Source organism: Physcomitrium patens, chromosome 1 (assembly GCF_059467195.1).
Source record: "Physcomitrium patens ecotype Gransden chromosome 1, ASM5946719v1, whole genome shotgun sequence".
Classification (NCBI taxonomy): Eukaryota; Viridiplantae; Streptophyta; class Bryopsida; order Funariales; family Funariaceae; genus Physcomitrium; species Physcomitrium patens.
This window is the reverse complement of record NC_143410.1, coordinates 9725079-9797167: the sequence shown is the minus strand read 5'-3', so window position 1 is coordinate 9797167 and position 72089 is coordinate 9725079. Positions and strand designations below refer to the sequence as shown.

The 72089-nt window shown below is 32.2% G+C and overlaps 5 protein-coding genes across 6 annotated transcripts; 1 reads left to right on the top strand and 4 right to left on the bottom strand.

The window, feature by feature from the left end:
* Positions 1-29495: 29495 nt before the first annotated feature.
* Positions 29496-31196, top strand: LOC112280241 (putative L-type lectin-domain containing receptor kinase S.7). The gene is made up of 2 exons (XM_024515513.3): positions 29496-29637; positions 29890-31196. Exon 2 carries the CDS (start codon positions 29896-29898, stop codon positions 30865-30867), a length of 972 nt encoding a protein of 323 aa, XP_024371281.1. The 5' UTR covers positions 29496-29637; positions 29890-29895; the 3' UTR covers positions 30868-31196.
* A 1854-nt stretch (positions 31197-33050) lies between these two features.
* Positions 33051-39927, bottom strand: LOC112280239 (E3 ubiquitin-protein ligase COP1). The gene is made up of 13 exons (XM_024515498.3): positions 38230-39927; positions 37923-38000; positions 37596-37751; positions 36946-37344; positions 36424-36608; positions 36109-36174; positions 35821-35899; positions 35382-35537; positions 35109-35207; positions 34847-34951; positions 34539-34718; positions 34226-34336; positions 33051-33908 (listed from the first exon to the last, which is right to left on the bottom strand). The coding sequence occupies exons 1-13, from the start codon at positions 38548-38550 to the stop codon at positions 33741-33743; spliced, it is 2103 nt and encodes a 700-aa protein (XP_024371266.1). The 5' UTR covers positions 38551-39927; the 3' UTR covers positions 33051-33740.
* A 4168-nt stretch (positions 39928-44095) lies between these two features.
* On the bottom strand, positions 44096-46693 carry LOC112286028 (glyceraldehyde-3-phosphate dehydrogenase A, chloroplastic). The gene is made up of 4 exons (XM_024527533.3): positions 46581-46693; positions 45768-45881; positions 45311-45612; positions 44096-45141 (listed from the first exon to the last, which is right to left on the bottom strand). The coding sequence occupies exons 1-4, from the start codon at positions 46632-46634 to the stop codon at positions 44391-44393; spliced, it is 1221 nt and encodes a 406-aa protein (XP_024383301.1). The 5' UTR covers positions 46635-46693; the 3' UTR covers positions 44096-44390.
* Positions 46694-59822: 13129 nt separating this feature from the next.
* LOC112292548 (uncharacterized) lies at positions 59823-62124 on the bottom strand. Of its 2 annotated transcripts, none has more exons than XM_073533404.2 (5): positions 61871-62124; positions 61195-61313; positions 60853-60935; positions 60622-60723; positions 59823-60502 (listed from the first exon to the last, which is right to left on the bottom strand). In XM_073533404.2, the coding sequence occupies exons 2-5, from the start codon at positions 61277-61279 to the stop codon at positions 60266-60268; spliced, it is 507 nt and encodes a 168-aa protein (XP_073389505.1). In that variant the 5' UTR covers positions 61280-61313; positions 61871-62124; the 3' UTR covers positions 59823-60265. The 2 variants fall into 2 exon arrangements, with proteins under 2 accessions (XP_073389505.1, XP_024396945.1); XM_024541177.3 differs by lacking the exon at positions 61871-62124 and adding an exon at positions 61560-61864.
* A 574-nt stretch (positions 62125-62698) lies between these two features.
* Positions 62699-64909, bottom strand: LOC112292608 (protein AE7). Its single transcript, XM_024541300.3, has 5 exons — positions 64597-64909; positions 63985-64090; positions 63655-63754; positions 63377-63422; positions 62699-63249 (listed from the first exon to the last, which is right to left on the bottom strand). The coding sequence occupies exons 1-5, from the start codon at positions 64715-64717 to the stop codon at positions 63149-63151; spliced, it is 474 nt and encodes a 157-aa protein (XP_024397068.1). The 5' UTR covers positions 64718-64909; the 3' UTR covers positions 62699-63148.
* Between the last annotated feature and the right edge of the window lie 7180 nt (positions 64910-72089).

The following is a 72089-nucleotide window of genomic DNA, read 5'->3' as shown; positions in this document are numbered from 1 at the left end:
GCTAACTACGTGCCACATATATTAGTAGCTTATAAAACAAGCTAATAATATGGTGCCTATATAGAAAATTTGCCTTACAAGTTAAGATACGTATTATGCAAAGTCAACACGTTTTTAGAGGTCTTATAGAACATCACCACATAGATCCTAGATAGATAGTATATATAGAGGCAAGAGTGAAGTCTTCTTTATTCTTATGAAGTCTTTTTTTGATTCTAGTTCGGTTTTAAGAGTCTCTAGTTTTTTTTATCTTTTAGCAATAGCCATTCTAATTTCTTTTTCAATATACATATTTATTTATTTTTTATTTTGTCATATTTTTTTTTGAAAGAATCTTGCTTGATTATTTACTTTCATTGAGTTCTTGTCTTTGATAGATTGACAAGAATACACTTATATTTCTAATTTCTTTATATATATACTTTGTAGTAAGACGTCATATTTTTAATAATATATTTCTTATATTTGAAGCAATATCATGGACAAAAGAGAGCCACCAAGATCTAGTGCTAATACTATTAGACTTTAATAAAGCCTATAATCATATTAATTGGAGCTTTTTAGAAACAACCTTAGTTCTTATGGGCTTTTGGAATTCTTAGATCAACATAGTAATGATACTAAATTGAAAAGTGGAAACCAAAATCATGATCAATGGATAATAAGACCATATTTTCAACCTTAAGAGATTCATATGCTAGAATTGTTCCTTGGCACCATACTTATTCTTATTTATAGCCAATATTTTAAGATATATGTTGGATAATTTTAAAAGAATGTTCAAAGATTTTAACTTTCAAATTACTTCATGATTAAAAATTAGATATTTTTTTACAACATTAGATTATATCTAGCTTATACTTCAAAGAACCTCACTAAAGTAATACAAATATTAAATTTATTTTTTAATGCATCAAGAGCAAAGGTCAATTAGTACAAAAGAGCCTAATATATACACACAACTTTGACAATGTCTAATGTAACCTTGTTTACAAGACCCTGTTGTATCTTTGAATCTTCAAAAAAATGGCAACCATGAGATGGTCACCGTAGCAATGTCATATTGTAACACAACTAATATATGAAAGATTAAATAAATATTATATTATAGAAGATCTTATTTCAAAATATTGTAAAAAATTATTTTAGAAATATAGACAATAGTCAAAAGATAATAAAATTAAAAGTGCAAATATTATCTTTTTATAAAGTGAACTTCTTCTTATTTTGAAGGACCATAAATAAGACAAAACAAGATAGATTAGAAAAATAAAAGATATAAGCATATATATAAAGAAATTAGAAATTTATTTTAAGAAATATTATCTCAAGAAAAATAAATAAAACCCAAAAATGACTGGTTGCCAACTTGGATCAAAATCAGACCTTGAGGCACAAAATTAAGCACCTATGGCGACTTTGGAGTTTTTTTAATTAATCAAAGAGTGGGATTTGAAAGAAAACTTCATCGGTTTTTTTAGAGTATTGGTTTTGAGCAATTTGAGCTTGTAATGACTTTATAAGAGTTTTACAAAGTCAAGGTTGTTTTTGGTAAATCTGATTTTGTGAAAAATATATATATATATATATATATATATATATATATATATATATTTGAAAGAATTTTGTGAGTTTTTTAATAGATCTATAAGTGATAATTTTTATATTTGTAATTATAGTTTTTTTATTGCATGCTATAAATTTAAGCATGATCAAATAATTAAATTAAAGATTATTGAAGTTTAAGTAGATTGGAGTCTTAAATATGAGGTTTTGAGATTTAATAAAGATTTCTAAGATCTTTAATAATCTACTATTTGGATTGAGGTGAAATTTATGTACATAGATTTTAGACTTAATTTCTACCATATATATGAATTTTTGGAGGTATTTAATAATAGAATTAAGAAATTTTGGCTCAAAGAGATTGGCATCATGATTGGAAAAAGAGGCCAACCAACACCCAAGCGGATTTTAGGATTTATCTTCTATATGGTAAGTTTGATCTTCTCAAAAATATTTGTGGTTATTTTCAGCTTGATTATTGGAAGATTTGAAAAATTTGAATTAAAATCAATAATTTGATTATTAATTATGAAAGTTTTAATTTACCATAGGATTTTTTAAGAATTTATTTAAGATTTAAGATTGATTTAAGGTCTAAAGTTTGGTTAGGGTTTGTCTAGGATTTGACTAAATTTTGTCTAAGATTTTATTAGGATTTTTTTAGGATTTAATTAGGATTTTTAAGGATTTATTTAGGATTTATCTAGGATTTTTCTAAGATTCAATTAAGATTTTTTTAGAATTTTTTTTATTTCTTTTATAATTTATTTGAAAATTTAATTGAACATAATCAATACTTGATTATATTTGTTAAGCTTTAATTATAATTTATATATGATTGTATTAGAATTGTTAGAACTTATTGTTGAAATTTTCTTTTACTTTTTACAAACAAGAGCTTATTGCATTGTCAAAGAAGACTTCATATAATACAATAGCAAAAGATATCTTAATAGAGCAATGGCATAAGGCCGTGAAAGTGGATTTGAGCTAAAAATTATGAAACATTAGAAAAATTGAAATTATACAATATGCCTTTTGAGAGTACTTAGCCATCTGCTTAGTCTAGAAATGCTACAATATACTACAATGGTTGGCCTTTTTAAGACCCCTCAGCTATTGCACAAATGTTCTATACAGCAACTTTAATTTAATAATCCTCATAAAAAAACTTGACCTTTATAATCATAATTTGAATTCCAAAGAAATCTCTTAGTTTCTTTTAAAAATCCTAATTCTATGGAATGTATAGTACACAAAATAAACCTTTAATAAAGATTGAAATCCATTTTATATTAGCCACATCTTCTTTAAATTGAGGAAGACAATAGTGTAGATGAGACTAAAATCTTGGAAAGAACTATATTAATATAATTACCCTTCAAATATACACCATCAAAAAATGACACTATATACTATAATTTTGACAAAACATATTATCTTTGCAAACCAAGATCTACTCACTTTAAAGATTGTACCATCTCTATGACTCATCTCAAAAAAGTTAGTCATCCACCTTTATTAAAATACATATGAATCAAGACTAATATTCCACCCTATATTATACATAATTATAAAAGAATAATTTATCAAAGTGGATCTTTGTCAACAATCAAAGCAACAACTGAAGATTACATCCTAAAAATAGAGGATATAATAAGTAGATAGTGAGGAGGTCTATTACCACATCAAAACAACATCAATTAGAGCTACTTTTATAAAAGAGTATTAAGAGTGGTGTAGCCATAGACAAGACCACAAATAATAATAACCAACACCAATAATCAAACAAAAACTTTAATAATATATCCATTAAAATACTACAAGAAAAAATACTAACAATTGATTATGAATATTTATAATATTAATATAAAATAATAAAGATCTTTATTAATTTATTAATAGAATCTTATCCTTGCAAACATCTTAGATAAAATTCTTAGAGAGAACATAGATGCAATATGAAGATGTACAATAAAAGAGTATGGCAAGCACATCAATAATATTTTAGGATTTTAGGATAAAATAAAAAGAGAATTAATAATAATAAATAAAGATACAATTTAATAGACATCTACTTAATTTATTCCCTCTTAAGTAACAACTATTGCTAAGTAGCTATAAGACAATACAAAAGCAACAACCATGCTATATAGATAGTTTTGATTACTTGCAACAAAATTGCAATGGCAATCTAGAACTAATCAGCTAGTCATTGGCACTGCAACATATGTTTGTCAGATAAGCAGTTTGCTATGATCTATGCCTCTATGGCTTTATTAAGGATGTCACTTTCAAAACAATATAAAATATGTATCATTATATAATAGAATTTATCAATTGCAATACAGATTTGTGGCTTAGAAGTAGAATAATTAGTCCATTTATAGAACTATAGTGCAATAGTAGAGTGAATGATGCATATGCAATGGAAGAGTGATCAAACCACCTACAGAGATATAACTCAATGGTAGCTTGATTTAGTAGTTATTCTTTGAGACTTTGTAAAACTCAGAGCCAACATAAAGTACTTAGACCAAAAAATTCTAAAAGCTTCTATATAAAGATTCAAATATATCATTAACTAGTTTTCTACTAATAAAAAAATCTATAGCTCTTAGAGAATAAATTGTATCAATTTTAGATACATTTATTTTAGAATGAAACAAAAAAAATAAATTAGTTAGATCAAAGTACATAATAGTTGAGCCAAGATCAATGCTTTTGCACTTGTAATAAAACCAAAGAAAATACACAAGACAAGAGAAATAGAAGCCCTCGGAATAGCTCTATATAATTACTTTATATAAAGAGATAGCAGACAAAGAATAGAAGTTTTAATTCAATAGTCACACATAAAGTGTAAAAAAACTACTATTATCTAATTAAAGAAATCTACAAGCTCTTATAAATAAATTCAATACCATCTTATACTTTAAAGATAATATGATAGAAAATAATCAAGTTGATCAATAAAATTATTTTTAAAACCTTACAATCAATGTCACTTCTAAATAAAATAAACTTATAAGAGATCTAAAATAAAAGAAATTAGAAATGCCATAAATAACCTATTAGTTCAGAAGATTCTTGAAGTAGATGAAATTATAATAGATCTCTTCAAAGAGCTAATCATAGAAATAAAAGATGATTTTTTTACCTTGATAAAAGATACCTTTTAGAATTACATCTTTTGCAAAATATTAAACATAAGAAAAATCAATCTATTCTATAAAAGAAGAGATATAACCAATATTAAAAACTTGAAATCTTTTTTTTTTTAAGATTCATTTATAAAAATTTTAGAATTCATTTATAGCTAAAATCATTACTAACAAAATGATAGAATTTATACCTTTTTTCATTAGTCATTCTCAAACTACATTTGACAAAAGGCAATGCATTTTTAATAACATATTGATGGCCTTTGAAGTTATGGAATTGATGGCCTTGAATAATGAAGACCTCATTCTTTCCATTCTTGACTTTAAAAAGGTCTTCAATAGGGTCTTCTAGATCATATTCTAGAAAATAATATGATATTATATTGTAGTTCAATTACTATGTAAAAATTATATATATATATATATATATATATAGTATAAAATTTATTATACAATGAAGTAAAAGTCATATTATTAGATTTTAAGTAGTGACAAAATATAGTTAGATTATTACTTTGAAGTAATTAGTTTAAAAAGAGTTTTTATATATTTAGAGATACTTTTATTATACATTAGTGATTCTTACAATCTTATTTTGTTTCTTTTATTTGATGTTTAGAACACATACTATGCAAAACTTATTAGAAAAAAAATTAGAGACGAGATTTAATATAAAAAGAGTAGTTATGTCAGCTACATGGATGAATGGAGATAGATGATGAAAATCTTCATTCTTATTGGCCAAAATTCATGCCTAATGGGCTTCAAGGAGGCTGCCTAAGGCCTTATTAGGAATTAGGATTATTCTTTTGAGGGAATTTGAATTTAAGAGGCTAGGATCAAGAAGTTTAAGATTTTGGCTATGATTTTGGTACAAATTTTGTATAATTTAGAGTTCTTATAAAAGAGATATAGGTGCTTAAAGTCAAGGTATTAGTTTTCAACCTACTATCACTCTTTTGAATATAACACATGCATACAAAAAGAAATGAAGAATTGACAATCAGAGTAGAAAAAATCACTTTTTTGGCTACACTTTTAATTTATTGCTTAATGAATTATAATCTAAGATGAAGGAGATATAGGAAGTTGAAGTTAACACTTAAAATCTAAGGGTAGTAAGTAATCCAATTTACTAGTGGTTGTATTTTGAGCTATATCTTGAGCAATTTGATAAAATTTTAGCTAAATATTTCTAAAAATGTATATTATCAGGTTACTAAACTTTATACAAAAAATTTGTGGTATTTGAATTTTGGATTTTTGAGATATAAAGAAAATAGTACTTAGGTGCTTGTAAATTGGGATTTAAAGTAATTGCTATGATTTTTAAGATGCCAAATAATTTGTAGTAGATTTATAGCTCATTTTTTATAATAAAATATAAAAATAAATTCTAACTTATCTAAAAATTCAAAAAAAATTGAATGGCTGAATTAAAAGATATGAATTTCTAAAGTTCACAAATAAAAATTCTTTACAAGAGAAGAACGTTTTGAAAGGATTTTGCTATAATTTGGATATTTTATGTAAAGTAAAGGAGTTTTTGGAAAGTAATACTTTACGTACATATTAAAGATGAAGATAAAGAGCTATGGCAAAATTAAAGTATAAAGATGGATTTTTGCAAAGAGATTATGGATTTTCTTTGAACTTATTGAAAATCAAGCTTGTCGGCAAATGATTTAATTATGACTTAGTATAGCAAAGGATATAAAGGCATTTCTAGATACTTTAGAAAACCTTATATATAAAGCTTCTTAATTATAAAAGGATTTTATCAATAGAATATCTTTTGATATTATTGTATTTATTTAGCCTTTATAATAAGAATACATCACTTATTGGAACTTGTCTAATAAATTAAAACTAAACTTTCTATAGTTAGTTATCCGGTATATTTTTAAATAGAAAATCATGCCATACAACAATCGACAATAGATTTCAATGATTAATGGATCAAAATTATTATAGAGTTATATATCAATATATTTGATTTGTATCATTGAATAAAGAATATGATAAAGCCTTCAAACTACAATACTCAATCATACAAGAATATCAACTAGCTCTATATCTCTATATACTAGTTTGTGAAGTTCTCCACATCATATTAGAGGATCTATAGAAGAAGCTGGTTGGACTTAGATTACTATGAGGTCATACTATAGCCAATATGATATTTGTGGATGATTCCATTGTCATATTATATAAAGTGTTGCTTGAGAGTGCATTGAGTACGTGGCTGGAGAGGGTAAAATAGAAATTGCAATAACAAAATCCTAATTCTAATAGAATACCAAATAAGTTCTAATTAAATCTTAATAATGCTAAATAACCTTTAATCAGATTCAAAAGAAATCTTAAAGAAATTACAAAAGAAAAAATAAAAAACCTTAAAAGAGTTGAAAGATAATGTACAATAAACTTTAAAAGAATCCTTAAGAAGCACTAAAAAATATTAAAATAATTACAATATATCTTAAATAAATATCAACTAAGTTCTAATTTAATCCTAATTAAAACCCTAATAGACTTCAATCAAATCTTAGATAAATTCTAAACTCTAAATCAAATCTTAGATAAATCTTAAATCCTAAATTCAATCCTAATCAAATCCTAAACCTTAAATCAAATCTTAACCAAATCCTAACCAAATCCTTAATCTTAAATCCATTTACCAAATAAAAGAGAAATCCTAAAATCTGCTTGAATGTTGGTCGGCCTCCATCTCCAACTTTAATGTTGATCTTTCAATGCTAACATTTCTCTTTTGTACTATTCAATTGATCTCAAAATTCTCATATATATATATATATATAGAAAAATAAGTCTATTACTTGTTAGAAACCATATACAAGACAAAGATTGAAGACCAAAAAATGGAGTTAGCTCTATATTAAAAGAATAACTAGATACAAGATAAAAAGGTATTGCCTAGACCATAAGAAGTAAGTTGTTGAGATTAAAGATCTCCTCAACAATCCTATGAATTTTGGTATCTTTGTTATGAAATTTTCTTGTAAATACTTCTTTTGAGGGTCTTTTATAGGCATATTCTATCTCAAATATAATTATTAGTGACCTATTATTAGATATCTTATGATGTCTTCTTAGTTCATGTGACCTCTCATTTCAGAGTCATCTTTGCAAGTTACATGATTGAGATGGTATGACTGGGAAGGTGTCTATTTTTTGACTATTCATCACACAAAATAGACAAGACCAAAAGAATATAAATAAGCTATGGTTGTGAACTCAAACTACTGACTTATATTGTTCTTAAACGTTTGAAAAAATTGCCTCTTCTCCTTTCGTATGAGACCAAGAACTAAAAAACTTCATGATGAAGCCATGTTACTAAGCTACTATTCTTCATTTTGCTGCTTTTGGTCTAGATGGATGTTATTAATGGAACTTTTGAACCTTCATTTGTACATTTACAAGATTTCCATTTGGTTTCTATGTGCAATCATTGATATCATATCCATGCCAATAGACGAGATATTGAAGCCTTCTATGTCTTATCCTTAAATTTAATACCTCTTCTACTTCAAATTCAATATGATCATTGATTTCAACCATAGGAGGTGGTCATTATCTTCAACTTAATATATTCAATTCTTTATATCTTTCTAAAAGTAAAAAATAAAAAATTAGATGAATCTTTATAGATGAATGTAACTCCAAGTGATAAGTTACATTATTGATTTGTTTTTGAATCACAAATGGTCCCAACTTACGGTAGTCCAACTTATCACATGGCCTGTTGGTTTTTATATTGTGCTCAAAAAGCCATACTTTGTCACCAACTTGAAATGGAGGATATTCATTCTTCAATTCATCTAGTACTAGCTTATAATGTTGTTAAGTCATTTCTAAGTGAATCTTTAGAGTTGTTTGAAGTTTGGCCATCTTTGTAGCAAACTCCTTTGCTGCTGGATTTGTCAACTATGAAGGCTCTATCATATCCAACTTTGGAAGATGATCATAATTTGAATAGAATAGCATTTATTAAATAGATGCATGGATTATATTATTATTTACAAACTCTGCCAATGACAAATAGGAAGTCTAGTCTTCTTGTTAATAATTGATGAAGTATCTCAAATATTGCTCAAGAATTTAATTGATTCACTCAGTTGGACCATCAATTTGAGGATAGAAGGCAAAAGAAAGGTTGATGTCAACCTTAAGAATCTTAAAGAGTGCCTTCCAAAACATAGATACAAATTGTGGCTGATGATTTGATACAATATCATCTAATAAGCCAATGTTGTATTGTGGTTTAGCTACCATAAGAAAATAATGTGTTTATATATTTAATGTACAATTTACTTAGCAATATGATGATAGCCATGTTATTGGATTTTAATTGGTTGTAGAATGTGGTTAAATTACTATTTTAAAAAGAGGTTGTTTAAAAGGATTACTATTAAAATTTGTATAACTTTATTTTCTTTTGATAGTGACTTTTGAAGTTGGTTTTATAGGTAGTTACTTTATACATTTAGAGTCACCTTTGTTAGACATTGATGACCCTTAAAGTTTTATTTTGGTTTTTTAATTTGGTGTTTAAGACATATAATATATAAATCGTATATGAAAAGAGATTGAAGAGGGATTTTGGTAGAAAAAAAGGTAGTTAAAACATCCATATGAATGAATGGAGATAGATGATATAAATCTCCATTCCTATTGGTCAAAAATCATGACCAATGGGCTTCAAGGAGGCTACTTGAGACCATATTAAAGATTAAGATTAGTTTTTTGGAAGAATTTGATCATCAAAAGCTAAAGTCGGTAATTTCAAGTTTTTAGCTATAGTTTTGGTATATTTTCTGATTCATTTGGAGTTTTTATGAAGGAGATATAGGCGCTCAAAGTCAAGGTGTTGGTTTTGTACCTACTCTCACTCTTTTGGATATAACGCATGCGTACAAAAAGCAATTAAGGATTGGCAATTGAAGTTGGAAAGAAAACTTTTTCAGCTATATTTTACATATATTTTTTGATGAATTTTAAGCTAGAATAAAGGAGATATTAGAAGTTGAAGTCAGCACTTGGAATCTAAGGAGTAGTAAGTGACCTGAATTGCTAGTAGTTGTGTTTTGAGCTATATCTTTTGCAATTTGACAAGATTTTGGCCAAAAATTTCTAAGAATGTGTATTTTTTATATTACTAAACTTTATACATAAGTTTTATGGTATTTGAATTTTTATTTTTTTTAATATAAAAAAAATAGTTTTTGAGTGCTTGTAGATTAATATTTAGAACACGTGCTAGGATTTCTAAGATATCAAAAAATTAGTTATAGATTTATAGTTTATTTATTTTGTGATAAAGTATAAAAATAGAATCTATATTACATAGAAATTTGAAAATAATTGAATAGTTGGATCAAGAGATATGAATTTTTAAAATTCAAGGTAAAAATATCTTTTACGAGAAGAAAATATTTTGAAGGGTTTTGTAATAATTTGAGCTTTTTTTACAAAATAAATGGATTTTGGGAGATAAGACATTATATATAAGTCAAAGCTAAACTCTCTACAACTAAGTATCTAATGTATTCTAAGATTGCAAATCATGCTATACAACACTGTAGTAACAATAGACATTGTCAATAAAGAGTTTTGCCATCTCTTCACCAATAATCGATTTCTTCCAACGTATAAAATATGCCATCTTGGTCAAACAATCAACAACTACAAAGATAGTATCAAATGAGCTTGATGGTAGAAGATCTGTAATAAAATCCATGAAAATAGATGACCATGGTTGTCTTAGAATAGAAAGGGGTTAAAAAAGTCTATATGTTAAAAAAGTCTATATCATTGGTGTCAAGGATTCTTTGACCTTGAACAAGAATGACATGATAGTACAAATTTCTTAACGTCCTTCGATATTTTAGGCCACCAAAAGTCTCTAGACAAAAGTTCTAAGGTCTTATTGAATCCGAAATGTTTAGCTGCAAGGACATTATCATACTGTAAATGCTTATAGTATGTAAAAATTAGTTAGAACATATAATATGTTCATAAGTCTTGATATGTGTTAGAATGGTTAATAGATTAATTTAAAGAGAGTGGATTTAAAAAAAAAAATTATTTTGAATTTTATTTTTTTAATTATAGCATTTCAAAAAAATTATAGATCCTAAATGTTAGTATGAAGCCTTGAGAGGAGATTACAGCCTAAAGAAGAAATTTTTAACTAGTAGGAAGCTTATTGGAAAGGGTGAAAGCAAGGCATGGTGGATGAAGGCAATGAATGGAGATCTTCATTCCTATTGGTCGAAGGCTATGCCCAATGGACTTCAAGAAGGCTGCCCAAGGCCTTATTAGGAATTAGGGTTTTTTTTCAAGGTCATTCTAGCTTTGGAGGCTAGGATTAGCAAGTTCAAGATTTTGGATATAATTTGGATGAAGAATTTGTGTAATTTTGAGTTTTTGTGAAGGAGATATAAGTATTCAAAGTTGAGGTGTCAAATTTGTACCTATTGTCTTCTCTTTGAGGCATAACATATGCATACTGAGAGCAACAAAATATCAGCAATTAGAATTGGAGAGAAAACTTTCTTTGCTATACTTTACATATATTATTTAATAAATTCCAAATCTAGATGAAAGAGTTATAGGGCATTGAAGACATCACATGTAATTCAAAGGCAGTAAGTAAGTCATTTTATTGATAGTAATGGTTAAAGCTATATCTTGAGTTTTTGGACGAATTTTGGACTAAAAAGTTTTATAAATATAAGTTATTAAGTTAACAAGCTATAGATCAAAGTTTCATGGTATTTGAGTACTTATTTTGTGAGATATAAAGAAAATAGCATGAAGATGTATGTAAGCTAGGGTTTAAAGCTACTATTAGGATTTTGGTGATATCTCAAGATTCGTAACGAATTTGCAGTTGAATTTTTTTGTGGTAGTTTTGGAAATTATGTCAGTACTTTATATAAAATTTTAGATTGTTTGGACAGTCCGATCGTGAGATATGAGCTGTTGAAGTTTGAGAAACATTTCTCACAAGGATATATAAGGTTTTAAGATACTTTATCATATATTTGGATGTTTTCTTGGTACTTGGCTTATGTTTTGATGTAATTGCTCTAAAAAAAAATTATTATATATATAAACTTAGTACTTTTTATATCTTAGACTTGATTGAGCATTTAATGGCAGCTAGAAGCCCAGCACTTTTTTGAGGCAAACTCTCTCTACCCCAACAACGCATCTTCTCTTCAATTTATATCACATGCTAATTGTCAAAAATCTAAGGCATACATTCATACAAAACATGTTCTTTATCAAATTCTTCAAATTTTAGTTGTTGTAGAATAAATCTTATCATGTTCACCAAATGCTTCTATAAATGCTGCCAAAATTGCTACAAAATTATACAATATATGAGAATTCTTTTCAAATGATGGAATAAACTAAGATAAAGCTTGACTTTAGAGCAAGGTTCCAACTAAACTAACATAAAATACTTCAGTGGAATATTGTTGAGGTTGAAGCAAGGTGATTAGTCATACTTGGTTTATAAAGCCACAAAATTTTGAGCAGGTGCCATTGAACTTTTTTGGAAGGTTGATCCTTGGTTCTTTTGTTGTTATTTTTATCAAATCATTACTTTGAGTGGATGCACCTTCCATATTTATTGAAACAGATATAGTCATTTGAGAATTAGGAACCTCTATTGTTGTTTGATGTAGTGGTTGAGACACTCCGGTTCCTTGACCATTATGTATGGTCATGTATAGTTCTTCATTCTACTTTGATAAAGTCTTTGTCTTGATCTTCAATGCTTTAAAAGTACTAATTTGATCACTTTGGAATTTTTCATATTGACTTTTTTACCTTTTATCATAGAAATTTTTTTAAAAAAAATAAAAACTTGATCTATGATATTAAAAAAAATCCAAAAGAATACTAAGAAAAGAATAATATTAGTCTAAGGGAGGGTAATCCGCAACCTCTAGAATATTATGTTATTTCTAAGAAGAGGCTTAATCCATTCTCAGTTAAAAAATATCAAGCTTCTAATATTATTTTGTGGTAGTCTTGACAAAATATTAGGGATTGTATACAAGATAAGAATTCAAGACCAAAAAATAGAGCTAGCTCAACATCAAAATAATTATTAGATACAAAGCAAGAAGGTCTTGACTAGACCACAAGAAGTGAGTTGTTGAGACTACTGATCCCCTGAGCCTCGATTCTTATTTATACTAGGTGATAAGAAGCTTCTTGAGAAGTTTCCATGAGGCTTGAAAACAAAGCAAGTCTAAGATCCTTCTTCAGCAACTTCCTAAATCATCTAAAGCATCATAGAACCATCCAAGATCTCCTATGACCTTCTAGAACTTTCTTAGAATCTATTAGAACCTTCTAGAACCTTTTGAAATCTTCTAGAACTATTTGGAGCCTTTCAAGATCTAAAAGAATTTTTTTAGAACCTTCTAAAATTTTTTAGAATCTTCTCAAATCTTCTTCAATGATATATCTGTGACATTATCCATGTACACAACTTTCACTCCAATCTAACTAATAGATTGTAAGAAATCTTAGAAATCCTTGTTAGACCTAAAATTCTATTTTCTAAGATCGTAATTCACTTCAACCTCAATAACCTTTAATTCAATTGTTAGATCAAGCTAAAATTCACAATACATATTAAGCATAACTATAACCATTAATCGACAAAAGTTTACTTATATATTTACTATAAAACTCTTGAAATTTTTAAAAATGACAACCCTGTTTTATTTCACAAAATCTCGAGTCTGAAACAATCTTGACTTTATAAAATTCTTACAAAGTCATTATAGATCCAAATCACACAAATCCAATGCTCATAAAAATCCTATCAAGTCTACTATCAAACATTATTCTCCAATCTCCAAAAAAACCCCAAAGTGGCCATAGGTGTGTGATTTTGTATCTCATGATTTGATTCCAATCCAGGTTGATAACTAGTGTCGTGATATAATACGACTATATAATGAAATTATAATCAAAATTAAATTTCTAATTAATTTCTAATTATCTTGATTCAATAATAATTCAAGGTATCTAAATAGTTAGTAGGTTGAAGGTTGGTTGGTACTTTTATCTTCTAGGCTATAGAAACTCTTTTATTACCTTGAAAAAACCATAAATTAATAAAAACAGATTAGAAGAGATAAATAATTAGTAAGATTGATACTAAGATTAAGTTGAGGATAGGATTTGATTAAAAAATCCTTAGGATAGGTTAATTTGATACTCGAGGGTTGACCATCTATGAGACAAGGTCATAATCAGACCTCCAGCTACTAAAATGACTGCCTTAGGCAAAATAGGTTTTTATTTTGAAGATTGGAGATTAAAATTTGAGAGCTATGTTGGAGCTTGTTTCAAAGACATAAGGCTGATTTTTTAGGATTTGGTGAGACTTAGAAATTGTTGTTGAAAGTTAGGATTTGTATTAGCAACTTGGGATTTATGCAATGAAATTAGGGCTAGCACTCTCAACTAAATAGAAGTCTATTTTATAAAAGGTAATATAAATATTTTTTAGTTTTACTATCTTTTTGACTATTATCTATATTTTTAAGATAATTTTTTATAATATTTTAAACTAAGATCTTTTATAATATAATAATTTCTATATTCTTTCATATATTAATCGTATTACATCACAACATCCACCTTCCTTGAATTTATGTAGCCTCCGGCATGTGGCAATGATTCTTCAACATGTTAATGTAGAACGCTCTTCATCTTGTTCAAATTCTTGATCTTCAATTTGCTCCTCTACTCCCATCTCAATATCTTATATTAGATTTATTCTTCATCAAAACAAATATCTTCATTTCTTTGTTTAAATAACTTAATTCATTTGTTTGCTATAGGTATCTTCAATTTTGTACCATCAAGTTCTTGTAATAAGTATGTTCCATTGTTGTATGCCTTTTTAACAATATAAGGTCCAAACCATCTCTTTCCAAACTTTTTTGTTGTACTATATTGATTGTCCAAGCTACTATCATAAATTAACATCCAATTACCATCTTTAATTCGCTTAGGTCATAGTCGATGTTTTTTATCAAATCTTTCTTTATTCTTTTTCCTTACTTCTTTCAATCTTTCTATTGCACCTTTAATATCATTAGGTCTTCTTTCTAATTGTTAAATCTATAATGCTAAAAGTTCTTCTCTGTTGAGATCATTCTTCCAAGGCAATATATCCCATGTAGGTATTACATCTTCTATTGGCATTAATGATTTTTGTCTATTTATTAATTCATAAGGCATATAACCTGTTACTAAACTATGAGTTGTACAATCTATCCATAATACAAATAGTAGTAGTCTAGGCCATTCATGAGCTTTGCCATTGCATGCCTTTACTAATGCCTTAATAATAGGTGAATATCCATGCTCACTTTTATCATTACTTTCTGGATTATATATTGTTGTTAAAGAAATTTTAATTCCTATTCTATCAAAAAAAATTGTGCTTCTTTTGCATCTAATTCACTCCTATCTATTGTAATTTTTTCAATACAACTATAACAACAAATAGCATCTTCTAATAGAAATTGGCATATACTTTCAAAGTTCTTTGTTCTTAATGCTCGTCCTTCAATCATATTTGATAAATCTTCTTATGCAAGTACCAAATACTTCATTTTTTCAAGTTCTATAGGCATTGCCACTAAATTCACCATCCACTTATAATGTAAAGCCAAAGGATATGTTGGGTATAACCTATCTCAATGCCAAATATTTGAATAAATTTGATAAGTTTTACAAGATCCTACAAAATTTGCTATATCTTTGTACATATCCTTCTACCAATATTTTTCTCTCAACTTAGTAAATGTTATTCAAATACCTCGATGTCGTGCCCATAAAATTTTATAAAATTCTTTAATAATCTTTTGTTGAGCTTCTAAATCATATATCACCTTTTTTAGTACTTCTCCTCTCTTTTTTGGATACTTGCATAAATATCCATCATGTAAAAAATATCCATAGCTTTTCTTATGGATTTTCTTAAATTCTTGATCTGCCAAACCTTCTTGATGCTTTAATGTACTTAAATACTCTCCAATATCTTTTCATTCATCTTCATGTAAATCTCTTAAAAATATTTTTAATAGTATATTCAAATCTACATCTTCTTTCTTTGATAATACATTAGTATAAAATTTTGTAGCCACATCATCTTCCAAATCAATCATCTCTTCTTCATCATAATGCTTTGTTCTTGATAACATATCTGTGACCAAATTTTCTTTCCTTTTAATGTGTTTAAATTTTGAATTCATAGATTTGATATATGCTATCCATCTTAATATAGCAATATTAAAACTTGAATAACTTGTTATCATACCTAATAAAGTTGGATAATTTATTTCTATAACTATTGATGTCTCAATAAAGTACTCTTTTTTATTTTTCATAGCTATTACTACATCCCATAATTCTCTTTTGATTTCCACATATGCCCTTTGTGTAATATTCAAAACCTTTATTCTAAATCTTACTACATATCTATTCCCTTATTCATCATCTTGTCCAACTGTCCAACCTATTCTAATTGGGTTTACATGAATTATTAATACCACTAGCCTTCCAACTTCATAATTTACTTTCTTCAAAGTTGGAAGTGAAGAAAGAAGTCATTTCAATTTTTCTACACCTTTTTTTGTTTTTATTCCTATTGAAATTTTTTATTCTTTTTTAACAATTCATACAATGGATTTGCTATATGTGTAAAATGAGGTATCCATATATGATAGAAAATACGTGCTCTTAAAAATCTTCTCACTTCCATTGTATTTTTACATTTTTTCATCTTTTTAATAATATCAATCTTTTTCATATTTGGCTTAGGTCCATATGACCCATACATGTATCCTACCACCAAAATTGTTTTTACTCCAAACATTGATTTTGCCACCGATAAGGTTAAATGAACTTCTTCTAACTTTTTTAAAAACTTCTCACAATCATCAATATGATCTACCCCAAACTTCTTACATCCTTTTGAATCCAAAGTCTCATCTTTTCTTTCTTCTTCATATCCTTTGATTAGTACATCATCTAAGAAAGGTATTATTATTCTTGAAATAAAATCTCTTAATATCTTATACATTCCATTCATCATATGTGCTATAAAATTTGTAGCTACTTATAATAATTTACACATTCTGACCAATCCTTAATATCTTCATAGTTGTCAAATCTCTACTTTATATTATCAATTAAAATTGATTATATCCTAAATAAAGATCATCTATTGAATAGATTTTTTTTTTAGAAAATTCTTCTACAAATTCATCTACAATTGGACTTAAATCCATATTTCTAATAGTCACTTTATTCACAATTGTATGTCTTATATAAATCTTATTGTTCCATTTTTCTTTGGTATTGTAAACCATTGATTAGAATAAGATGCCATAGATGGTTCTAAAATTCTTATTTTTATCTTTTTATTGAATAAATCTACTAACTTTGATAAATATGCTCTTGATACTGGAATTCATCACAAATTCTATGATTCATGAAGAATAGTAAAAATAACCATGGATACTAAAATACTTGAATCAACATACTCAAATACAAAAGCCTTTCCATGACGTGAAAGCATATCCTTAAAATATTTTTCTTCATATTTTGTCAAAAATCCATTACATTCAACATTTAATCCATCTAATGTAGCATCCATAAATTTATATCCTATCTTCTTTGGATCCCTTAAATTTGGTTTTATGAATGCTCTACTTATCATTACTTCACAATCTGATGGTAATAGCAAAGCCACTAGTTTGATCTTTTTTGTGATTAATTTATACTTAGTTTCAATACATACCTCTTGTTGACTTAAAGTTTCTATAAATCCTTAAATTTTATCATAAAATTCTTTAGAACATACATGAATAACTCTATTTTTTCTTTATAATCTATATTGTAATAAATAATTTAATTCTCTAATGGTATTTATAAAACCTACTTCTTCAAATGCTCTTTAAAAAAAATTATTTTTAACCAATTTTTCATTTTCTTTCAAGTTTTGGTCAATATTTTTAATATAACATTTTTCCATCTTTTTTATCTTATCAATAGTCTTAAAAGATAATATAAAATCTTCTATCATCCTAATAAGTCTAGTAGATAATCTCTTCTTCGAAACTAAGTAGGAGCATTTCTCTCTCTAACTCATTACAATTTCACCTCATAATAGTGTGTGGTAAAAACCCTCAAGGTCTTCAAATTTCTCATTTGATAATGGCTTTTCTCTCATGATCACTACAAACACTCATGATCACTACAAATAGTTAAAAATTGAATTGATTTTATCGCATCTTGGTTTTTTATTCTTATATAGATTGAACTATCATCCATTATTTTTTTTCCATTTGTGTGGCAATAATATATGGTTGTTTCAATATAATAGGATATGTAGACATGTCTTGCACAAAGAAATTTTATTAATAAATAACATCTCTTATACTCACCTTAATATTTGGACAAGCTCCATACAAATCTTCTTTTAAATTATTTGTTGCTCTTATCATCCATCCATGTTCAATATCAATAGGCTATTTTCCTTTTTTATATAATTTTTTTAACATAAAATTGATTTTAAAACCATGATCAATCAATATCATAATTAATTCTTCTAAATCTCTCAATTTTATCAAAATTTCTATAGTAGCCCTTGCCCAATGATTTTTAAAATAATGACAAGAAGCTTGAATGACATTTTCTTTTTTTGTAAATCTTACTTGCAAGATATCTCCAAAATTTTACATTTCATCTTTTTCATCTTCATTGCTTTCTATTGCTCTTGTTCCTTGTACATTGATGTCATAGTGTCTCCTATATATTATTGTTTCTTTCTTTCTTGTATCAATAATAACTTCATAAAACTCACACTTTGGAATTTCTAAAAGTTCACCAATTGTGAATTCAACTTTTCTACTTAAAATCCATTCTTCCAACATCTTCTTAAAATCTATAGCAACTTCAATATCTGATTGTAATTTATAAGCAAGAGCCTTTATTTATTTTTTTTAATTTTTCTTTCTTTGTAGAAATATTCTCTATTATCTCTTCATATATAGGATTCTTTTATTGTCATATTTTTTCTCTCCTTGTAGTTCTTTTTGAAGGCCCTTCATTATTTTTATCTCTCTTTCATTTTACTTCTATTAATGCTTAATATTAACTCTTTGCAATATGAGCATGCTTGGATAATCCATCTATTGGATCATCCCATCTAATAATTTGTCAAATGTTATTACCAACACATTTTAAATTATTTCTAATAAATTTTCACCTTTCAACAAAACGCATTGCACTTGTCTACAAAGTACTAGATTCCTCTGGAAACTCAAGATTTATACTTAAATATTTACTAAGATTTGCTTCCATCCAATATATTGATGATTCATTACTTGAGATTGTATGCACTTTATAAGCATCTTCTACAAACACTTCCATTCTTCCTTTATCAAAATTTGTTTCTATTTTTTTTTTACTTTCTTTTACGTGAATCATTCTATCTTTAAATTTAAAAAATTCTTTTATGTAGTACCTCTATAAAATCCTCATATTCTCTTCTTGAATGATCTGTATTCTTATACCACATGCAACTATGTACTACAACTTCCATTCGTTCTAATCTTTGTCTTGTTAATACTCTTGATGATTGGCCCTTCTCTTTAAGTTTTACAAATTTTATTTGCAAATCTCTCATCTCTCATATGATTTCATTGATGTTCATTTCTTCTTTCTTTGATGTAGCCATTAAAGGTTGAATCAAAGATGTTGGATAGGTAGTAGATATTTTTACCTTAGATGCTTGTAATAGTCTTTGAATATCCATCCTATCTTTTCTCTTTTTTTTTTTTTTTGCCAACAACCCTACTGCCTCTTCCACTTCTTTCTAATTTGTTGTCAATCCTTCATCTTCTTCTTTAACTTCAAGTAAGATTTTTAACTTTTCTTACTACTCTCCATTAGCCACTAGACAAAAGAACTCCACTTTACTCAGCTCTAATAATTACCTTTCTTTCTTTGATAGAGAAGAATTTTCTTTTCAAATTTTTTTAATAATTTTATTACTAAAAGATCTTTTTTTGGCTTTTCAATCGATTCAAAAAATAATTTCTTTGTAACTCCATCACAATCTTTCAGGAAAAACTAATACTTCAATGCTTGAGATAATTTTTTCTATGAACATATAGAATATCTTATAATAGACCTTATATGATTTCTTATTTCTAGTGCAATAGTTAATTCAAATAATTGAACCATCTCTCTTTTTGGAACATGCTTCAACTCCATTTCTTTTATATAGTATCTTAAATACTTAATAATATCCTTTTCTTCAAATTAATCAATCTTATCTACAATCGCTGTCGTATTACGTGAAGTCTTGCTTGAGAATGCACTGAGCACCTGGCTGTGGAAGGTAAAAGAAAATTGCAACAAAAGGTCCTAACAATCCAATAGGATTATAGAGAATTTACAATTAAACATTAACAATCATAATCAAACATTAAGCAAGCTCAATTAAATTTTATTGAAGTTATAAAAGAAACACAAGGAAATCTGAAAGAAATATAAAAGAATATTAAAGAAAACTTAGTCAAACCCTAACAAAAATCTAATAGAACCTTAAATTCTAACCAAATCCTGATCCTAATCCAACCTTAATCAAACCCTAGATAAATCCTAAATCCTAAATCAAATCCTAATCAAATCTTAATCCCTAACTAAATCCTAATCCAAATCTTAAACCCTAAACCAAACCCTAATCTAAATCCTAAATCCGAAACCAAACCCTATCCAAATCCTAAACCCTAAACCAAACCCTAATACAAATCCTAAACCCTAAATCCTAAATCAAACCCTAATCAAATATTAATCCCTAATCAAATCCTAATTCAAACCTTAAACCCTAAATCAAACCCTAATCCAAATTCTAAATCCTAAACTAAATCCTAACCAAATCCTAATCCTAAACCAAATCCTAATCCAAACCCTAAACCCTAAACCTTAAATCAAACCCTAATCCAAACTTTAATCAAACCTTAAACCAAATCCTAAACCAAATCCTAAACCAAATCCTAATCAAACCCTAGTAATTCCTATAACAGATTTAAACCTCAATAACTAATGAATAAACCATTGATCTTAACTCAAATTTTGTACACTTCTTAAAAACTAAGTTTGGTAAAAAGATCGGAGTTACCAAATTGACGATAATCTCAAAAATGTGTTCGGGTATTGGCCGGCCTCCTTTTCCAATCTTGATGCCAATCTTCTAGAGCCAATATCTCTCTTTTATACCGTTCGATTGATCTCAAAATTCTAAAACACATAGAAAAAAAAGTCTAATATCCTCTCACATAAGTTTCACTCCAATCCAACTAGTAGATTGCACGAAATCTTAAAAACCCCTACTAGACCTAAAATTCTATTTTTTGAGACCTTGATCCACTTAAACCTCAATATTCCTCAATTTAACCGTTAGATTGAGCTCAAATTCACAACACATATTAAACACAACTAAAACCATAAACCCACAAAATTTTACTTGTAGATCTATTATAAAACTCTTGAAATCACCCAAAACATAAATCCTATTTTATTTCATAAAACCCAAGTCATCTGAAACAAACCTTGGCTTTGCAAAGCTATTACAAAGTCAATACAGATTTAAATCACCCAAAATTAGCACCCATAGAAACCTTATTCAATCTTCTATAAAATTCCACTCTCCGATCTGCCAAATAGTCCTTGAGTCGCCGTCAGAGCGCAGTTTTGTGTCTCGGGGTCTGATTTCGACCCAAGTTCATAACTGGTCCTCTTCGGGTATCAACTTTCGTCTTCTTGAGGTAATTTTTACTAATTTGTACTCCTAACTCCTCCCTACATATGCCTATATTCTTTATTTTTCTAATCTACCTTGTTTTGCCTTATTTATGGCCTTATAAAGTAAATAGAAGCATAATTTGTAAATAGGCAGCATTAGCACCTTTAATTTTTCTACCCTTTGACTAATATCTATTTTTCTAAGATACTTTGCTTTAATATTTTTGAAGTGAGATCCTCAAAACATGATATTTTTTTCACCCTTTCACTTATTATCTTTGTTACATCATGACACCGCTTATAATATTTTTTTTTGTCATATCCTCTTTGCGCTCTTTAATTTGTTGTTCTTGCATTAATAAGGCAAAAGCCTCAAACATGCTTGTGGAATTGGGATCAAAATACATACCTTGTCCTCCACTAGTTCCTCCACTTGTAGCTCCAATTGAAGCACCACCCATAGCCCTTCCTTCAACTCTCTTGCCTTCCTTCACCATAATTCAAATAATTTAAGAAAAAATTCTAAATATCTTCCATCTCAAGATTTTTACATCAAATTCACCAAATATGACATATTACAAGAAGTATTGCTTGAAAGTATACTAGGCACCTGGCTGTGGTAGATAGAATAGAAATTGCAATAACAAAAACTTAATTCTAATAGAACATTAAATAAATTTTAATTAAACCTTAACAATATTAAACAAGCTTTAATCAAATTCAAAAGAAAGCTTAAAGAAATTACAAAAGAAACAATAAAAAATCTTAAAAGAATTGAAAGATAATCAATAATAAATCTTACAAGAATCCTTAAGAAGTCCTAAAAAATATTAAAATAATCACAATATTTCTTAAATAAATCTCAATTAAGTTTTTATTTGATCCTACTTGAAACTTGAATGGACTTCAATTAAACTCTAGAAAAACTTTTAATCCCAAATCAAACCCTAGACAAATCCAAAATTCTAAACCAAACCTTAGACGAATCCTAAATTCTAAACCCAATTTCAATCAAATCTTAAACTTTAAAACAAATTTTAGACAAATCCTAAACTCTAAACCAAATCCTTACCAAATCCTAGACAAACTCCAAATTCTAATCAAATCCTACTCAAATCCTAAATCCCAAATCAAACCCTAGTTAAATTTTAAATCCTAAACCAAACCTTAGACAAATCCTAAATCCTAAATCAAATCCTAATCAAATCTTATATCTAAATAAAATCTTAAGGTAGTTTAGAACCTCAATATCTTTTAATTAAATCATTGATCTTTTTTAAAATTTTACACACCTCTCAATCTTTAATTACAAATAAACACAACAAATTTGAAGACAATTACTATGAATGTAAAATTTACTCTTTAATCCAATTACAACATAGCCTCTATTAAGAATTATTTGTAATGGGTGGTATAAAATGAAATTAGCAAGAATAAGAACAAAAGAAGAAAAACACAAAACAAAAAGAACAAGTGCAATCAAGCAATTGTAGACTACAAAATTAGTCACAATTTGTTCATTAAGTTTTTATCCAATAAAAAGTAAAAATTAAAAATTAAAAATATATTTTTAGAAATCTAATTTTTTAATTTTTTTCATGGTATAAGAAACATATAAATCTCAATTACTATGACTAAACTATGAAGGTTTAAAAATAACAAGTAAATGAATAAAAATTTAAATAAATAATTTTACCTCGAGGATAACTTGCTTAAGAGATCAGGAGCTCAAGCCTCACAAAGGCTCAGAAGTAGTATATATTGGTTGTCTAAGGAGGACTTGAGGCCTTTGTCTTATCTTCCTACCTATACCTAAGGTGCTACAATCCAAATGGGATTTGTACACCTCCCTTTCTATAAGGACTAAACTAACAACTGGTCCTCCTATTTTCTACTAGTAAAATTTATTTTTTTGCATTTTTGACTTCACCATAGTATTTAAAAACATCCTATGAATCTAAGAATGTTGTATGGCCTTCGAATCTTGCTTCATTTCTTCATAATGGCTTCCAAGGTGGTAAAATTCATTTTTACCAAAGGCTTCGAAATTGCTCTAAAATTCCTAAAAAAATATCTAAATAAATTCTAAATAAATTCTAAAATTTCTACAATGGTTTTATAATATTAATATCAATTTAAAAATATGATTTCTTATTTTAATGATTTTTATAGTAATAAAATAAATTTAAATCTATGATAAATCCTACTTTCTATATAATTAACTAAAAAGACATGAGGTTCTTTCTCATGCTTCTTCTAACTACTAACTAACATTTATAGTTTTTTCTTATAAATAATATGTATAGATAGAAGGCCAATATAAATATTGACCTTATTAAATATTCTTTAATACTCAATAATAAATAAAAAATATTAAATCAACTAAGACAATTGCCTCTAAACTTACTAAGATTCCATTTCTTTTCTATTAATATTGTTTTCCTTCATTTAACATCTTGTAAGCACATCTTCACCTAAAAATTTTAATTTTGGTACTTTATATACATTCTTTTTCTTAAAATAATTAGTAAATCAATTTGATGACTCACAATCACACTTACCAAATAAAATATAAAAAAACCCTAAAATCTGCTCGGATGTTGGTTGGCCTTCTTTTCCAACCTTAATGTTGATCTTCTAGTACTAGCATCTCCTTTGTGCCTTATCCAATTGATTTCAAAATTCTCATATATTTAAGAAAACAAGTTAACTACCTATATACATAACTTTTACTCCAATCTAACTAATAGATTGGAATAATTCTTAGAAATCTTCACTAGACCTAAAATCCTACTTTTCAAGACCCCGACCCACTTAAATTTCAATAATTCTCAATTCAACTATTAGATCAAGCTAAAATTCATAATGCATATTAAACACAACTATAACCATTAATCTACAAAATTTTACTTATAGATCTATTATAAAATGCTATAAATTCTCCAAAACGTCAACTCTATTTTACTTCACAAAAACTCAAGTCATCCAAAATGATCATGACTTTGTAAAACTCTTACAAAGTCATTATAGATCCAAATCATACAAAATCAATGCTTATAAAAATTCTATGAAGTTTTCTATCAAATCTTATTCTTTAATCTTTAAAAAAATCCCAAAGTTTGATTTTGTACCTTGGAATTTGATTTCAACCCAAGTTGACAACTAGTCATCTTTGGATATCAATTCTTTGCTTCTTGAGGTAAATTTTGCTAAAACTTACTCTTAACTTCTTCTTATATATGCCTATATTATTTAATTTTTTAATTTACTTTATTTTACCTTATCTATGGCCCTATAAAGTAAATAGAAGGCCATTTTATAAAAGATAATATTAATACTTTTTAGTTTTACTACCCTTTTGAAAATTATCTATATTTCTAAGATAATTTATTATAATATTTTGAAATAAGATCTTCTATAATATAATAATTTCTATACTCTTTTACCTATTAGTTGTGTTATATTATGACATTGTACTATATTTCATAGGAATAGAAGACAACTTAAATATTACAATACAAACACTTACAAAGTTTTGCTTTGGTTTAGGAGCAAAACTCAACTAGATCAAATCTGTGGATATATAGGCAATAAGTATCAATAGGACATGGCAACAACAAGCTGATGCTAGATTGAAATGACTCGCAAAAGAACAATCCATAAGTTATCTAAAATACTTGATTAGATTTCAACTAAATCAAGAGAAAATTTAGACCAAAATGATGACTGTAGTCAACCAAAGTGTCATCAACTAATAACCAAAAATATTTTTATTTGTAAGGTATATACTAATAGCAAATTAGGTAATTATTGCTACCATCTAGTACCTCTATTCATATGTACATATATCAATTTTTATCTTTATATAAATTGAAGCAGTACTTTATAATTATATATGAGGAGCAACCATAAGTAACAAGATTAGAATCAAAGTGCCTTGAAAAATAGTAATACAATCCACAATAATTGAGAGATTCAAAGTATTAGATCTTCAAATATAAAAAAAGTACCAATTACTAAGTTACTTATTTGAGAAATAAAGCTAGGATTTGACTTTGAAAATTCTTTATCCAGTATAAATTAGAAAAGATCAAGAATAATTAGCTTGAAGAGATAGCCACAAAATATCTATAAGATCATATATATCCACAAGGCCTCCTTGGATGCTACATCATTGTGAAAAATAATCATCAAGACATGGAACAAATCCAAAATAGATTTCATACAAATACAACTAATAATACTAACAAAAATCTTGACGCAACTAATATTTGGCAATCATCTCTTTTTAAAATTTAATAAAGAATAAATGGAATTATAATTCAACTCAATTTTTACAACTTCAAACATCAACAATACATTTTCAATCAAAGATATCTAGCAAGAAAAAATTAGAGGCTAAAAAATCTAAGAAGACCTTACTACATATATCAAATCCAAAACAATGAGTACATAATACCCTCTACTTTGTAATTTTTTCTCCAATTGTGACCTCATCAAAAATCTCCTCTTGCAACCTAAGAATTGAGTTATAACATAAACGAAATAATCGATTTCTGTAATTTATCACTTACAATTAAAAGAGAATGGCATATGAAAAGCAATCAAATATTACATGGCAACAATAGAGAAATTAATCAAATAAAGTATAAAAACTTTTATATTGATCTATATACTAGAGCTAATTCTTATGATAAAATTTTTTAGTCACAAGGACAAAATAGTAGGATATAATCCTACAAATTTACTAGCTAAAGAATACAAAATTTGGCTATATAGAAACTCTCTAATTATCAACTTAGCTTAGGATTCCAAAGACTAAGAGTAAAAAAAGATGTATACTTTTAAACAAGTGAAATTCTTTGAATATACCACAAAATATGGATATAAGATATGATTGACAACATACATATATCTTTGCCTCACCATAACACCAATCTATCTGAAAGTCCATTCTATCTAAGGTCTTTCTCTATCAACATCTTGTCATGCATAATACAACTATATTAACTTTATAAATAAAAAAAAGTCCAACATCTTTGAGAGACTCCTAAAATTTTCATCAACCACAGTTAATTAAAGAAAGAAGTAACAACCATATAGAGATACTTAATAATACTATAAATATATTATTTACAAAATCTTGGAAAAAAATTGAAAGACAAGACATCAATAATTGAGTTGATTTTGACTAAAAATATATAATATAAGATCTAATTCAAGTCATTCAAGTATTAACAAACTTTAAAATAAGATCAACATTAGAAATACCTCAAAGTAAAAATAACATGCATCCTACTATTGCAAATAGAAAAAAAGATGCCATAAAAGAATTCAAAGATGATTATAGCCATTAGTCCTTCATAATTTTACATATTGTTTGATCTAATACAAAAAAGAATGTCTATATACAACAATTCAAACAACAGCAATGATTACTTACCTAAGTCAATGCAAGAATTACTACATCGGACTTAATCAAGTAATCCAGCTCCAACACAACTAACTTCTTTGACAAGGTACAACAAAATAAGATTAACAATCTACTTGTAGAAGCAAAAGTAAAATATTACAAAGAGAATAGTGAAAGAATGTATTCAAAGAAAATTATGTAAGTGAACTTACAAATCCTATAACATTTATCTAAGAAGATTTAAAAACACTAATACACTAAAAAACAATGGCTAGAAACCTCCAAGGTAAAAATTATTGTATATGGATGGAAGTTGGATTATGTTCTTTTAATCTAAGTAGGAGACATTTTAGATTAAGGATTAGAATCAATGGTTGCAAATTCAATTGATGGCCATATAAACTAGTGCCTATGCATATAAATCTATAATTTTTACAAATTAATTTTAATAGGAATTTCTTGGTATAACTTAGTGATAGAGCAATCAACTATAATCTAATAGATTAGCAGTTTAATCTTGCTTGCCTCCTAAAAGAAGGCCATAGAAATGCTTCATTTTTGTTTACAAGAACACAATTGATGTCCATATTATGGCTTTTTAAATTTGAAATGCTTCTCTTCAAAGTTTCACTCTTATGATTAGAAATTTTTCAATACTTAAAATTCTTCAGTTTGTGCCAGTATCTAGATTGAAGCTAGTAGGTGTACAATGACTATAGACTTTGGAATAAGAAAAAAATAATATCTATAGATTTGCAAGGTGATATTCTTAAGCATCAATCATATACTTATTTGATCTTATTTTTCTTGATCAGCTTGTTTTAAATACTTAGAATTCAATGCAATTTATTAAAAGAATAAATTTGAATAATCAATACTCTAATACGCCAACTTGCTATTCACATTCACCACTAAATTGTATTAAGCATTCTTGCCAAAATGATGTTGTAGTCAAAAAAGAATTTTTTGTACAATGACACTCTCGTGCCTATATGTTTGCATATTTTTGACAAATTATGTAACAAATTATTACATATTTGCTTTTTGATAAACTATAGAAAATTTTTCTTTCTTGAAGTTGTAACAAAAGGGATTTTGCCTCTTCTTCTTATTCTATTTATTGTAACAAGGATGCATGGTACTAGTATTATTTCTTAATAGAAGTTTTCCTTATGAATTTTTTTGCTGTAATCATCACAAAACATATCAATGTATCAACATAATCTCCAACTCTACAATTAAACTCTTTGTGTATAATTTAATTCTTCATGCATAAAATCTAGAATCTTCAATTAACTACTAAGTGTGGTACTAATAAATGTGTGAATGGCATGAAATTGCAACCATATTTGTATGCCACTTCAAAGCTAACTTCAACCATAAATTTATTTGATTAAGCAATTCTAATGAGGTTTATAAGATAGAGATGAGGTTAACTTTTATGTATTATTCTTATTTTCATTATTATATGTTGTTTATTTCAATGCTTTTTTGAATGATATTATTTTTGATTCAATAATAATTAATAATACAGCTTTAAAAGTATATTTATCTAAATCAATTTTAACATCTAACATAAATAAAGCTATTATCATTAATTCTATTTTTTATTTGATAATGACACTGAATTTGATTGGATTAGTGATAGAACTAACACATCAAACAAACAATCAAACGTGATTACAACCACTTTTATATCAAACAGTTCCAGTGTAAACCTTCTAAATAATCACTCCCACAATTAATTCATTACACAGTCATGCATCTCAATCCTTTAAACAGCCAATTTCACTTCCAATCTTTTCTTAAAAAAACTCAACAATGTATCACCAAAAACTATCGTCATGAGTTCAGCATAATACCGGCATATTTTAAAGGTCTTTTAATCTCTTCAGTGTTGCATTTACTGTTGAACCTGTTCAAGTTCCCATGAAGAATACACGAAATACAAGTGTGTGTGCCGCTGCGTTAGCCTATGGATTCTAGTGACGCTGGAAGGCCACTACCCCCTGCGTCGCGTCATGTCGCGTCACGTCACGTCCAGTCACGTCTCTTGGCGTCTAATTGCGTCAAATAACGTTAGATACGGTCAGATACAGTCAGATGGCGTCAGGTTGCGGCCTGCCACCCCGCGACGACGTGTGACTAGGGAGGCGCGCCGTCACACCTCCAGAAATGCCCGAGAGCGGCGTCGACCGTGTGAGAATTATCGTGCAGTCCAATGACGGCGATCATCAAGTGGGATGCGTGATTTGATGCTCACTGACGGCGTCTCACTCTACAGTGCTGTGCTGAGCTAAGCTGAGCTGTCCACTGTGCCCCTGCCTCCGAAGTCGTCTGTCTTTCCTTCTACCATGTTGCCCAAGCCTGCATGGAAAGAGCGTAGCATTCTGCATGGTCATGTAGCTGCGTCCGGAGCTCGACCTTGACCCTGCGGTTTGCATTTCATTTTGTGGCTTACTCTTCGCAGTCCTGGCATTTACTGCCCCAGTGCAAGCCCTTAGGTTATGTTGTATGGTGTGTGAGCTCTGTTGTTGAAGAGGTGGGGTGGGCTGGAGCTGGTTGCGTTGTGCTGTTCTGTTTCGGTTAGACGGTTTGGCACAGGTAGACAAGCTTGCGTGGATAAGACTTGTTGAGCTTCGTTGTCTCTTCAGAGCTGTGTTTCCTCTGCAGTCCAAGTTATCGAAAGCAGATCACTATCAATCTGCTTGTTGAGAATTTCGTACCTGTATTAAAGTTTATGTTGCTAGTTCTAAGATTAAAACATTTGTTTTTATTTAATTTTTTTTATTCTCGTCCCCGCTGCACAGTACTTCGAATGTTTTCAGCCTGAAAATGTAGGTGCGTACAATGCAGATAGCCATGGCGAAATTGGGAATGTTGCTACTCATTCTATGTCACGGGCTCATTCGAGCAGGCAGAGGTGTTGAAGCTGACACAAGTTTTCAGTATTACCAATTCTCTAACAGTGGTAACAGCATCTCAGTCCTAGGAGACGCCCACATTTTCATAGACGACCTAGCACTGGAGCTCACCAACAAAGCCGCTGGGAGAGCGACGTTTGACTACCCAGTTCGCGTCATCAGTGCATCCCCGCAAACCAGCATTTCATTCGAAACCAACTTCATCTTCTCTATCGAAAATGAACCCTCCACACCGCAGGCCTATGGTGCTGGGCTCACTTTCAGCATCTCCTCGGAGAACAAGACAGTTGGAGATCCGGGTGGTTATCTTGGCCTCGTCACAGCTAATCCATCTACCTCCGTCTCGACGACAAAATATTTTGCTCTAGAGTTCGATACAAAGCAGGACACTCAATTCCAAGACATCGACGACAACCACATTGGTGTGGATATCAACAGCTTAGTGTCGCAACAAGCGAAGCCTGCAATGTCAGGTACTATTCCCGTCACCCTGGCATCCGGCACCCACATCCAAGCGTATGTGTCATACAACAGCGTGGCACATGTGCTGGATGTCTCGATCAGCCCCTACACGAATGGTGATTACGTCAAGCCCACGGTCTCTCTCCTGTCTGTTCCTATCGATCTGTCCACTGTTTTCAACGAGTACATGTACATTGGTTTCTCGGCTGCGACTGGCGCCGGCACGGTGCGACACAAGATCTGGTCATGGACCTTCAAGACGACGACCTTGAACTCTACTGGCCAACCGGTTCCCACTGCACCGGATTCTGAGTACTTGGCTCCCGGTCCATCACCTGGGGGTTTCGAGCATCCTTTTGGAGTTTCTACCGGAGGGAGGGTTCAATCTTCTGCAATCCTTGGTTTGATGTTTTGCGTATCATTATCTCTTTCAGTGAATTTAGCCTGATGACCAGTTAGTGTTTGGTAGAAGTGTTGGTTAAAATAGTAGATTTAAAGTTGAGAAGGTGAGCACCGGACCTCTTGTCCCGCTGCCGTGACTAGTGATAGCATGACCGAGCAATTTTGAAACTTGGGGTCCCGATGATGCTCGAGTCAGCAAGTTGGGCAGGAAACATGGGTATACTCCGTTAACCTAGCACGAGAAATGCAAACAGGCTAATCTTCAAACGACCGTGGCTATGCTACATAAAGATCATAGACAATGTTGAACATTTCTTGACGACTGACTTGTTCATACACGATATTCTACAAATAAATTGACGATTTTGGAGTTCATTGCGGGGCAAGTATCACACTGCAAGCTTCATTCTGTCGTGATCTTTTTTAATCTGGGGTTTATAATAAATTCCTACTGTGCTGATGGCAGCCTCTTGAAACTTCACTCACCCAACAAAGGCCTGCCCTGTGGTTTGAATGTGTGAAAGTGAAGGGATTGAAACAAGGTGTTCAGTGAGAACTCCATTATCGTTTCCACAAACGGATTCCAGGATTTGTGCAGTTGTGCCAGACTTTCAGAAGACTTCCAGTGTAGTAAATTAATATTTACATCTAAGTAGAAGTGCCTAGTCGTTGAGGTTGTCTGGTGGGCTGATCCCATCAACGTTTGAGAGTGTATACCAACTCACTCTGTACACTTCGAAATCTCCGCCACGACCTTTGTTGCTCTCTGCCAGAATCGAATCAGCACTTTGTCAGCAAATCCTGTCATGACGGAAGGAATCATGGACTGAGTGACGTGATTTGTTGCGTAGCCGCTTCAAGTTAATCCAGGGAAAGTCAGTGTGCGTTACTTTGGCACCAGCAGTTTGCTGGATCCTGACATGGAGGCGGTTGTCTCCAACTTTGGGCATGAGATTGTACGAAGGCGCACGGGCGTCCCATTACTTTGGTTTTGAGATACTTCCTTATCGTCTTGTTGAATGCTTAATCATGAATTCTTCTCCTACAATACTGGGAAAAGAATAAAGTTTAGGCAGGTACTAATTCAAATTTGATCAATCCAGAAATGTTTTACTGTAGGAGTGTTTGCAAGTAAGTTTCGTTTCTTATAAGAGGGTGCTCTCAGGCTTGCACTCCAAAGCGTGCGGTTGTGATTCGACTCTCTCAAGTCATGCATCGCGAGCTCCTTGAGCAGCAGCTTCGGCGCGTCAGCAGTGTTGGACAGAATCTTGGAATAGGATGCAGATGGCCCCACTCCTGTTGTCGTCTCAAATCAACCCTGCCCCTCCCGCGATGCCCGTCAGCGTGAACATGCAGTATTCTCATTCGTGCGAGAGAGATTTGTGTCGGTGAGTAGCCTCGTGTCAGATGGATTCTCCAGCAGTAGCTCTGTTGGATTGAGAAAAATCTACTTTACATGTGTTCGCCGAATGGTTCACCTTCAACCTGGCCACTTCCTGCTTAGCACCTGCCCTGTTTGATTCTGGCCACTTATGTAATCTTCTACTATGTTTGATTACCTCAGTGGGTATTTGCTTAAGAGGGAGAATAATGTGTAAGCGGAGACGGTAACTTGTCAGTCTTATCTTCGCAAGTGCTACACGGTGCTTCCCTTCTGTTGTTTATTTTGGGTATAAGAACCATTCCCAGCAAACATGATGAAATTGTGTTTGATCCTGTGCAGTTGTACGATACAAGCACCTTGTAGAGATTTGCTTCCTGACTGTTCACAAGCAATGTTCACAATCAGAAACTGTGTTAGTTCTCTGTTCCTAAGTATTTTCTTTAGATAACATCCCACCGCATTTCAACCTGCCACTTCTGGCGATTTCTACATCGAGTAAATGGTAGTTTTGCACTAACGATGTGGTTAATTGATTTATTTATCTACTTCTTTGTTATTTCAACATCTGATAAAGACAATGATCAGGTTATCTTCATCTGAGAGGCATAACTCAATCATTTCATAGTTTTTTATACAAACATCATAAAGAACTAACACAACATCAACTTCTGCAACTCAAATATCATATCCTTGATGAGTTGGAAACCTATGTATTGTGGCATCACGTTACTTGAGTGATAAAATCACACAGTAATTGATGGCATACTACATAAACTTCAGTAATGCGAGTTGAATAAATATTGAATACTTGACCATTAGTAACGTCACCGTTAAAATTCCAAATGTAGGGAAAATACTACTTCAGATACACTCAAATCTCAAGAGAAAAAAATACAATATTACATCATGAAAAAATGTTTTGGTTTCCACGACGTCTGAGAGCTTCAGAAACTCCTTGAAGAATGCTTTAGATCTCCTGACGACACTAAATTGATCTTCTCAATCCTGCATCTAACCAATGCAAATAGTGACTTGCTGATTGCATATCAGGCCGCTATTCCAGAGTAATGGAATCGCACCCTGTACCCAACACATCTACGACCTAGTAGATTTAGCAAAAGAAAAACTGCATAACATGACTCACCAGTGTTGCAACCAAAGGTCCACCAGTTCATCGTCTGTCATGCGAAGAGAGGAACATTTGCTAATTAAAATGACAGCATCCGATTGGGGTAATAGGTGGACCATGACAAGGGGCAATGTGTCCACAAAAGTCTCGGAATTTACACCACTAGCATTTGTCGCTAAAAAAAAAAAAAAACTTTCGAAGGTGAGTTGCAGGAAACTGTCAATTGAAACTTCCAGGACAGGTAAACCTATGCAACTTTCATGTGTAAAAATCAGGAGAAGAATTACAAGAACCACTCAAAACTGGGATAGATATCCCTCGTGAAAAATTAAGGTACGCCCTGGAACCATGTTACGTAATTACAGCTCGTGGCCTGAACAGCATTATAGATATAGTTAGGAACGAATTAGGGAGCAAGGACCAGGACTTTGATTGTGCCTTGTGAATTGGCGGCAAGCATAGTAGGACTCTCGCTTTTCCAGCACACGGCACTTATGAAGTGGGAGGTATCATCATCGCTCTCCCCCGCATCTTCAGATCCAAATCTGTGCCAAGATGCTGGTTTAGACATAGCCTGCAGAAAATGAAACGAATTTAGTAAAAACTTCCATACAAATGATATTCGGGAGTTCTAACGTGAAAGCAACAATACATTAATTTATGCTTTCATAATAACATATTCCACGGCCTAGTGCATCCTTTCAGTCAGGTTTGCAACACCTCAAATTTTCATTCCTTGAAAGAGAGAATCCATCAGTATAGAAACATAGAACATCCTATCCCAATGACCAAAAAAATTCACCTTAAGTCCTTTCCTTTTGACATCCAAAGTCCAATAGTCATCCACAGCAAGTCACAAAATATTAACACTCTGTTCAAGCAGAATGTTACCTTGTGATACACAAACACCTCGTTTGTTTCACTGCCACAGGCGATATACTCACTGTTGACAGTAAGTCCAACAAAATTCTTTTCATTGGTGTGACCTTTTAGTGTCCTTATCTGCGTTCAGAACACCTGATGTCAGTTGAATAACTTTATGCACAAGTCATCATAAACAGTCAAGACCCAAAAAACGGAAACTCAAACTGCTAGCTGGTACTGCATACAGATTGCAGTGCAATTCAAAACATTTAAAATATATTTTACGCAGAAATTGATGAACCTGAAAGCAGAAGATAATGTGTATCTAGTGAAAGCGTACCGGGCAGTTCTCTTTGACATCCCAAAGACACAAAGTACTATCAGTAGATGCGGATGCTAACTCGTTTGGAGATAGGAATTTGACATACGAAACAGCTTTTCGGTGACCATTGAACACATACAACGGTAAATGAGAATTACGCACATCAAAATAATGAATATGATGATCCGCAGAACCAACCTGCAGCAAGGTACAATCCAAAAATGAGTTGATAGTATACAGTTTAGACAGATATTGGAACAGAGTTTCAACAGGTCATTATCACATCAAGATGATGGTAAATCATTTTGGAGGATCGAAGTACTTACTGCAACATAGTTGCTTGATCCTGGGTTGTACTTCACACAGCAAATATTTGCTTTCATATCTATATTTATCACGCTTGACTCTTGCCTCGTACACCATATCTTCACCTGCAAGAAACAATGCAAAAAGCTTCAGGATCAACTACACATTCGCTTCGATCCTTGATGCAGAAGCCCAAAAACTACCTTCCAGTTTAAGGGGCCTTGTCAAACGAAGGTCCATCAGTTACTTGAGTGATAAAATCACAACATTTCAACAAATCACCTTGCCATCATCGCTTCCCGAGACTAACATAGTGGGATCAGTTCGTGAAAAATCCACACTCCATGCCCTCTTTTCATGCTCTTCATACTCCGTTATGCTCTGCAGCATCATTACAAGTCAACTGAGAACTTGCCTGTGTGAACCAGAAAGACACGTCAGACACACCTACACACATCAAGGGGGAGTGTGATGGGCGGGTGAGGTACCTAAAGCCCGGATTTTACATCATCAAGACATATCTATGACTTCGGCATGAGCATAATGAAAACAAACCTGGCGCCTATTCACGTCCCAGACAGTAATAATCCCCTCATAATCACTGCTGGCGATATGTGATTTGATATATTTGTTCCAGCTGAGGCAGCTCAATTTTGACCTTGTTGACATTTCCACTACTGGACAGTGTACACCAGCGAATTCATTGACAACCTGAGGGCATTCAGAAACCAGAAATCAAGTGCAATCGCGTTCACAAAGAATTTACTTTTTTCTTACATGAATCCATAAATTTACTTGCATTTAGGACCGGGAATCAAATATGCATAAGCATTACTGAGATGATGAATCCTTAGCGTGCTTCAATGTAGACCTTGCTTGAACGTGAGGACACGGATTTTGAGCAATTCGATACACTAATGTAATGATATCTCAAGGCAAAGGGTTACTTTTTGTTTGTTCTTTGAAAGACAATCATCTTGAAATGGAGGCGTACCGTTGCAAATTCAAAAATTTTAATCCTCCTTGAAACTCCAGCTGTTGCAAACAACTCATCATCCCTACCAAACTCAATGCTGCACATGCAATAGTGATACTCTCAGTTTCCACTGGAATTTCCGACAAGTGGCATACAAAAGCGAATTTGCTTTTCCAATTGAGTATAATCTAAGTGCCTAGGCTGCTCAGGTCACTTTCGAGTAATGCTGCAGTAAAAAAGTGTACGCTAATATCTAACAGACATGACTGTTATATAATGGTGCCCACCAATTCCAGACGATCTTACCTTGAAACAATGTTTGAGGAATGAAACAAATCTCCGTGCCGCAGCTCTGCAATTACACTCAACCGGCTACACAAGAACGTGAACTCCATATTAACCTCAGTGCACGTAGGAACGGTGACACAAAAATCGAACTCTTCCCCATCACTACGTTTCAATGACTTCCGAATGCTAGAATTTCATGGCATAAACTAAGTTCCAACGAACCAACATGTATAACAGAAATTAAATTATGCCACTAAACACGCCACAGCCAAGGGCAATTTTTCATGAACCTATGGAGACAAGGTATTATCCATAGGGCAAAGAGCGACATACCTGTAGCGTGTAAATGCAGTCAGAACGGACTGGAAATCGTCTAAACCGGAACTGTACAGGTCGGCACGGGCAGAGTTGACCTCTTCATCCTTGCGCACGATTGTCTCATGCACTTTTTGTTCCTGACGATGAACTTGTGCTACTTTCCTTCTGCGCTGTAAATAGGCCTCTTGCAAAACCTCGATCTGAAATTGTAAGAAAAACCGAGAAAGTTAGTAAACACGATCAATGACATCAGGTACTTAAGCTAGCAAGCTAATTCTAAGCATACAAAGCGCTTGAAGGACCACAAAAACCTGGAAACTCGCTTACAGCACAGCATTAACCTCAGAAAAAGCTCACAACTGTGAAGTCTTACTATCCAAGTTTCCTCACAAACCAATATCTCAAACTATTAATGAAATAAATCGAGTGGTTAGGAAGTGCATATTCTTAGAGACTGTATATACTACAGCGTCAAATCTAATTATATCCATAAGCATTCTATGAACCAAGAAACTGCAGTCCTCCGAATAATTCTACCTGAGCCACCACACGGCGTTTCTTTGCCATCGTCAAGACCGCTGGTGAAGGTGTCAGCGCTTTCAATTCTGATTGACTTTTACTCAATGATACGTCACCTCCTATCATCTCCTTGTAGGTCCCAATAGAAGTGACACGTCCTCTGTAATCTCTCTTAAGACTAGCTGGGGGCAAGTTGGATGGTACTGACGCTCCAAACTGACCACCTCGACTCTGAGAAGTTGCCTCACCCTTACTTGTGTTTTCATTTGTAGCTAATGTATCTGGCCTAGAGGATGACGGTCCACCCGCGATCATGCGAATCTTTAGAGCATTTTTCTCCGTAATGTGTAACAGGTCTTGCCGCTGCTTCTCGACGGTGCTAATGTCTTCTTTGAGAAACTGAAGATCTCCTTGCAACTGCATGTACACAGCGCTTCAGTCAATACAGACAAATACGGTTAATTCATGGAATTACAAAAGGGTTAACTAATCAGTGAAGGGCAAGAGGAGCCTCGCTGTGGTGAAGAGTTAGACCAAACCAACAGTGTGTTGTAATGCCAAGAGCACGAACCTAGTTCGTAAAAAACAGTGCTAAAAACAAATCAGCGGACATCTTCTCTTCATTCAAAGCATAAATGCCTATATGGGATTAAGCGGGAATTTCTTACAAGATTAAGCTCTTCATTCTTTTGTTGTCGAGACCGATGTAAAAATTCAAGTAAAATTTCCATATTGGCCTCGGCTTCTTCTTGTTCAGCTTTCCGTTTTTTATCAGAAAGTAAGTGCATGAGTGAGTCCAGCTCCTTTACAGGTAGGTCTACACCCTGACACAGAAATGAGAAAAAATAAGCTCCAATATTGGACCTTAAGAAAAATGTCAAGGATCATAACCAAGCACTCTCATCCACACAAATGAGTACTCATTCCCCTTCTTTAATCGCCATCTGGTCGATTCATAATCAGACGGGCGTGGCTGGGAAAAGAAAACAACGAACCTGCTGAAGAGCAAGTCGTAAATGCTCAGCAGGAGATGCATTGCTGACGAGCTGGGAGGCGGAGGCCTTTCTCAACAACTGTAAAACATAATTTCAAGAATAAGCAATATCGAAAATTTCAATATTTTCTGGGCTTGTAAGATGACTACCGGGTCAGTATCAACAAATTTATAGAACAGCACCTCTATTCATAAGCTGGAAACATAAGAATCCATAAGACGACGGGGTTATAGATTTAGCTCAAATTGAAAACAGATCAATATATTCCGAGATATAAAAGTCACGGTATGTAAGCACACGCTGTCACCTTGTTTAACAAAAAGTTCGGGAACAGTTGATTATTGGTAAGGTACTGTCCACAGCAAGGACAATTACTCTTGTTGCTCAGATGTGTCATAATACACGTGTAACAGAAGCTGTGTCCACATGCAGTCAAAAAGGCGTCCTTCATTGTTTGTATGCAAATAGGGCAGAGAAAGTCCTTGTCCAGTGCCGGCTTTGATGCCATTGCCAACTCGCACTTGTTGTCCTGTGACGACCAGGAGCCCGTCCGTGGTTCTTGCTTTACAGCTGCCACGGACGGAACGTGAGGTCCTATCGAGCCCTGAGTACATGTCCCTCCCTCCATATTCACACCACTTATTGATTTCCTGTCAAAGCTCCACTTCGTTCCCGCACTTTGCCATAGCCAAGGATCTAACGCAGATTGGCTCGATGGCTGACTACCGGAACTAAGCTGGGAATCCAGGCAAAGATACTCAAGCCATCTACTCAATCTCCAAATCTCAATAATTGAGAGAGTTCACGCTTGCACTCTGCAGCACGCTCAAATGCTCATTCTGCGGTCAGGCACAATCAATTTGACCCCGAGCGAGAGGCAATCCGACCTCTTCCTAGAAATTAACTCAGGAAAGTATCCTCGCACACCGCATTATTCGAGCCAGCGACCACGAGAACATCGAAAACCCTAAATACCCAGAACTGGACACGGATGAGGAAAAAGCTCTTCGAAGATGAATCATACACCAGATTCTACGCGATGCAAATGGACGCGAACCTCACAAAAACTCGTCGGGATCTTTAAGCTCCGAAGAGCACGCACACACGCATGCATGCACACTAGTGCGACCAGAACCATCTCTTTCACCACATCATTCCAAACGCGCACATCACGACATCTACGATTCACCTACTGAAATCATCTCAGATGCTAACTACCCCAATCCGATGTCCACTATCCACCAAGACTTCTCCATCACCAACGTCCAAGCAGCCAGACTGCGCCATTTCAGCCACCGAATCGTGCCGTCAGATACAGCCAAACACAACTCAATTCCCTCTCCTCAAGGTTTGACCGAAACTCAATCTCTTTAGCAGAATCCAGCAGTCACCCTCCGAGCTCCATCACAAGCTCCGACGCAACAGAATGGCACAACTGCACGGCCCAATGAATCTACATCCCGTCGCCAAACACCAAGACCACTACCGTTGCGAGCCAAATTTGAGCCAAAAGATGCGACCGGCAGCTTGTTAGAACCTCCGGAACACAACACAAACGGATAGCTGCCTCGCAGCAGCAACAAAGCCAAACTACAGGCCCGCGCAATAGCCACCAAGCGCACCAAGAGCCAGCGTCGCAAAAGTGTGTTCTGAGGGGGGGCAGCGACGACCAGCGCCAACGCCACAGCCTGTCCAAGGGAAATTCAATCAACCACTCCAAACAATCCCAAACCTTAGTTTACCAAACGCACGCCGAAACGAAAGCCGATTCGCATCGCCTCCAGTAAATCCATCCTGTTGCTTTCCCTCACGCCGTAACCGTGCGCTGCTGGTGACAATCCCACAACGTGCGAGATTTTCCGAAACGGGTGAGGAGGCTGGAAATCTAGACCATGACAGATTGTATTATGTCCCGTAGAGATGCAGTAAGCTTTTGCCGATAACTAAAGTACCGAATTCGAGTTTCAAAGGGGATCAATCACAGTCCCAGTCAACAGACACAAACGCACCTTGATTGGCACGAAAATAGACGTCGTCGTCCCTTTAAGGTTCGCTACGCACGGAGAGGTGAAGAAGCTGCGAACTCTGCCGAGACGTACTGGGAACGTGCAGAGAACGTGGTGGGAACTCCGGGAGGTGATTGCCTATCTAAAAAGACGTGCAGAGGCGTCCAGATGGCAATACGTGAGAGGGAAGAAGAGTTTTAGTCCACGTGGGTACTTTTACTATGGGAAAATATCTGGCCATTCGAGAGGATCTAAATCTGGATGGAAATTGGCCCCCGATCGAATCTTGAGCTTGTTCAGATTTCAGGTGTTGCGGAAAAGGACGTAATGTCGCTGAGGTGCCATGTCTCATTTGGGCCCCTCCATCGTCTCTCTTCTGTTTTCCACTTCAATCAGTGTGAGCTTTGTTGGGATTGCGTTCCCCTATCCAGTTCCCCCTAGTTCCCACCCTCTGTTCCCTGTAGATCCCATCCCCTGTTCCCCAAGTTCCCATATTCTGTTCCCCGAGTTCCTATCTTCTGTTCCTTCGAGTTCCTTCCCTTCATTTTTTCCCTCCAGCCTGTCCGGAAGGCCACACGAAAAAAACAAATGGCTTCTCTTCTTATTCCCTCTTTTTGAATATTTTTTCAAAAATAAACCATGGAAAATTGGATGTAAAGTATTTTTAAATACTTTTTTCTTGGTGTTGATTTGATGGGTTTCTTTCTTTTGTTTATCTACATGTGATAATGGTGGAAATTTTGGATTGACTTGCCTTTATTTGATCAATGGTGGTTACTTTAAAGTCATAATTTCATTTTCAGGATTAAAAAATCCCACATATTGTGTTTTTTTTTTTTTAAATCTTTATTCGATTTTTTGATGTTTTTTTCTTATTTCTCTCTATTATTGCTTCACAATATTTTTATTGGATTTTTATTGCTCTAGAATGATGTATTTTTAGACTTCATTTACTTTTTTGTTGTTTTTTTAAGTTCTTTAAATAGTTTAGATATGATTATTGCATGACGTGTTTACAGTTGATTTTCCAAATCATATGCTACTGCATAAAAATTGAATACTCTAAATTCATAAAGACTCCACCAGTTAAAAAACAATATGTTTTTGGAAAATATTTTTGTTAAATAATTATGCCTGGAAATTTAGAAAACTTTAAAATCATAACAATAACAATAATAATAATAATAACCAGAGTTAGTGTTAGGAGCCCTTGTTTTGTTTCAAGAGTTATATGTTAAAGCAATTATATACAATTAACAATGAATCATTATGCAAAACTAAATAACCAAACATCATACAAACATATTTTTTTGTAAAAGTTTTATTGAGAGTTTAATCCACTTAAGATATTTTTAAAAATAACTATAACAATTTGCTTATTTATTTATTATATGAATTTTATTTCAAATAAATTTATTGGTGCCTCAAAATAACAATCTTCAAAACAATAATTAAATTCCTACAGAAAAGAAAAAGAAAAAGAAAAAGAAAGCATGTTTTTAGTTAAGCTTTTCACATATGTAATTTTATATAACTTTCATTTTTTTATTTTGTGATTTTATAAATCAACTGATTGTGTGTTAGAATAAATCTCTACTTTGTCTAAATAATCTAAATTTTATCACCCAAGAAAATAAACAAGAAAATCTAGTATTTTTATTGATGATGAGACAACAAAGAAAGTTATAAATAATTTCAATTAAAGTGTGTATATTTATATATATTGAATAAATATATAATTTTAATAAATCAAATGACTTTTCAAAATAATATTTTGAAGGTTTTAAAAATCATAAAATTATGAGAGCATAACTACAAGAAGAAAAGAAAGAAAAGTAATGTTTTTATTCAATATGTCAATTGATTGATAGGGTCAATCACAAACACAGAAAAAACAAGTTGCACTTTGAAAAATTCTTGTTGGCCAGATACATATCAAAACATCTTATATGGAGAAAAGTTGCTATAAAAAGTGTCAATACTATGAAAGAGTAACTTTATAAAAATATGAAATGGAAATTGTATTGAATGTAAATTGGCATGACTGAATGAATTACATAGTTAAACTATCAGAATGTGGGAGGCATTGGCAGTGGATATCTAAAGCAACCATTGGCACATATGAATGGGCACTGCCAATAGCTACAGTCAAATCCTCTTTAATTCATATCATTCTTAATATTTTATGAAAAGAAATATATGCATATATATATACACACACAAAGTTGTATTGTCTCACACTGGTGATTATATTTGTATCTTTTGTAATAAAACACTTTAAATATATATATATATATATATATACACACACACTTGTTTCTGAATACATAATGCCTGAAAATGTTAGTACATAATATTAAATCTAAAAATAGACAGATAAAATTTTAAAAGTATTGATGACAACTTCATTTTGGGGCAAGCACACTCTCTTTCTTTCTTTTTCCATGTGAAACTAATTTGATTATAATGTTTAAATATTAATAAAGAATTAGCACAAAATTTTTATTTTATTTTATTTTATTGACTGACTTGTAGTAGTTTCGTCATTGTCATATTGTTATCATCATCAACAGACTTGATCAAATGGCTATCAATAAACATAGATGATGGTCATGAATTGCTACAAAATTAAAACATTTACACATGTTAGATAAATGTGGAGTTAAGGAACATAAGCAGGGTTGATTAAAATTCATATTAACATAAAAAAGAAAAAGAAAAGGTGGGGGTTCCACAAACAGTTTAAGACATGAAGCAGAATAGGGCTACCAAGTTAATAATAAGAAAAATTTATCCCATAGCATTTGAAAACACTTATTCTCAAAAACTGGATAAAGTTGAGAGTGGGATGGGCTTTTTGAACAACACTTGGAAACTACACCATCTAAACAGTAATGAAAAAGTAAAAGATAATCTTGAATCACTTGGTCCTTTTACTGAATAGGACACAGCCCCAGACAAGAAAAAAAACGAAAAAAATAAAGGAAACAAAAGTTGGAAAAGAAAAAGAAAAAGAAACAAATGGAAAGAAAAGTGGGCGGAGGGATAGAACGGAAGGAGAGGTGGAAAGAAAGAGGGCCAGAAAAGGAAAAGATAAGAGGTATGGAAGGCAGCAGTAGAGGGAACGTGGGAGCTTGGGGAACGAGATGATGGGTTCCAGAGCATCACCAAGCCCTTGTATCGCAGGACTGGCACCGAAGCACGGGCCAGCGTCGGCTGGGAAGGGTTGGTAGAAAGGATAGATTGGAGCCAGTCTAGCTATAGGATTTCACGGCTTAAGGTGACCTTGTCATTCCCAACACTTCCCTCATGCCCACCTTTTCGCCTGTGACCATGCCACATCGGGCATGTGATGGGCATGTGACGAACGCCCACTTTGTTATTGGAAAGAGTTAACTGTTCCCTCCCCGACTCGGCTTTAGGACTTGGGGACCATGTGACCACGGAAACCGATGACCGTGTGGAGCATAACCGACACCATTGGTTCGAATTGTGATTTCTCGGGCCTGAGCTTATGCCGAAGTGAAGCCTAAGGCATAGAATGAACCTTGCTCTGCAGTGGCGTGCAGTGGTCCAAAAGACATCGTCAGAGCACTGGAAAGACGACATAAAAAAGAATAAGCATGCAAAAGAGGACAGTGTTTGTGGTCGAAAGCTAGCAAAGTATCAGAAAAGCATCGAAAAAGCAACATTTTTTTTTTTTTTTTTTTTTTTTTTTTTTTTTTCGTGACGGTGCGACGATGTCTACCATACTCAATTTAAGAAATTCAAATAATTTGAAAAAAAAAAGTTACTTCTTGTTAATATATTTCTCCTTACGAAATCTATTCTCAAGTTATTTTCTTACACTCTAAAGAGGATGTGATGGTAACATCTAGAAGTGAAAGTTGTCTTCTTTTTCTCTCCAAAGTACTGGATGTTATGTGATTAGTTACATGGTGTGAATATGGATTGTGTACGAGGCAGCTAAGTATGTAGTCTGGATGGATATATCACAGAAATTTAACAATAGCCAATAGAATATGTGGTGATAAGAAACAGGGTACTGTCACTTTCGCAGCACTTTCGTAAGTCTCCAACATGATCAGGGTATTTGAAAATAAGGAAAATTTTCCGACGAATGCACGGGCTTAAGGCGAGATTTATGCAGACAGTAGGCAGTTGAAGTAAGAAAAAAAATTCCCATTTTCGAGGTGGCGGATAGATTAGATGGACGAATTAATACAGGTTGGGACGCACTATTTGAAGTTCGTTTCCACTTTCAAGACACATTTGCAATTGCAAACCCGTCTATTCGAGTATTGAACCATTCCATCACTCGCTACATCGGACCTACACTAGGATAAATAGGAGTGACGTAAAACCATACAAAGAACCAGCGACATCCAGATTCAAAGTAATCAATCCGGGACTGCAGCTGCACTAAAATTGAACTTCGCCTGCAATTGTTACATGAAGAGATCTATTGCCACTTCTCAGCAACAAGGTTTGCCAAATCAACCACCCTCTGGGAGTATCCCCACTCGTTATCGTACCACGCAACAACCTTCACCATGTCTTCTCCCATCACCATTGTCAAAGATGAGTCCACGGTCGATGACACATCAGTGCACCTGAAGTCTACTGACACGAGTGGCTCGTCGCACACTGCCAACACACCCTTCAGCTGGTCGGTGTTGCAGGCATCCCTGAATGCCTGATTCACCTCTTCGGCGGAGGTCTTCTTCTCCACCTGGACGACCAAGTCCACAACCGACACGTTTGGGGTTGGCACACGCAGGGCAATTCCGTTGATCTTGCCCTTCAAGTTGGGCAGCACCAACGCCACGGCCTTGGCAGCTCCCGTGGAGGTGGGCACAATGTTGAGAGCAGCAGCGCGAGCCCTCCTCAAATCGCGGTGGGACGCATCCAGCAGCCTCTGGTCACCGGTGTATGAGTGAGTGGTCGTCATGGTACCCTTGATGATGCCGAACTTCTCATCCAACACCTTCACGAAGGGTGCCAAGCAGTTGGTGGTGCAGGAGGCGTTGCTGATGATGGTGTCAGAGTGCTTGTAGTCTTGCTCATTCACTCCCACCACGTAGGTAGGGATGGGACCCTTGCCTGGAGCGGTGATCAATACCTTCTTGGCTCCAGCCTGGATGTGCTTGCCAGCACCGGCCTCGTCCACAAACACTCCGGTTCCCTCGATGACGAGATCGATGTCCATGTCCCTGATGAGTATCAACAACAACAACGTGTGAGCACTGTCAGCTCATGATTCGTGAACTGTTTTTCAACTCGGTGGATGTGAGGTTGAAATGAGACATTGACATACAGGAATTGAGCAGTACGAGATCCTACAGCGAATGGCCGGGGGTAGAGTCATCAACGCGTACTTACCCCCATGGCAAGTTGAGTGGGTTCCTGTCGGACACCACCTTGATGACCTTGCCGTCCACGCTGATGGCGTCATTGCCCTCCACCTTAACATCGGCATCGAATGTCCCGAGCATGGAGTCGTACTTCAACAAATGAGACGCCTGCTTCACGCCTCCGGTGTCGTTGATGACAACAATATCCAAGGGTGAGTCCTTCCTCCCATGCCAGCAGCGGACGAAGTTACGACCGATGCGTCCGAATCCATTGATGGCGACCTTAATCTTGGCCTCGGTGACGGCCCTGGTGGCGCCGGAGCTGGCAGCCTACACCACAACCAGTCAAATGATTAACCGATGTGAACATGCACCAGCAACTGGATTTCATAACAAGATTGATTCACGTTACACAGCGTACAAAATGAGGAAGACTCATCGAACCGCAAAGATGAAGTCAATTAGTCGCAACTCAAATGTCATACCACTGCGGACTGAGCTGATACAATGGTGGCGAGGTCATCGGAGCGCTTGCCAAATGTGACAGCGTTGGTGCTCTTCATTCCGGAGAAGTCGGAGAATCCATTACATCCAGCAACCTGCAGAAACAAAAAATGTGAGTTCGGGTCCATACGGAATGACTAGCAAATAATTCCATGCTCCAGACATCTTTGGGCAACCCTGTCTCCGAAGCCTCTGGGTTGCACCACTCATAATTCGCGTCGAAACCCAGGCAACACATCCTTCTCAGTGAATCGCATCCTGAATAGATAAGGATGCGCATAGGAGCTGGACCATATAATATGCAAAACACTCAATACTTAATAAGTATCAGTAGATTCCGTGCAGTAGCGTCCAAAGTTTGCAATACCACCTTCTGGATTTGGGTTTCGATTCTTCAATTCATTTAGCTTTTAATCCAAATCTCACAACCGCATCAACTATAGAACCACCTAGAACAGACTCAGCCGAATACCATCTCCTGCACCCACTATGGACAACAATGCATCTCCTACAACGACTACCAATCTCAACAACACATAACGACGAACCAATCAACCAAACGACGGCAATTCAGTGCGCATTTCACGAATTGTAGACGAAGACGAACTCGTCGACCCACATTCTCAACTAACTGAACCAAGAAAAAGGAATTCTAACACACTGCTCAGACAATTACTAGCGTCGCATCCATGACCTCGCCCCACTAGGACATGATCAACGTACTCCAGGAGAAATGCATGACCACAGACATCGACAAAAACGCAATGCAGCCAAGTACAGGAGACGAATGGTACCTTGAGGGAGGCAGAGCTGGGTGCAGTGGCCGCGGCGAACGCGGTGGAAGCCATGGGGAAGAGATCCAGCAAGAGGCTTGCCGGAGCAAGAGAGGGAGGGGGGTGCAATGGGGGTCGATGATGCTACGGAGGGGAGGTGGGGTACACGGGTGCTTGATATGTGCCATGGCGAAGGTCTTCCAAGCCACAAGCGGGGATTGGAATCAGATAAGATGGGGGAAGGGCGGGGCAGGGCCGGGCCGGGCGAGAGCGGCAAGCTCTATCCGTCATCCATTCGCGGGTGGGACGCTGCGGGGGCATTCGCCACATCCACGGTGGAGGGGTCCAGCTGCTGGTGTCCACCAGTCATGGACATGGGCCCTGATTTCCACATGAAAACCCACGCCCTCCCGACCTCACATCCATTCCATGCCTCCGAGTCCTCACAAATTCCACGCCCTACATCCACGTCGGTGCTGCTGCAATTGGGCACATTCTACTCTTGTGCTGCCGGAGTACCCGCCATTTCCCTTCCTTCCTTACCAAGCCTTATGGAATGGGTGGGTGTTTAAATGTATTTATTAATAAACAAAATGGTTGGGTGTGTATACAGTGACAAACAAAACCGAGTACAAAATCTGAACACTCATAGTTCATTGATCCTTCCAACTGACACATAAGTCAATTGATAGAATTACTTTTTTATTGTGTGTATTCATCCAATCCTCTATATGGATGAAAAATCTCATTATCATTTGAGGTAGGTTTTATGAGAAAAGTGTTGTAGAAGCACACAGACGTGCATACTCAGTTTTGGTTGCTTCTTCTTGCTGAATTTCGAAATTTCAATGTACACTCCTTGTTGCAAGATTTGAGGGCATTTTTTGTTTGTTGTATTGCTCTTGTTGTGTACTATCTATAGTGAAAGTTGATTTGTCAATTGTATCTCTATGCCTCAGTTGTGTGAATCATTGAAGCACCAAGCATTGGTGCAGCTTAGGAGTGGTGTTTCTACAAAAAAAGTTGCAGACTCACTTGGAATGAGTCAGTCTTCAGTAGCTCATCTGAGGAGGGAGATTAGTGGTGAAATAGAAAAGCAAAGAGGACGACGTCCAAAGGTTTTAGGAGAGCAAGAGAAGCGACTTGGTGTGCACCTTGTTACTGTTGGTTGTCTCAAAACGGCAAGTGCAGTTGCAAAACAACTTCGAGAAAAAACAGGTAAACACTTCTCAGACATCACCTTGAGGCGTGGTTTGAGAGAAGCTGGTTTGGGTGCTTGTGTGCAACAAAAGAAGCCTCTACTTGCCAAAAGACATATTCTTGCAAGGTTGAGTTTTGCTCATAAATACAAAAATTAGACCGTTGATGATTGGAGACGGGTTATTTTCAGTGATGAGACAAAGATTAACCTAATCAACTCAGATGGTAGGTCTTGGTGTTGGTTGAGAGAAGGAGAACGACCTGGACCTAAACATGTTAGTCAAACTGTCAAACATGGTGGTGGTTCAATTATGATTTGGGGTTCTATGACTGCTTTTGGGCCGGGTGCTTGGTATCAAATTGAAGGTAGAATGGAGCAATACTTGTACAAAAAAAATTTTAGAAACCTACTTGCAAAGTATCACACAGAATTACAACTTAGATCCTACTAAGGTGGTTTTTCAATATGATAATGATTCCAAACATACGGCAAAAAGTGTTCAGTTTTGGCTCGCTTCACAGCCATTTCAGCTCCTTCGATGGCCAACTCAATCTCCAGATTTGAATCCAATGGAATATTTTTGGACCCTTCTCAAACAGCGTTTAAGCCAAGTCACTCCAAGGCCAAGAAGTGTTCAAGAATTGTGGGAGAATATTTGTAGTATTTACCCTAGTTTTGATGCAAAAGATTGTGAGAAACTATACAAAAGTATGCCAAGAAGGATTTCAGCTGTTTTGGAAGCAAAAGGTTATTGGACTAAATATTGAAGTTTGAAGATTTTCTTTGAACAATACTGAGTACAAGACATAGTTGTTGATTTGACTTTGTAGAAGGATGTTTAGTTATCAATTTGATGTGCAACTTTGTACATGTGTACAAGACTGTGTGTATTATTCCATGTAACTTTCAAATTTATAAAGCAATCATTGAAATTTCTGTAATTGCTCTTGAAAGTTGGCACTTCAGATTTTGTACTCGGTTTTGTTTGACACTGTATATGAATAAACACACACACACACACATACACTCACACATATATATATATATATATATATATATATATACACACACACATCATTTATTTAGAATGGGTGGGTATTTAAATATATTTATTAATAAACAAAATGGTTGAGTGTGTATATATGAATAAACACACACACACACACACACACACACACACATATATATATATATATATATACACACACATCATTTATTTAGAGGAATATTAAATAGACTTGTCCATGGTGAACAATATGATAGTCATGATGAATGAGATTGGTTTTCATTGGTTTTGGATCTATTATTAGTGAAATGAATCTAGAGGTCATTTTTTCTTTTTTCTTTTTTCTTTGTTTGTTTGTTTGTTTTTTTCATGATAGTTAAGATGGGTGGATAATTTTTGTAAAAGCTTGGATCTATTTAACATTTTTTTTATTTAATTATATATTTTAAAATATAAAAAGTATACATGATTGTTGATTAAATAAGGATCAATTTATTGTAGAAGACTTAGTCTCTAGTGTGATACCATGGTGAGAGAAGAAGAGAAGAGGTATCATTCCAAATTAAATATATTTTTAAATTTTTTAATCTTAGTTTATCTTATTTGATTTAGGTTTTTTCAAACTTCTTTGAGTAATGTAGTTTATTTTAAGATTTTTTTTGTATTGAATCTAAAACTTATTGCTAATTAGTCCTTCCATAATAAATATTAATATATTTTAAAATAATATTTCATATCAAAATATATAGTTTATTTTTTTATTATTTATTTTTTTACTTGCATTTCTTATAGCTTTTTTAGTAGAGCCTAAGTCTATTAAGTAATAAGTTGTAATAGAATAGACTTCCATATGGATTTAGTTGGAACTAACATAGTAAGTCTTAAGCTAACCAATTTGTATTCTATCTATATTTTTAAAATGTTTCTATTAGATGTCTTTAATTTGGTAGATTCTTATCTTGTATAGATAAATAATAATTTTTTATAACATAGTATTTTCAACTAAATAAATATGTGGTTTTTATTCAATAAGAAAAAATTAGTGATAGAATAAAATTAATAAAGTTACATAAACTTAAAATTATTAGTAATGAATTTCTATACTTTACAAAAATATTTCTAAATCTTAGAATTTGTAATCTATTTCAAATAATATTTAGTCAAATAATGTATATTTAAAGATAATCTATTAATATTTTTAAATAATTATTTTTATTTTAGTTTTTAATTTGATATTGCTTTATAAAGTCGAATTTTTAAGTAAAAATAATTTAAAAATCATTTAGATATTTGAGCATTTAAGATTTTTTAAAAATTTTTAGAATTAAATCTTTTGTATTATATGCATTGGCGAATAATATATCATATAATTTTAGCTTTGTGTCAAGGACATGCATTGGAAGAAGATGCATAAACTTGAAAAAATTTTATTAAAAGAAAAGTGACAAAATAAAAATAAAGTAATATGTATATTAAAAGAAAACTAGATGGCTATTGCTAAAAGAGAAGGAAACTAGAGATTCTTAACTCTAGACTAGAAGCAAGAAAGGAGTTGACAAGAATGAAGAGGGCTTCATTGTTGCCTCTATATATATTATCTAACTAGTAGCTATGTCGCAATGTTCTATATGACCTCTAATATATGTTGACTTTGGAGGATACATGCCTTAGCTTATAAGACAAGTTTTTTACATGTGGGCCACACAATTAGCTTATTCTTCTAACTACCAATATGTGTGGCACATGGCCGACTTGTTGATCATGTTTCTAATCTAAAAAGTCAATTATAGACACCTATAAAGTCAAAGCAGTGTCTATAAAGCTTTTAAGAAGTTTCTATAGAAGTTATTATGGAATTAATCTACTTTTACCTACTTTTATCTAATCATGTAGGTAATTATTGGTTTACATGTATATGTTCGTGATATTATCTCTCCTTCTAGAGATAAGTTCCATGAGAAGCGATTTTTATATGTTGAAAAAATCTAAGATGCGATGAATTGTATTTGCCACATTCTTCAATCTTTGTTCTCTTTGATGATAGTTGATAGGCCCTCTCAGCCATTGATAGTATCCCATATCAGGGCGACAAGACCACCCTATTATTTGGTCATTGTTCAGGCCTTCGTAACTTGCTTCAAATAAAATATTTGAAATACCATTAGGAATTGTTCTTATTTCTAATAAAATTATCAAACATTGAGAGTCTCTTCCAAGGTTGTGATATCAAACTTATTGTATTTCACCTTCTATTTGAAGAAGGATATGTTGTTCTTGAAGAACTTCATCTTGATTTTGTCATCTTAAAAGTTGTAACAATTGCAATATCTTGTCTAATAAGTCCACAAATGAAAGCTCTTGAGTTGAATCTAATAATTATTGGCTTTCCATCTTCTTAGCGTCACAAATATACAGAAGCTACAAAAAAAGATAGAAGATAAAATACAATCTTCCCTAGACCTTATTTCTTTTATAGCAAAGACTTACTATTTTTTATTTTGATTTGGAAGGATGTTGTCAATGAAAAGCCTCCACCACCTTTGCTATATTTGTAAGATTCTTTATTGGCTCCCATGTACATTCACTAATATCATATCCATTCCAATGGAAAAGATATTCTAATTTATTTTGGCATCTCTTTCAGTCTAGAATTTCTTCTACTTCAAACTCTTGATTATTGTCCACTTCTATAGGAAGAAGTAAAGCTTGTCTTCTTCTGAGTATCTTCATAGTCTTGTATGATTCAAGAAGAGATACGTGAAAGACAAGATGGATCTTTATTGCTTGTAGTAGATATACTCGATAAACAATTGGATTGATTTGTCCACAAATAGAAAAAGGTCCAAGCTTGTGGTAGTACAACTTATCACAAAAACGAGTAGTCTTGATATTACAATGAAGCAACTATATCTTGTCACCTACATTGAATTGTGGTTGTTCTTTTTGATAGGCATCTATGTTGATTTTTTGTTGTTCTTGAGCTTCGTTTAATTACACCTTCATTGTTGCATGTAGCTTTGACAAATGATTTTTTAAACCTTCTGTTGTAAGATTATCAACTTTTAAAAACTCAAAAGTATCAAATCATGGATGATAACCATAATTGGCAAAAAAAGATATTTATTGCATAGAAGAATGCATTGTATTATTATAAGCAAACTCTGCCAATAGCAAGAGGGTTCTTCAATTGTCTTGTTGATAATTGATGGTACACCTTAAGTATTGCTCCAAAACTTGATTTATATACTTTGTCTATCCATCAATTTGAAGATGAAAGGACAAAAAAAGCTTTATGTCCACCTTTAAAATCTTAAAAAGAGTTCTCCAAAATCTTGATATAAATTGAGTCTTCTTAGTTGATATAATATCTTTTGACAATCCATGATATCGATAGATATTGTCAAGGAAAAGCTTGGCAATTTCTTCACCTCTGATAGGTTTTGTACATGGTACAAAATATGCCATTTTGATAAAATGATCTATTATCACAAATATAGAATCACATGATTTTGAGACTCAAAGATCCATAATAAAATCCATAGAAATAGAAGACTATATTTGTTTTGGAATAGGTAATAGTTGAAGAAGTCCATAAGGTTGATGCCTAGGAATTTTTGACCTTAAACAAATGTCACACAATTGAACAAAGTCTTTTATAGCCTTCCACATTTGCAACCACCAAAAATCTCTAGATATTAGCTCAAGAGTCTTGTAGTATCTAAAATGTCCTACTGCTAAAAAATCGTGATGTACTTGAAGAACATGTAAACATGCTTCTTTTTGTGGCACATATAAGCATCCTTTGAAATAAAGTAGGTTGTTCTTAAACTCAAATTTAGAAATATCACGAGACTTAGAAGAAGTATTCTTAATATCATAAACAAGAGAATTAAAGGACATACTTGATTGAATTTGTTTGAGAAAAATTGAATCAAAAGTCAATGTTGATTTCATTGCTCAGAGATGAAATTATTTTGGCTTCAATAAAATTTTCCTTTGTTAATCAAAAGCTGCATTTCTCTCTTTAGATATAAGATAAGAATGTCTAAAAATTACATTAGACAAACATTGTTGTTTTCTTGGCCAATAAGTGATATTAAACTCAAATCTTGACAAAGACATGATCCAACAAGCTTGGAGATGATTCAAAATATGAACTCATAAGAAATACTTGAGATTCTTGTGATCCATATACATAGTGATTGGAGTAGAAGTGCCTTCTAGATAATGACGCTATTCTTGAAAAGAATCCATAATTACAAGAAGCTATTTATCGTAGATCTCATAGTTAATCTTGGTTGTTGAAAATTTTCTTGAATAAAAAGCTATTAGATGAAGTTTATCATCTATTTCTATTTGTGATAATATGGCATTCAAAGTAAAGTCCAATGTATTTGTTTCTATAAAGAATGTCTTAGAGAAGTGTTGTTCTCATTGCATTCAAGCTTTAGTAGACTAAAGCAATTGAAATAATAGAGATGGGTTTGAACACGGGGAAAAATTGGTTATATGAATTAGGTCTACTAGTGTCACAATTGACTATATTCTGGCTATCTGAAATCAAGTATCAAACTACAAAACACCGAGGCTTACTACTTTCGTCTTAATTCAACCAATAATCCATTCTATGATTATCAATTTAAGAATACTTCTCTCAATCACCATTCTTCATAAGCAAATAATAAAGAAAATAAAGAGGTAGCACCAAGCTTATTCCGACTTACGACTCTTAGTCTGGCTCTCGAACTTTCTTTCCTCAACCTATTTATCCTACCAAAAAGATGATCCATTGGCCATCGGATTTCAAAGGTTTTGATCCTTTGAATTCTTAACCATTTATTCTACTAACAACCTACTGTTACCAGCTAAACTGCCTAACCATCAGTCTAATTCTCAAGGTTGTCAATAACCAACCAGTAACTTACCACAAAGTTTATTTATCTATTCTACAAGAGGTTAACATGATACAAGATTGGTATAAAAACAAAGGCTGTCTTTAAAACTTTAAATACTACTTTTGCTTCTTGATTCCATTGAAGTTTGTCTTTACAAGTCAAACATGTGAGTAGAGTTGCAATTTGAGAGAAGTTCTTGAGAAAGATCTGATAGTAATTGGCAAATCCCATAAAATATTGGACATCTCGGACCATTTTTAAGATCTTCTAATCCATAATAATTTGAATTTTCTTAGGATCCATCATAAGTCCATTATTTGAAATGATATAATCTAAAAAGTCACCTTGAGTAGTATAAAATATATACTTTTTTTTAACTTGGCATAGAGTCTTGTATCTCTTAATTTTTGTAATACATGATAAACATGAAATTCATATTCTTTTGTATTCTTAGAATAGATCAAGATGTCATCTAGATAATAGACAAAAAAATCGTCTAAAAATTCTCAAAAAATATCATTCATAAGATGTTGAAAAGCTGTTGGTGCTTTTGTAAGTCCAAAAGGCATGACATTATATTCAAAATGTCTGTACCTAGTTCAAAATACAATCTTTTATTCATCTCTTTCTTTGATATATATCAAATTATATGCTCCTCGTAGATCTATTTTTGTATGGATCTTAGCTTGATTCAACTGATCAAGAAGTCCAAATATTAAAGGTAGTGGGTACTTGTTCTTGATGGTGATCTTTTTGAGTCCTTGATAATCAATATACATCCGCAATGATCTATCTTTTTTCTTTACAAATAGAATTAAAACTTCTATTAGAGATTTGGAATGGCATATGAAGTTCTTAGCTAGATTTTCTTTAATATACCCTTTGGATTTGGCCAACTCATTTTTTGATAAATTGTAGATTGTTCCAAATAGCAATTTTACTCTTTCTTGAAGGTCAATTGAGCATTCATAGGGACAATGTTCTGGAAGAGTATCCACATTTTTTTTTTCAAATACATCTTGAAAATCCTAATATTGACTTGGAATATTACTTGAAATCTTTGCACCATTAGAAATAGGTGTGGCATAAATGACACAAGATAATCCTTCTTTTATAACATACAAGAAAGCTCTTGCATCTACAAACATATATTTAATTATACTAGACTTGTGATTTTTTACTTGATTAATAATACTCTTAGTTATATTTTTAGAAAAGTCAAGAGTACAAGAAATCCAATCTACTCAAGGGTTGTATTTTTTTAACTACTAAAATGATTGGATTAAAAAGAGATCTATTGATATTAAATACCACAAAGCTATTATAACTATTAGTTATTACTTCTATAAGAAGGATTTTGTGAGTAACATCTCTAAAAGATAATAGGCGACTATCTATGACTTTTATATGAATATTTTTAATTTTATTTACTAAAGATATGTTATGTCTTTTAGCAAATTCTTCATCTAAGAAATATATTGAGACTCTTGAATCTAACAAGGAAGAGGCTTTGTAATGTATAGGTCCTAAAATAATATTTAATATAAAACAAAAAGAGGATTCTAAGGAGAGAATAGGACCTTCATTAGGTATTGTACAAGGTTCGAGTGACATGATCTGTATTATAGTTAGACAAAATTATTTTCCTATATATTATCTTCTTTAACATTCATACTTTTCATTTTATAATTACGTTGCTTCTTTGAACAATATTGAGTAGTCTGCTTAGGTTCTGTACAATATAAGCACAATCCTTTCTAATGGTGATGAGTCTTTTCTTAGTCAATAAGAGGTTTGAAACATATCACATCAATTTGCATATCCTCTACTTTTAAATGTATGAGTTGAGGAGGCATTGCTGTTGCTATTAAATTATGGTAACATTGAGGCCGACTTATCTGACTCTCAGATTGAAATTTGAAAAATCTATTGTCATATTTTACAGCAAAGAAAATTGTGTAACTTAATGTTTGAGGATCAGATAAGTTAAACATCAATTTCTTTACCTCATATTGTAATCCATAGAGAAATTGGCTAATAAATGCAATATCATTCTACTTGATATTAATTGTAAGTTATCAAATTGTGAAGCATATGATATTACAGATTGATTGCTTTATTCTAAAATACAAATCTTCTTCATTACAAGACAAGTTGTATCATGTTTTTCATACATGAATAAAAACTCCACTAAAAAAGCCTTCAAATCATTTAATATTGGATCTTATCATTCAAAAAAAGATGAAAACGATAATAATACTAAACTTGAAAGAAGTGTACCAATGAATCTAACTTGTGATTCTAGATTTTGATAGCTTTAGAGTTGAAGTTCAATCACAAGTTAGATTTGATTGATAAATCCTTGAAACTTGGATCTTGTGCCATAAAACTTCTTGTTTCTCTAATACTAGAAGGATGTTCTACTGTAGGAGAAGGGATATGATTGAGTACAGATGTTGAAGCAGCTCCAATCATATCTATATCCTTACTTTGTGCTATTCTTGTTGCTTCTTGTGGTAGTAAATTGAGTTGATGTATTGCAAGTATTAACTTCCTCAATTACTCTTGTATTTATGCCATTGTACTCTTCATTTCAATAAGCTTTGCCATAATAATACTTAGAAAATAAATGTCTAATATTCCTTAAGACAAGCAAAAGAAGGGACTTAAGAATAAAGAAGATACTAAAAATAATATTATTTTAGAAGAGAATAATCTGCAACTTCTAATATGCTTATGTTTTATCGAGAAAAATGAGTAATCCACTCTTAATCAAGAGAAGACAAAGCTCTAATATTATAAGTATATTCTTGTCAATGTGTCAAGGAAATGAACTGGAAGAAGATGCATAAACCTGAAAAATCTGTATTAAAAGAAAAGTGACAAAACAACAATAAAGTAATATGTATAGTAAAAAAAAATTGAAATAGCTATTACTAAAAGACAAGGAAACTAAAGACTCTTAAATCTAGACTAGAAGCAAGAAAGGAGATGACAAGAGTGAAAATGGCTCATTCTTGCCTCTATATATTTTTATAATATATGTATATTTTATACTATAGTAATATGTATTAGCGATAGAATTCTATGTAAGCTCACTACCATCTTTAAATAATACATATGTGTATTAGATTTATATTAATTTTTTAATAATATGAATATATTTTTTTTTGTTAGAATAGAAAATAGTAATATTACTTGATGTAGAGATATAACCATCTTGCAAAAATATAATCTAGTAGACCTAAGTCTAGTTGATGTAGTGGTTGTTTAGTATAATTGAGTCTCATTTCAATTGTCAAAGGATTTGGTCTATCTTTCAAGTTGTTTAATACATATATACTAGTACAAAAAGATTATTGTGCATTGTTGCAACTTAGATGATTAATAATAATTTGATAATAATATTTCTTTAAGAAATCATGTTTATTTTAAGTACAATGATTTACAATTGTAGACATAGATCTAGAGGACTTAAACATGAATTTTCATATTCAAATATACCAAACTTTGGTACAAGTCAAATAAAGAGGAATTTTAAAAATTTCGATTATAAATTTGAATCTATTATTGTGCATTTCTAAGAAATTAAAAGTACCTACGTATTTTTTTTTAATATTCTATTCAATAATCTTTTTGATTTCTTTAAGCTAAAAAAACTTTATTTAATATATTTGGTATATGGTACTATTAAAATCTTTATCTAAGTTATATCAATTGGATTTTATTAGAATAGATTTTGTTGTTTTGTTGCTATTAAAGCCTATATTTTCCTTATTTTATTTCTTTATAATTTTTATTGGTCTTTTGTTTCATTATTTTCTTTTTTCATGTCTATGGTTTGTAACTAATTGTTAGTGGTGTTAGAAAGATCTTTTCTAAAACATTTGTTAAGATTATATGCAGCTGAAAATTTGATGTTTAAGTTTTGATGAAAATCTTTGATTTCCAAAACTAATATTTATTTTTATTAGATCTAATGTATTATGATATATATATATTTTTTATTTCAACTAATACTTAACAGTCTTTAATGCTATAGTTTGTATTTAAATGAGGTCTTCATTTATTAGAAAAAAAATAAAAAATTATAATTTTAAAATATATAATTTTATTATTTATTTATATTTTTATTATTTTTATGTCAATGATAAAAAATATTTTAAAATTTTTACTTCTTCTTTTATAAATATTTATTTATTTTGAAATTAAAATATAAAAGTAAATATTTTTTAGAAATGTATATAGGATTTAATGAAAATTGGTTTAACATAAAAATTAACTTAAAATTATTATTTATATATATATATATATATATATATATATATATATATATATATATATATCAAAGTTATAATATAATTTATATCATGTAAAAATAATAGAATTAAAATTTAATAGAGGATTTAATATAGTAATAGTTTTATTTTGTAAAAATCAATTTGCAATGGTTCAAAAGTAGAGTAAATATAAAATTTTAGTTTTAAATTTTCTATTATTCATAATTATATATTAAAAGAAAAAAACTTGATTTTAAGTTTAATACGTTAAACAAATTAAGATTTGTATGAAAAAATATTTATTATTTTTATGTATATTTTTTTATAATCAAACTATATATATAATTATATCTATATATAAATTACTATATATTTAATTTTCATACGAAATATAATATATTTAAAATATTTAAAATTAGAATATTTTTTTCATAAATAATTCAAATTATTTTATTAGAAGAATTTTAATATAATATATTAGATTTTCTATCTATAAAAAAATTTAATTTAACTAATATCTTAAAATAAAAATGATTATATATAAAAAAATATATTGTTGAAAGCCTTCTTTTAAAAAAATTAAGATATAATTGCTAATATGTGTCTTGTATTATGTCACTATGAGTTCTATTAGTGGACTTTGTCCATCAATTTCTAATAACCTTCATGGTAGTTCTAAAAAACGAGGGGAGAGAGAGGTTGGAAGGATTTGTTTTTAGCCCCTTTTTTTAGCAATGGTGCAAAGGTAGAACCTTTATAAATTGATCCACATCCAATTAAGAGCTAATTTAATAAAGATACTAGAATTAGGAATATTTTTTTTTAGAATTTTGCCTAGATCTCGTATAGACATCATTATATTGTACAATAAGTGTATTATCTAATGAAATAAAATTCTTGTATATATTCTCTAGTGGACATAGCTTTAGCTCTAAAAGAAATCATTTATATTCTATATTTTTTTTACTCAATTGCATCTATTCTTTTATATGCACATTTGTGATTAGTTCTAACAATTAGTACCAAAGCATATTTACTATGTAGCATTGAAGTTTGTCATTTGGAGCAAAGATGCGACAAAGAGTATGGCAACAATGGTTGGACAATGGGCCACCATTGGGCATGTGAAGATGAGGTGATATGTTTTGGTGGTGCCTATGCAGAAGCAACAATGGGTGATAGTGAAGAATAATAGAGGTTGAGCTATGATAAAGAGCTTCTCAATGAGGTTGGACAAGTTTTTGAAGAATGTTATGTTGAAGTGCATAAAGATGGTGGTGTTAATGGTTTTTTGAAAATGCAAAGATAAGGAGAAGTGAGCGGTCTCCATTGGTGAAGGTTGACAAGAAGAGGTGCTCACCTTGAAGTATTAGATTCTAAATTTCAGTCAAGAGCTTGGATTGAAAAAAAAACAATAATAGTACTTGGCAAGGATGCAAGGGCATCACCTTTGTGCATTGATCTAAGTCTAATTTAGAACTAGCTTAGTAAAGGCACTAAAGTTAGTGATGGTTTTTTAAAGATTTCATTCAAACCTCATACAAACATCACTTTGCTGCACAATGAGCATATTCTTTAGTGAAATCAAATTCATTCATGTATTCTCTACTGGTCATAGTTTCAACTCTAAGGTGAACCACTTACATTATGTATCTTTTTTGTTAGATTGCATGTATTCTATATATGCTCATTTGTAATCCATTCCAACAATAACATATGCAAATATATATGAATGTCTATAATCTATATATCTATAGATACATATGTTATTACTAAGATCATAAAATCTTGCATGTAAAGTCTAAACAATGTTAATAAGATAGTTTTTATCATAAAAATAATAAAACCATTCTAAGATGTTGCAATGAAATTCAAAGTGAATGATATAAAAAGAAAAGTCCAAAACCTTAATTTTAGAAAAATACATATATCTGCATACCTGTGTTCCAATCATTATTATTATTTTGCCTTCAACTAATATACTTGGCTATATCCTTTCATGTACATATGTGTGTATATATATATATACATATACATATATATATATATATATCAATCAATCAATCAATGGACATCACAGATCCAAATATATGTTTTAGAGATTTCATTCTAATCTGTCATCTCGATCATACAAAGACTCCCAAACATTAAAATTACAAAAAATAAAAACAGAGTTGATGGTTAGTGTCAACGCGACACTCTCCTGTTTGTTACCAGATGATCATGTCTGGAGGCAGACGAGACGCCGGCACCGACACACATACAGAACCGACTCTCTAGCAGCCACAAGACTGGCTGCATTCCCGCGGCAAAACTTGCTTTGCTTAATGGCATCGCTCGCTTCGTTTGGAAGGCGAGGGATCGTCGTTGCAACAGGGATGGCGGTTCCTCCTCGAAGGAGGAGTGATCTCATACCGCCCGCTGCGTTTCGGGGAGCTCCGTTTTGGGGAACATCGTTTCGGGGAGCCTTCTCGGCTGAGTGACATGCCGCCTGTGGAGTGGGGTCTTCTTCTATAGCTTCCTTCACACTCCTCCTTCTCATCCAATGCCCTCATGGTCCACTGCGTTCACAAGACAACATTCGGTAGGATTTCAACGTATTTTTCCAAAATTATCCCCCAATGTTGCGAACAGGGTTTATATGTTGGATGGGTAGGTTTGTTCTTGAAGTAATCTGTACCATGTCGAGCAGAAGTTGGTATTTGAAATCTAGCAAGTTCCACTTCTCCTTCAAATCCTTCATCTCCTTCGCTTGCGCCATGAATTTGTCGAGATCCTTCTTCTGTTTACGCAGGTTCACCACAACAGATGGATTGTGTTATGCATTTACAGTTGCTTAAGTAACTTCCATACCAGTGTAGGATCGCCACTGGAGCTTTGTGATTGATTGATTGGTTGGTTGATTGTGTACCATCCTTCGCTTCTCTCTTCGAAGCTTGCAAATCTCTTCTTCTACGGAACCAACGCCCTCTGGCATTTCTGGGGCATCGTACTCTGACACATTGCAAACACAAATAATTGGGGAAAGATGGTGTATGCTCCAAATAGGTGATGGGCATTACAAACCAAAACTTGAGGGACCGATTTTAACAATTTTTGTGCTGTATGTGAGTCGGTGCACTCACTCTCCAGATTTACGAGGTTTAAGAAGCAGAATGAATATTTTTGTATACAGAATAAAAGCACGCAGGCTTCAAAAGAACCAGAACGTGTTAAAGCAAAGTTAGTCTCACGAGGATTAACTGGCGTGCACCTGGAGTCCACGAACAATCTTCAAAAGTGAGCCGGTAATTATCCAGGTTAAGGTGAATTGGACCTAGATCTGCGGCAGCCAGCATGGCTGTCTCCGACCTTGGCAAGGCCTGCTTCTGTCTGCAGCCAGTGCAATGCCTTAAGAAAATGTGCTGATGGATGCAGAGCTAAACTATATCCAAAGGCAACCGAACGACTGAGATAATATCTCTCTCGACACGTCTGTCAAACTCGAAACCGAATATCAGCATAATAACGGCTGCAGCTGGCCTACTGATAGATTTGTGAAACATATGCTTTGCTCAAATGCCCGGTTTATGACATCCTTCCAACGCTGTTACGATGCATTAAAACGGGGTGGCTAACCTGAAGATACCCATCACCTCGAAATGTATCACCGGAAATGCTAACACAGCTACCTTTCTACCCACTTTCTCTCTCCTTTTCAGATATGTTGCCTCAAAGGGCTTTGAAGAAGCAGGCTTAACAACAAAAGATTCGCCAAAGTGGTTGGATCGTGTATAGTTTCGAAGACCGAAAGATTGCCAAAAACAGACTAAAATAATATTTCAGGGCATCATATCCCCGATGGCGAAAAATCGCAACTGTGGGTTCCAGGTAAAGATGTGAAGAACAGGATGATGAAGAGGGGAAGCACAACGCGGATAATAACTAACCCAAAGCCAGCTGCGCATTCACCCACTTCAACGGACCTTGTAAACTCAACTGTATTACAAGATCTCAACCGAGGCTGGAGGTTGTGTGCGGTCGTCTACCTTCCTGGCAAATGTCCATGCTTGTTGGAACGGTTTAAGAGAACAGACTAACGATTGGTTGATGAAACGGTTCGTATAATGGATAACTTCGATGACGAAAGTGCATGGATTTGCTGAGAAGTTTGAAACATGATGTTAAATCCTCTCTACAAACATAGAAGTGTAACCATCTGAAATCCGGAACCACAATCCCAAAGGCGAACGTTGAGCAGTGACGCTCCCTACAGAGGTTGGACAACGATCATCAGATGCACCTGTTCGCATTTACATCCTTGGAGAACACATGACCTTGATACCCGTGAACATAAATCAAGAATCCCTGCTCCCTTTCACACCCAAAGGTCCTGTGGTCATGAACTCTTGCATGACCTACTAGAAGAGCGATGGCCACACAAGGTTTGGGGAGCGATGCCCGGGTTTTCATCTGATTTGGACCGCTCATGAGACCCCCACGAGCTCTCAAGACACCCGGGACTTCGGCTGATGCCATCACGCTCAAGTCCAGATAGTTACATGTCCACTCATTTTTTACATCACCAGCAGTTGGGAATCACTGCCCATGTGGTGAAGGTCCATACTGGAAGAGTACCGATAACAGAAGGCGATTTTCCCCCATTCTCCAACTAAAAACTTCCACATAAATGTTGCTTCTCCAAAATAAAAGAACGACATGCTACGTTGAACCAAAAACAGATACGTTGAAGCACGCATTACAAGGAATACACTTCGTCTCGAAAGGGAATTTACAAGTTATCTGTCACAAAGAGTGTCGAGGATATAAAGAACAAAACAATGGCCTTTTCATGCCAATGGAGCGATACCTCAATTTCTAGAACATTGTAAACATTCCCCAAAACAAGGAAAGGCTCCTGTCGAGAACAACTGATAGCAAGCTACTCCGTCCCCTCAACCATGCTGGCTTTCGGAAACCATCAATCGCTTTAAGTCTTTCCTTGCACTATCAAAAATGCCCCGGGGGAAGTTAACACTATCCACAAGCAACCTCTGAAAGGCGAGATCACTATCAAGTATTTTACATGATGTGCAAATGACATGCAAAATCTAGAGCATCCGAATACCACGAGCCCAGATGCACACTGAAAACGATTACTAAAAGCAGAATAAAACGCTAATGCTACTTTGCATCTCAAGACATTAATTGCCGGGGATGGTCCAGAACTACTCTTCGGTTGAGACCAAGCATTTTTCCACGAGATCAACGAGATTTGGGTTTTCAAAAGCAGCTGCCACCCTCTCCTTGTCATTTAGCTGCTTGTTAACTGCAGCGTCCAAATCAAAATTTTGAATCAGAATGAAAAAATAAATTTAATAAAAGACAAAACCCTATGATTCGAAACATAAATAGCTTTTCCAACAACGTCCCGTGTAAAGCCAGATGGAACTTACTTGCGGCTTCAGTAGAATGAGAGCCCGGAGCGAGAAAAATATCCACCTATTTTACCAAACCGTCGAATAAGTAAACTTGCATAGAATAAGACTCAATGCGGAATATTAAATGACACGTGATCAGTCTTACAGCTGCAACAGCTGATAGATGAAAGGAAATCAACACTTGGTACATCAAGAATGAGCAGTGAAAATTACTAATAAAACGTGCAGGACTTATGCAACACGAGATTTGCAACACAATAGTTGTACAATTGAGTTCGGGTGTGAACAAAAACCTTGAAGCGTGGCGGAAGGCAACGCAAAAGCTTCAACCGCAAGGAGAGACCAATAATAGTAGCCATGCTGCAGTGTTGCACCGTGGGCGTGAAAGTAATCCTGCTCAACCACCAAAAATTTGACGCCAAATAAAGCCACTTAACTTTACGAAGCCATTTCACTTCACAAGCGCAACAAAGGCACCAACAAACCAGAACTACAGAATTACAGAAGGAGAAATCAGCTTTATGCATAAATATGATCATTTGTACAAGGTTGAAAAATGAAACACCAGATATAATTGCTTTGAAAACCAATCAAACTTCAAAAAAATGCATGAGGCCATTTACTTGACATAATTTTTCGCATCATCCACAAAAATAGAATCCTCTGTCACCACGTTTAGCTGCTCGAGGGAGTAGGGATGCTCAGGATCCGTTATGTCTCTCACATGATGTGCAGATAGGAGTCAAGGTTAACAGAACCACCACATTTTAAGGCATACTGGCTATATGAAAGAATTTTATCATTATGGAAGCTGATTCAATTTTGCTACTGGTTAAGCAAGGCAGAGAGTTAAAAGACGTCTGCTTGATCATAAACTACAAAAAATTAGATGTATCAATAAAATATCAGACACGGCAATTGTTGAGAATAATTCAATTCGTCGCCTTTTCCAAACAAACCACTGCATAATTGATCCTGCCCAACTGTACACCTGAGACCCAAGATATGGCAATTTTATGCGGTTCAAATTCCCCGAAAACAAGCACGTCCAACGCTCGACTAAATTACAAGACACACTGTTTTTTTTCCCAACCACTCTCCATTCCTCTGCCTAGCACTCTACACAAAACTTCTGAACAAACCCACAACAATGATGGCTGCCTTCAGAGACCTAAAACCACAAATGATACAAATCCCATCAATTAACACTGATGAAAGCAAATGAAAAAGGATATCAAAAATTTCTAACTCGTCGATCACGTCAGGTATAGCGTCGTTATAATTCGCCTGTGGCTTAGACGTCCTCTTCTTCTTCTCATGGACAATCGGGTTAGCGTTGATCAACGCCGGCGCCATATCTCTCACTCTTCTCAATCACCTCACAAAATTCTATTCCTCAACCCCAAGGCACACGCTCCTCTCCGATATTGCACAAGCTGTGCAACCTTGCGATTGATTCGTGCAGCACGCAGGTAGAAGTGGATCTAAGATACAAAATTTTGGTAAAATTTCACCCCCTAAAACCCTTCTTCGCTTTGATGCTTGTCTTGGTACAAAGCTGCTAGCAACCCCGTTGCGGTGAGTCCAATTGACTAGCGCCAGCGTCTCTGGGCGTCACCTTGCGGCAGTCATGGTACAACTGGCGGCATTTGATACATAGGTCAACATACCCTGCCATATCGGCCTAAATACACCGACCACGGAGCGATTTTTACCCGGTCAGTTGCCAGAGTTCAAAAGACAAGAATATTTAAATCAAAATATCACGTTTCAGATAAATCTGATATTTAAAACTTAAAGGAACTTTAAATATTCAATTATCATAGTAATAATTGATCAAATTTTAATAAGTGATATGTTTTATTTTAAATTCAATTATTTAAAATAAATAATTATATCAATTAAAAACTTTGTGATTTACTTTCATTTAAAGCAAGTAAATATTAAAAAATTATAGCCATTATATTTAGTATATCAAAAAAAGTATATGACTTCATAAAATAATTTCATAGTTTAGTGATTATTTTAAATTATGTTGTTTTATTTTTATATGTCTTAATACAAAATTAATATTTTAATATGTATGTTAAGGATACCAAAAGGAATTATTATGCAAAGAAAATACATAAAGAACAAGATGTTAGGTTACATTAGAAAAAAAACTAGATGTAAAATTAGAAACAAGAAAATACTATAATTATTCCAAAACTTGTATTAACAAGATTAAGGTGCTACTTGTCTTGCCTTCTTATAAGCATTAATTAGCATAATTTTTAGAGCATATCATGATTTTATATTATAAATATTTATATAACAATCATTTTTTAAACTTAAATTTATATCAATTTTATTTTTTTATTTTTTTATTTTTTATTATTCATGTCATTTTTTTACAATCATAAAGAAGAATAATTTTTAAAAATAAATTAGAAATATTAAAATGTATTGAATGAGGTTTACTCATTTTATTTTTATTTTACACTTTGTATTAAAATATTTTGCATGTATTAGAATGTTTTTCAAATTTTTTAAGTGGTAAATAAGTATTATATATATATATATATATATATATATATATATATTTATATATATATAATATTTTTTTAGTATAGAAAGATATTGTCAAATATTTGTAAGATCCCTCTCTCTTCTCCCCTTCTCTCTCCTCATAGATAATAGCCAAAGTAACAAGTGAAAGGTACATAATCTACTTTGCCTATTTCAACCATCTATCATTCTTTGCTATGTTTAGGTTTTTTTTTAAAAAATAAATGTATACATTGCTTCTTGAAGAAAGGTTCTTTGTACCATACTAAGCATTTTCCACTTTCCTTCTTTACTTCTAAAAAATATATTATATTTTTAAATTCAAAAATATTTTTAGAATCTATAATCATGCAAAGTTTAGAAGAAATTGATAAAATTTTATTACTTAAAATCAAATAAATAATTTAAGATTATAGGTAGTCAATGATATTTATTATGGAAGATTAAATGTATTTTTTATTGTTTATCCAATCTTAGCTACTACAATTTTTTCACACCAATCACATTCATGTAGATTTAGATATCAATATTACTCATAGCAATTGAAGTAAATGGTATAAATTCAAATTCAAAAAACTCAATGCACTTGCAACATAGAATGTAGATTGATCACAAATAAAGTTTTTAATATTTCACATCTTATTTCCATTAAATTGTTTGCTTGTACATGAGCTTTATTTTCAATCAATAGCATGTCAATATTAAGCAGTGGTAGAAAATTGAGAATCAATTCCAATTATCTTTGTTTCAAATTATCAAGTAAACTTGTCAAACAACACTCTTTTACTACTAATAAGTCTTCTGGGCACAGATCTCATGGCAATCAAAGATTCCTTGCAAACTTCTTGTTTCCTCCAAACACCCTTATAAAAAGAATTATAGAACCAATTGTGAATTTAACCTATTCAAACTAATACACAACCTTGACCTTTCAAATTGCTTTGCCGCTCACATCCGCAACCTACAACAACTGACATGCATAAGCTACTTATACAAGATACCAATTCTATTAGATTTATTAATATATATTAAATTAATTAATATATTTTAATAAATATAGAATTATCTTTAGGTAGTTACAAAGTAGTTATGGAAAAGTTACAACTACCTCTTTGTACAAGATAATATAATTTTTTTTTATCAATATGATGTAATCAAGTTATTTATTAATATATTTCTGCTTTATTATCATTTTTAGTATTCTTTCTCTTATGTGGTATCAAAGTACTAATTTCCCTTTATTTTCTTTAGTATAAGTGAAAAATTCCAAGTACTAAAGTTTTTTATAATTCTTCTTGTATTCCATTAATATCTTTGTTTTTTCTAAGTAATTATTGTATTTGGAGTATTAAATTGGAGGCTCTTATAAGTTGAGTAGAAATATGGAGAGTAATTAATAGCTTTGAGGTTGCATTCAATATAAGTAATTTGGTGCAACATCATGCCTAGAATTTGAAGGATGTCAATACCCATGCAAAATTACTTTTGCATTGTAGAGTTAAACAACTTATGACACTATACAAACTAGCTATATTAAAATTCAATTTAGAATTATATCAAACATATTTGCAAACAATCCAATAAAGCTTCTTAGGTATATTTCTATAAGAAGCTTTGTTATTTAACTATAGATGAGAATAAAGATATTTATGCATTTATAGAAAATTAATAATATATCTTCAAGAAAGTTGCTATTAGTGGTTATATTTTTACTTAACTACAACAAGTTAATTTATTATTAATTTTTCTTTTTGATTTATAGAGTATATTTATTACTATTCAAAATAAAAGTAATGATTTAATTCAACCTACTAACTAATTATATTATCTCATATGTGATATTTATACATTGTGAAGTAATCAAAATAAAAGTAATGATTCCAATCTACCAACTAATCATATTATCTCCTATTTTTGTGGAAAATAAAAACACAAATTTCCAAAATATTACAAGAAATAGAAAAATCACATGAACAAATCAAATCAAGAAGATCTTATGTTGCAAAGATACCATTATATCTTATTATGGTAGTATATGTTGATATTCTTGGTCAACCATGATATCTAGATTTTAGAACTAGCAACAATATGGCTTCTTTGAATACCTTTTTCAACAACTATATTCTATTTACGTCACCAAAATTTGTTTTATTAGGAGATAATAGTTTTCATATTATTTAAGGCATCGAATCTATTATCTTATGATTTAAATTTAGTCAATATATATAGATTTTAGATATCTTATATATTCTAAGTTTGAAAAAGAATCTTTTATCAATCGCTCAATTCACAAAGATTGAGTATATATAAATTAAATTTATCAGTAATACATGTGTTATCAGTACTAAAACATCTGAAATTGGTGACATTTATTGATTTTCAATCTCTAAACAAGCCAATCTATATTCTTTTAATAAAAGAATTTTATTAATATTTTCTTCACTTCACATACAAGACTATAATTTTTAATATTTGATAACCACCTCATAGGATTTATACATCAATATTCTTTATTTTGATTACAAGCCTTGCTCAATTACAGATTATCTGTACCTTTCTATTGCAATAATTAATCTATAATCTATTATAGATTATTAACACCTTATGGTTGCTAATCACTTACAATCTTGCCTTATCATTCTTAATCTCAAGCAATTACAAGTTGTAGATTTTGACCAAGATCCTTTGAATAGCATACCTACTACTTTGATTTTTGTGCAAGTACTTACCTTGTTCAACTCTACTTTATCAATTTCATGACCAACCAAACTTACAAGATCAAGCATCCATATCTTTATAGCCTCGCTTCTAGCCCAAATTCCAACTCACAAGCTATATCTACCTTCTTCTGATATTTGTAGCCAATATCAACCTCCATTAGTATAATAATAGCTCTTTGCATACTATCAAGATACTTATACAATCTCTTATAATTCAGATGAGTACTACTACCTTCTTTCCTCCTTTATGTGGCTTATCTATACTTATTTTAATAGCAACAATGGCCATTCATTCTAATAGAGTACTAGTGGTAATAGCAGCCCTAATCCCTACTAAGATATAGATGGCACCATCAACCACTCATATCTATATGTCATTTATTGTCCTTATAGTCAACCTATCTATAGCCATTTCATATTTAACAAGAATTTCATTGCCAATAATGGTCCTATAATAGCATGGCCCTACAATAAAGCTAATACATTGTATGCTTGCCAAACTATTGTCTTAATTAGCATGACTCTTATTAGAATAGCCTAAAATAACATGGCCAAAGCCAACATGACCTTGGCCAATCTAGATGTGATTTCTGCAAGTGTAATCCACTACCACATGACCTAAGCTCATAGTGTTGGGATAGAGAGAATTTTCCTCAAAAAAATATTAGGTTTCTAGCTGCCACTAATTATTCAATCAAGCTTCAAAATAAGAGACACCTTAAGTTTATATATAAAATTTCTTTTTTTGAGTAATTACACGAAATATATAAGCCTAAAGTAACTAACAACATCCAAAATATGAAAAAATCCTCTAAAACCTTATATATCCTTATGTGGAGATTTTTCCAAACTTCAATACGTCATATTTTTTAATTCGACCATCCAAAAAAACTCAAATTTTACAAAAGGTACTAATGTATTCTTATTAACTTCTATAATAAATTTCAACTACAAATTCATTGTGGATCTTGAGATATCTTGAAAATCCTAACAGACACTTTAAATCCTTATCTTTATACACATGCATGCAATTTTCTTTATATATCACAAAATATAAGCTCAAATGCAACAAAATTTATATGTATAGCTTTTTAACACAAAATATTATATTTTCTAAAAAATTTGAGCCAAAAATTCGTCCATAAACTCAAGTTATTGCTCCAACCATTACTATAAATAAAATTTCTTACTTACTATCTTTGATTTGGAAGCACCTCCTTCAACTCCCTATAATTCCTTTATATAAACTTCAAAAGCAATAATTCTTTTGTAAAAGATGTAGGCCTTAAAATCATTGTTCCATCTACATCTTTTAATCTTCTAAAGCTACTATATAACTCTTCATATCTTCAAAAGCTATTATATAACTCCTCATATCCTCAAAAGAATAATATTATATCTTAAATTAATACCTTAACTTCAAACGGCTATATCTTCTTCATTCTAATTCCAAATCTTCTAATTTTTGTACAAAAATTATAATCCAAATTCTAAACTTTATAATATTGTCTTCTAATTTCCAGCTGCCCTCTTTAAAGTTATCAAAATCCTTGTTAAGATTATGAGCAGCCTCTTAAAAGCCCATTATGCATGCTATTCAATCAATAGGGATGAAGTTCTCAATTCCTTGCTTTTATCTGACTATGTCTTCCTTTCATCTCTCTCAATTAGTCTCCATTTAGTTTAGATTTACATCCTTAAGCTTCCACCTTCTCCCAAGGCTTCATACTAAATATTTAGATCATATATTTTTTTTAATGCAAAAATCAAAATAAATAAAATTCAAAATAAAATTTCTTATATTCATTCTCTTTAAATTAATCTATTAACCATTCTAACATGCACCAAGACTTATGAACATATTATATATTCTAACTAAGTTTTACATATTATAAGCAATTATAGTACGATAGTGGAGCCTAAGCTTGCGCAATTCATGCTAGAGCAGTCTTTGCTAGTATTACTTAGAGTGCTGATGCTTGGAGTAGACCAACTCCAAACAACAATTAATAGCCTTTCAACAATTGTATTTTAAACAATAGCTAGTAATCATTTAACTCAACCCATTTAAAATTCTAGCAATATTTTGACGCTGTGCATCATTAATTAGGGCATCTTCATCATTTTAGCATATAATATATGATCTACCATCACCTTATCTTTGAATTATCTTTATTATCTAATATATTTTTTTTTTGTAAAGATTATATTTATAATAAATACAATAAAATGCCTTCACCTAAAATACCTATCATATGTACCACAATATTGTTTACTTTAATCCATTCTAATCTTTGTGATCCTATAGCTATCATTTCTTTTAGAAGGGCTTATTATTATTATTTTTACTTCACAACAATATTTTTTTTGAAAGAAATCTATATTTTTTAATATTTTCCAAAAATATCATTGTCAAATTATTATTCAATTTGGCCAACTCTTATTAATGAGACAAATAAATAATGATAAAAAATTTATAAGTAAAGAATTTTTAACTTATTATAAGCTTCATGGTATGATTCAACATTTTATGACTCTTTATATGCCTTCTCAAAATGATATAGTTGAGCATAAAAATTGGTCACTTATCTGTTTGACTTGTATTATGTTATATGCGACCAATCTCAATATTAGTTATTAGATCGAAGCAATTTTTATCTCTATTATGATACACTTAATTTAATGCATCTAAGTAATTTAGAAGATAATTAGTTTTATTTGTAAGAAGAGAAGAATATAATGATAATATATTTACAAATTTGAATGGAATTTAGAATAGAAGATTGTTGTCTTTAATGAATTGTTATGAGTCATTAAATTGATTCATTAATTTTTTTAGTATAAAAATATGCATTTAAAGTATTTAGAGCCACAATATATAGTAAATAGCATAGAAATCTTTAGACAAATAAAAAATTAAAGTGTTAGTTGTAGAATTGGAGTCTTAATAAGTCTTGGAAGCAATTATCTTAGTTGATTTAGTATTTTTTTACTTATTATTGAGTATTGAGAGATATTTATTAAGATAAATATTTATATTGGCCTTCTATCTATAAACATTATTTATAAGAAAAACTATAAATGTTAGTTAGTAGTTAGAAGAAGCATGAGAAAGAACCTCATATCTTTTTAATTAGTTATATAAAAAGTAGTAGATTTAAATTGATTTTATTACTATAAAAATCATCAAGGTAGGAAATTGTAGTCTTCAATTGATATTAGTATTATAAAAACTATTATAGGAATTTTTAGAATTTTTTTAGAATTTTTAGGAATTTTTAGATCAATTTCCAAGACTTTGGTAAAAATGAGTTTTACCACCTTGGAGCTATTATGAAGAAATGAAGCAAGATTTGAAGACCATTACAGATTTCTAGGCTAATTGGATATTTTTAAACATCATGGTAAAGTCAAAAATGAAAAATTATGGAGTTTATTAATAGAAAATAAGAGGACCAGCA

Coding starts and splice junctions, on each gene's coding strand:
- LOC112286028 (XM_024527533.3), bottom strand. CDS start 46,634: ATGGCTTCCACCGCGTTCGCCGCGGCCACTGCACCCAGCTCTGCCTCC. Junction 45,613..45,767: donor TATCAGCTCAGTCCGCAGTG/GTATGACATTTG, acceptor GTTGTGGTGTAG/GCTGCCAGCTCCGGCGCCAC. Junction 45,142..45,310: donor CCACTCAACTTGCCATGGGG/GTAAGTACGCGT, acceptor GATACTCATCAG/GGACATGGACATCGATCTCG.
- LOC112280239 (XM_024515498.3), bottom strand. CDS start 38,550: ATGGAGGGAGGGACATGTACTCAGGGCTCGATAGGACCTCACGTTCCG. Junction 35,208..35,381: donor GGGACGTGAATAGGCGCCAG/GTTTGTTTTCAT, acceptor ATGATGCTGCAG/AGCATAACGGAGTATGAAGA. Junction 34,719..34,846: donor GATCAAGCAACTATGTTGCA/GTAAGTACTTCG, acceptor ACCTTGCTGCAG/GTTGGTTCTGCGGATCATCA.
- LOC112292608 (XM_024541300.3), bottom strand. CDS start 64,717: ATGGCGCCGGCGTTGATCAACGCTAACCCGATTGTCCATGAGAAGAAG. Junction 63,755..63,984: donor GATGCGAAAAATTATGTCAA/GTAAATGGCCTC, acceptor GTGGTTGAGCAG/GATTACTTTCACGCCCACGG. Junction 63,423..63,654: donor GCCTTCCGCCACGCTTCAAG/GTTTTTGTTCAC, acceptor TTGGTAAAATAG/GTGGATATTTTTCTCGCTCC.
- LOC112292548 (XM_024541177.3), bottom strand. Junction 60,724..60,852: donor GAAGAGAGAAGCGAAGGATG/GTACACAATCAA, acceptor CTGCGTAAACAG/AAGAAGGATCTCGACAAATT. Junction 60,503..60,621: donor ACCAACTTCTGCTCGACATG/GTACAGATTACT, acceptor TTGTGAACGCAG/TGGACCATGAGGGCATTGGA.
- LOC112280241 (XM_024515513.3), top strand. CDS start 29,896: ATGGCGAAATTGGGAATGTTGCTACTCATTCTATGTCACGGGCTCATT.